The 72089-nt window shown below is 36.2% G+C and overlaps 1 protein-coding gene across 1 annotated transcript; it reads left to right on the top strand.

Annotated features, from left to right (window-relative positions):
* Nucleotides 1-24494: 24494 nt before the first annotated feature.
* Crisp1 (cysteine-rich secretory protein 1) lies at nucleotides 24495-49944 on the top strand. The gene is made up of 8 exons (NM_009638.3): nucleotides 24495-24547; nucleotides 30624-30697; nucleotides 34729-34845; nucleotides 35923-36010; nucleotides 38495-38640; nucleotides 42285-42379; nucleotides 45460-45548; nucleotides 49191-49944. Exons 2-8 carry the CDS (start codon nucleotides 30626-30628, stop codon nucleotides 49316-49318), a joined length of 735 nt encoding a protein of 244 aa, NP_033768.3. The 5' UTR covers nucleotides 24495-24547; nucleotides 30624-30625; the 3' UTR covers nucleotides 49319-49944.
* The last annotated feature ends 22145 nt before the right edge of the window (nucleotides 49945-72089 follow it).

Genomic DNA, 72089 nt, shown 5'->3' with positions numbered 1-72089 from the left:
TCATATTATTGTTCCACCTATAGGGTTGCAGACCCCTTTAGCTCCTTGAGTACTTTCTCTAGCTCCTCCATTGGGGGCCCTGTGTTCCAACCAATAGCTGACTGTGAGCATCCACTTCTGTGTTTGCCAGGCACCGGCATAGCCTCACAAGAGACAGCTATATCAGGGTCCATTCAGCAGAATCTTGCTGGCGTATGTGATGGTGTCAGCGTTTGGAGGCTGATTATGGGATGGATCCCTGTGTGCGGCAGTCTCTAGATGGTCCATCCTTTTGTCTCAGCTCCAAACTTTGTCTCTGTAACTCCTTCCATGGATGTTTTGTTCCCAATTCTAAGAAGGGGCAAAGTGATCACACTTTGGTCTTCATTCTACTTGAGTTTCATGTGTTTTGCAACTTGTAACTTGGGTATTCTAAGTTTCTGGGTTAATATCCACTTACCAGTGAGTACATATCATGTGAGTTCTTTTGTGGTTGGGTTACCTCACTTAGGATGATGCCCTAGTACTACTCTGCTGTTACAAAGAATGAATTTATGAAATTCCTAGGCAAATGGGCTAATGGTACTCTTTACACTTTCAGATCGAAGTCTAGTATAACTGTCCTTTGAGAGGCTGCAACCAGCAGCTAATGTAAACACAGGCAGAGATCTGCATCCAAACATTTGATGGAGCTCAGGGAGCATTGTTAAAGAGTCAGGGGAAGAATTGGTTGCTGAGGTCCATCCCGAGATTGAGGAGGGTCCTGAGGAAGGGGTGAATAGGATCAGTGCTGATTCAATAAGGACTCGGAGTCAGTAGTGGATGCAAGCTCTCAGTTCCAGTGCTCTTTCATTGTCCAACCATTCTCCTCATTCTTTCTGACCTGAGAGCCTGAACCCAGTTTTTGATTTACTAAAGCTACATCATCAAGGCTTTAACCATTGTTAATCATTGTTTTAGAAATCCTTTAATTTACATAATTCTAAGAATCCTGGACCATTAACCACCACCCCCTCCTTCATAATACAAAGAAAAACCACATTTCCTTAGAGTCCTTACACATCCTGTTCTTCATGGGTAGCTGGGCACAGATCTTGCAGTGTCCTGGTACAGCAAACAGAAGTCTTTAGTAACTATTTTCATGTAAGAACAGAAAGGTGATAGACTCCTGAGTGAAAAATAATTTCTTACAAAGTTAGAAAATGTGTGCTAGTGAAGCACCCGGCTCTCTCTAACATCTCTCTAGGCACTTGTCATCTCCACACTCTCAAGAAGCTAGGAGAACTACTTACTAGCTTTTTATATGCTTCTACATCATATTTTAATTATTTTATCTTTGTTTCCTTGTTCTAGTAATTCCCTGGCCTCATGTCTAAAATTGACAACCTCTTTATAAACTTTAACTCACTAGCCTACCATCTTTTTCCATTGAACCCAACTCTCCTCATTTGTTTGTAGATCATATACAAGCCTTTCTGCTATAAGATAAACCCATTTATCATTTGCTTGATTTTTATAGATTCCTCTTTTTTCCCCCCAAACATTCCTTTTCTTCTTGAGACTACTTCAACTCTCTAACCTTGATGTCCCCCAACTTCACCCTAGCTAATTAATATAGAATACATTGAACTGGAGAGTACATATAATTCCTTATATAATTCCAGGTGTGGCCAAATCATGTAATGAATGATTACCAAGGGCCTTGTAGATATGTATGGTCTGGGTGGTTATGTTGTCTGGATACTAAGTTGAAGACCTGTTTCTTATTGCCCACAGCCTCACAACCATCTCCATTCATCATTCCTGAGAAACATGTCTGTTTAATTTATTATTGGAATGATTAGCTGTGAGTAAAAGGGGAAGTATATGCCCCAGAAAGAGAGACTGAAAGTACGATTGAAGAGGCAGCAGATAAGCTTCAGGGCAACAGCACCCACCAGCACACATGAGGATCAATGATCTGGAGATGCTGTAGGGGGAAGAACTGTGCCATACTGCCTTTTACACAGCCATGCCAGATTGGCAGTTGAGGGAACTGAAGAGGTTAGGGACTCAACAGGAAGACCAGCAGGGTCTACTAACCTGGACCTTTAGGAGCTCTCAGAGACTGAACTACCAAAGGTGAACATTGCCTGGATCTAGTCTCTGGCATATATGCAGCAGCTGTACAGTTTGATCTTCTTGGGGGTCCTTCAATAACTGGAGTGGAGGTTGTCTCTGAATCAGCTACCTGCCTATAAATTCCATTCCTATAACAGGGCTGCCTAAATTTGGCCTCAGTGAGAGAGGACAAGCCTAGTCCTACAGTGACTTGATGTGATGGAGAGTGAGGGGGGATTGAGTGGGTGGATGCTACATATATGGGGGGCTCTGATTTCATAGGGGAGAAGAGGAGAGGGAAATGTGGGGATGGTCTGTGTAAGAGGGTAGTGGGAAAAGAGTAGGGATACTATTGAGAAATAAAGTGAATAAATACATTTAAAAACAGTTAATTTATTAATTATTTAATTAAAAAGTCCTCACTAAAAACAAAACAAAAATAGTTTTGATATATGAGATGTTAAAATCCCTTGCAAGTACACTCCACATGATGCATAGTAACTGATGTGTCCTCATTCCAAATGGACCGTTGCTTAAGGTTCTAAACATGTATTTGTATAGTATCCAGAAAGTAAAATTTTAAAAGCAGGTGAATAGGTAAGCTTTATTCTCAGTTGTGAATCAAGGAAACAATGAAACACTGCAACAAGACTTTTCATTTCCCTCATTTGAAGATTACCACTATAATTAATAAAGAAAAATTCAGGCATAAATGAGCAGTTAAGATGTCAGATGCAGACATTTGCATCCAACCAATTGACAGAAGCTGCTGACCCCTGTGATTGAATTAACGGAAAAGTAGAAGAAGCTGAGGAGGAGGGTGACCCTGTAGGAAAACCAGCAGTCTGAATTAATCTGGACCCCCGAGATCTCGCAGATACTGGAACAACAACCAGGCAGCACACACCAGCTGATATGAGTCCCCCAACACATATATAAAGCAGAGGATTGCCAGGTCTGTGTTTAGTAAGAGAAGATGCATCTAACCCTCAAGAGACTGGAGGCCCCAGGAAGTTTAGAGGTTTGATAGGGTTGGGATGGCGGGGGCGGGGGGTAGGACATCCTCATGGAGGAGACAGGTTGGTGGGGAGGAGGTATGGGATATGGGACAGTCAGAGATTGGACCGGAAGAGGAATAAAATCTGGAGTTTTAAATGATACATACATACATACATACATACATACATACATACATATAAAAATGACTTATTAACATTGCAACTCAAACTGTGGATTCATTATGCAATTGCTTAGTCACATGAAGTGCCTGCACTTTTATATATGTGTTCATATATAGGTAATGATTGTAATATACACATGTGCCATTATTGTTAATATTACAGATAACCTATGAAGTGTAATATTCCTGCCTTAAGTGTTGATTCCTTTATTTAGAGTCCAGGCTTCTCTTTGATCCGAAATCATCTGCACTTTGTGATCCTTTTCATTTCCCACAAACAAATGTATAATTTTTTCTTTTTTAATTGTACAAAGAAGGTTGGATTCTCCCTCCATATCATAGAAATATACTGTCAAAATACGGTACAACATACAGTCATGGATGGCCTGGATGACAAACACAACAAATTTACCAGCTACATACACTTTAAAAAAAAACAAACATTATCTAATATAATGTGTTGCATATTTCAAAAACTGGTTTATTTCAAAATTGGACCTAATTAATTGTTGGAATGTTCAATTCAGATAATAGTAATTTTGTAGTTTTATTTTCTTGTAAGCAACTGAAACAATAGTTTCACATTATAAAATGTTCTAAAATATTTAAGATCAATTTTAAATCTAATTTGTAAAATTGGTTCTCATGATAGCAAAAGTTAAATATATTTCCTCTATATGTTATGTATTTAAAATCTGCTGTAGAATATATAAAATCTATTAAAATGACATTTTGACTATTTAATAATTTAACCTTTTAATTATATTATTTTAAAAATTAGTTTTCCCTCTGAAAATCCTCTAGCCCCTTACCCCCTCCTGAAATGGGATAACATTTGACATGTAAATAAAGAAAATATCTAATTAAATATAAAAGAAAGTAGATTATTTTCATACAGTATATCCTGATTACAGTTCCTACTCTCTCATCTCCTCACATTTCTTCCCACCTTCTCTCCTCTCTGGATCCAATATCTTTCTGTCTTTCATTAGAAAGGAACAGTCTCAACCATCTTATTATATAGGGAGAAGGTTAGACTCATAATCAAAACATGAGACCTAATTTTTTTTAAAGAGAGAAAAAATTCAAAGTATATATTTGTAGGACTGGGGGACTTTTTAAAGCTGTAAATTGTTTTATATTGTATTGTAGATATCAGTGTATGATCTTGGGGAAGATTAAGAAAGGAACAGTTATGGCTTAGCAGTGATGTACTCGTGTGTCAAATTGACAAGGTGTCAACTGTTCTGGCTAGTTTTATGTCAATTTCTGAAAAACCAAGACAGATTTTGACCTAGATATTCATTTTCTTTGATAAAATTGTAAATTAGAGTATGTCCATAATATTTATTTCCGTGTATTATTTTGTTTGTGTATAGAAAGACTTATGATTTTAATGCTGACATTATAACCTGCTTGATGGCTAAAAAATATTGATCTTGTATAAACATGAAAATAAAAATTATTTAATTTAAATCACCCGAGAGCCTAGATTATTGATAAAAGTTATAAAAGCAAATGTGTGGGCAATAAGTGTTAACCAGAACTTACTTATATATGTGGAATAGTTATCACACAATTTACCATTTAACAAAAATATATACTTGTTTTGCCTGAACAGCATTAATTTTCTTGCTATATTCTAATTTACCAATACCATATTCAGCATGAAAAATGAAATAAATAACTAAGGAACCATGTAATATAGTCCATTAACTTGAACCCACATGTTTATGTCTGGGTTTGAAACTCCCTTTTTTTTCATTTGTACATTTTTTATTTACAAAAACTAAAATAAATTTCAACAATTGGACGGTATATTTCTTGAATGTGCTCTCTTTCCTTTTTTTATTGGATATTTTCTTTATTTCCATTTCAAATGTTTTCCCCTTTCCAGGTTTCCCCTTTGCAAACCTCTTATCGCATCCCCTCTTCCCCCACTTGCCTCTATGATGGTGCTCCCCTACCCACCCACTCCCATCCTACTGCCCTGGCATCCCTACACTGGGGCATTGAACACCCTCAGGCACTAGGGATTCTCCTTCCTCTGATGTCCAACAAGGCCATCTTCTGGCACATATGTGGCCAGTTCCATAGTTTGCTCCATGTGTATTCTTTGGCTGGTGGTCCAGTCCCCAGGAACTCTGAGTGATCTGGCCTGTTGCTCCCTCCATGGGGCTACAAACTACCTCAGCTCCTTCAGTCCCTTCCCCATCTCCTCAATCAGTGATACCCAAGATCAGTCCAATGGTTGATTGTGAGCTTTCTCCTCCGTTTATGTCAGGCCTCTCAGGAGACAGCTATACCAGGCTTCTACCAGCAATCACTTCCTGGCATTCATAATAAAGTCTGGGTTTGGCAGCTGTATATAGGATGGATCCCCAAGTAGGGCATCCCTGGATGGCCTTTACTTCAGTCTGTTTTCCACACTTTGTCTGAATACTTCCTCCTGTGAATATTTTTCTCACTCTTCTAAAATGCACTGAAGCATCCAGAGATTGGTCTTCCTTCTTCTCAGGCTTCATATGGCCTGTGAATAGAATTTTGGGTATTCTGAACTTTTGGGCTAATATCCATATATCAGTGACTGCATACCTTGTTTGTTCCTTTTTGACGGAGTCACCTCACTCAGGATGATATTCTCAAGTTCTATCCAATTGCCTGTGATTTTCATGAATTCGTTGTTTTTAATGGCTGAGTAGTATTACATTGTGTAAATGTACCACATTTTCTGTACCTATTCCTCTGTTGAGAGACATCTAGGTTGCTTCCAGCTTCTGGCTCTTATAAATAAGGCAGCTATGAACATAGTGGAGCATGTGTCCTTATTGCATGTTGGAGCATCTTCTGGGTATATGCCAAGGAGTGGTATAGCTGCCTCCTCAGATAATACTATGTCCAGTTTTCTGAGGAACCACCAGACTGATTTCCAGAGTGGTTTTACAGGCATGCAATCCCACCAGAAGTAGAGGAGTGTTCCTCTTTCTCCACATCCTTCCCAGAACCTGCTGTCACCTGAGTGTTTGATCTTAGCCATTCTGACTAGTGTGAGGTAGACTCTCAGGGTTGTTTACATTTGCATTTCCCTGATGACCATGAATGTTGAACATTTCTTTAGGTGCTTCTCAGACATTCTGTCTTCCTCAATTGAGAATTCTTTGTTTAGCTCTGTAACACATTTTTAAATATGGTTATTTGGTTCTCTGGAGTCTAACTTCTTGAGTTCTTTTTATATATTGAATAGTAGCCCTCTATTGGATGTAGGATTGGTAAAGATCTTTTCCCAGTCTGTTGATTGCTGTTTTGCCCTCGTGAAAGTGTTCTTTGTCTTATAGAAGATTTGCAAGTTTATGAGGTCCCATTTGTCGATTCTTGATCTTAGAGCATAAGCCATTGGTGTTCTGCTCAGGAACATTTCCCCTGTACCCATTTGTACAAGATTTTTCCTCACTTTCTCTTCTATTAGATACAGTGTATCTAGCTTTGTATGAAAGTGCTTGATCCACTTGGTCTTGTCCTTTGGACAGGGAGATAAGAATGGATCAATGTACATTCTTCTACATATTGACCTCTAGTTGAATCAGAATAGTTTGTTGAAAATGCTGTATTTTTTCACATTGGATGATTTTAGCTACTTTGTCGAAGATCATGTGACCATATGTGTGTGGGTTTATTTCTGGGTCTTCAATTCCATTCCATTGATCTACCTGCCGGTCACTGTACCAAAACCATGCAGTTTTTATCACTATTGCTCTGTTGTACAGCTTGAGGTCCAGGTAACTGATTTCCCCGGAAGTTCTTTTATTGTTGAGAGTAGTTTTTCTTATCCTTTTTTTTTTATTCCAGATAAATTTTGGAAATTGCTCTTTCTAGCTCTATGAAGAATTGATATGAATTATTTTGATGGGAATAGCACTGAATCACTGAATCTGTAGATTGCTTTCAGCAAGATGGCCCTTTTTGCTACTTTAATTCTGCCAATCCGTGAATATGTGAGATCTTTCCATCTTCTGAGATCTCTGATTTCTTTCTTCAGAGACCTGACGTTCTTATCATATAGACCTTTCACTTGTTTAGTTAGAGTCACACCAAGGTATTTTATACTATTTGTCACTATTGTGACAGGTGTCATTTCCCTAATTTCTTTTTTTTTATTATATATTTTCTTTATATACATTTCAAATTTCAAATGCTATCCTGAAAGTTCCCTATACACTTACCCCACCCTGCTCCCCTACCCACCCACTCCAGCTTCTTGGCCCTGGCATTCCCCTGTAGTGTGGCATATAAAGTGTGCATTACCAAATGGCCTCTCTTCCCAGTGATGGCCGACTAGGCCATCTTCTGCTACATATGCTGTAAGAGACACGAGCTCTGGGGGGGTACTGGTTAGTTCATATTGTTGTTCCACCTATAGGGTTGCAGACCCCCTCAGCTCCTTGGGTACTTTCTCTAGCTTCTCCACTGGGGGCTCTGTGTTCCACTTCTTTATTTGCCAGGCACTGGCATAGCCTTATATGAGACAGCTATATCAGGGTCCCTTCAGTAAAATCTTGCTGGCATATGCAATAGTGTGGGTTTGGTAGCCAATTGTGGGATGGATCCCCTGGTTGGGTAGTCTCTGGATAGTCCATCCTTTCATCTTAGCTCCAAACTTTGCCTCTGTAACTCCTCCCATAGGTATTTTCTTCCCTATTCTAAGGAGGAATGAAGTATCCACCCAATGGTCTTCCCTCTTTTTGATTTTCTTGTGTTTTGCAAATTTTATCTTGGCTTTTGTAGTAGGGTCTGTTGATTTTTTTAAAATTTCCTCAATTTCTGTTATTCTATCTCCCTTTTCACTTCTGATTTCCTTATTTTGGTTATAGACTCTGTGCCCTCTGGTTAGTCTGGCTAAGGGTTTATCTATCTTGTTGACTTTCTCAAAGTACCAGCTCCTAGTTTTGTTGATCCTTTGTATAGTTCTATGTGTTTCTACTTGGTTCATTTCCGCCCTAAGTTTGATTATTTCCTGACATCTAATCCTTTTGGGTGTATTTGCTTCTTTTTGTTTTAGAGTTTTCAGGTTTGCTGTTAAGCTGGTAGTATATGCTCTGTCCAGTTTCTTTTGGGGGGCACTCAGAGCTATGAGTTTCTGTCTTAGCACTACTTTCATTGTGTCCTATAAGTTTGGGTATGTTACACCTTAATTTTCATTAAATTCTAAAAACTCATTTGTTTTTTCATTTCTTCCTTGGCCAAGATATCATTTAGTAGAACTTTTTCAGCGTCCATGTGTATGTGGGCTTTATGTTGGTTTTGTTGCTGCTGAAGACCAGCCTTGATCCATAGTCATATCATAGGAGGAATATGATGATTTCAATCTTCTTACATCTGTTGAGGTCTGTTTTGTGACTGATTATATGGTCAATTAGGAAGAAGGTACCATGAGGTTCTGATAAGAATGTATATTGTTTTGATTTAGGATGAAATGTTCTATAGATATCTGTTAAATACATTTGGTTAATAACTGCTGTTAGTTTCACTGTTTCTGTTAATTTGCGTTTCCCTAATCTGTCCATTGATGAGAATGGACTGTTCAAGTGTCCCACTATTACTGTGTGAGGTGCAATGTGTGCTTTGAGCTTTAGTAAAGTTTCTTTTATGAATGTGGGAGCCCTTGCATTTGGAGAATTGATGTTGAGATTTGAGCATTCCTCTTTATATATTTTTCCTTTGATGTGTATGAAGTGTCGTTCCATATCTTTTTTGATGACTTTTGGTTGGAAGTCGATTTTACCTGATATTAGAATGTCTACTTCAGCTTGTTTCTTGGAACAATTTGCTTGGATAATTTGTTTTCCAGCCCTTTACTGTGAGATATTGTCTTTGACGCTGAGCTGTGTTTCATGTATGCAGCAAAATTGTGGGTCCAGTTTATGCATCCAGGCTATTAGTTATTAGTCTCTGTTTTTTCATAAGTGTGGGGAGCGGGTGTGGCAGCAGTCCCAAGATGGCGCCCGGGACTACAGCTTAGTGTTATGACTTGCACCTGACTTCCTCATATACCTGAAAATAAGCCATGACCATTGTGAGAACTGCGCAGGTGCACCATGGTGCAAGATCGAACCATATGACAAGTGATGATTCTGGGCAATGGACTGCTGTTACATTGACTGGGCTGATGAGGCCTAGTTGAGGGGTTATATAAGGGATTGTGATTGGGGGCAGACACGCACAAGAGATACACAAGGGACACATACACAAGAGACTATTCCTAGAGAGAGATTCATGCATTCATGTTGAAAGTTTCCTGAATAAACTGCTTTGAGAAGAATGTAGTGTAGTGTCGTCGCTTCCTTTCTGCTGGTCAGAAACAGAAGCGACAATTAGGGAATTGAGTCCATTGATATTAAGAGATATTAAGGAATAGTGACTGTTTCTTCCTGCTTTGTTTGATGTTAATTTTTATGTTAGTGTGGTTATCTTCCTTTGGGTTTATTGAAAGAAGATTACTTTCTTGCTTTTTCTAGGGTGTAGTATCCCTCCTTGTGTTCGTGTTTTCCATCTATTATCTTTTGTATGGCTTGTTTTGTGGAAAGATTTTGTGTAAATTTGGCTTTGTCATAGCATACCTTGGTTTCTCTGTCTATGGTAATTGAGGGTTTTGCTGGGCATAGTAGTCTGGACTAGCATTTGTTTTCTCTTAGGGTCTGTATGAGATCTGCCCAATATCTTCTATCTATCATAGTCTCTATTGATAAGTCTGGTATAATTCTGATAGGTCTGGCTTTATATATTACTTGATATTTTTATATTACTGATTTTAATATTCTTTCTCTGTTTTGTGCATTTGGTGTCTTGACTATTATGTGATGGGAGGAATTTCTTTTCTATTCCAATCTATTTGGAGTTTTATAGGCTTTTTGTATGTTAATGGGCATTTCTTTCTTTAGGTTAGGGAAGTTTTCTTTTATAATTTTGTTGAAGATATTTACTGGCACTTTAAGTTGGGAATCTTCACTCCTTTCTATAACTATTATCCTGAGGTTTGGTCTTCTCATTGTGTCCTGAATTTCTGGTATGTTTTGGGTGAGGAGCTTTTTGTATTTTACATTTTCTTTAACTGTTTATTCAATTTTTTTATGGTATCTTCTGTACCTGATGTTTTCTCTTCTATCTCTTGTATTTTGTTGGTGATGCGTACATCTATGACTCCTGATCTCTTTCCTAGGTTTTGTATCTTCAATGTTGTCTCTGTTTGTGATTTCTTTATTGTTTTTTTGCCATTTTTACTTTCTGGATGGTTCATGTCCTTCCCCTGTTTGGTTGTGTTTTCCTGTAATTCTTTAATGGATTTTTGTGTTTGACCTTTAAGGGCTTCTACCTGTTTACCTGTGTTTGTCTGTATTTCTTTAAGGGGGTTATTTATATCCTTATTAAATTCTTCTATCATCATCATGCGATGTGATTTTAAATCAGAGTCTTGCTTTCCTGGTGTGTTGAGGGGTCATTGTGATGGAAAAACTGGGTTCTGATGATGTCAAGTGACCTTGGTTTCTGTTGCTTATGTTCTTGAGCTTGCCTTTCAACATCTGGTTATCTCTAGTGTTAGCTGGTCTTGCTGTCTCTGACTGTGGTTTGTCCCTCCTTCAAGGCTGTGTCAGTATTCCTAGGAGACAAGTTCTTTCTGGGAAGAATTTTTATATGGAGAACTGTGGCACATGTTCAGCTCTGGGGTGCAGATAGTAACCAGAAGGATCCTGTCCCAATCTGATCCTTGGTTCTTGTGTCTTGATGACTCTGGGAATGTCCCGCTTGTTCCAGGAATTTGAAGAAATGTGCTGGTCTTACCTGTGCTCAAAGGCTTCTCTGTGCTCCTGGGAGAACAGTGTTTTTCCTAGTAGTGTTTTTGTATGTAGCTCTGTGGCACAGGATCAGATCTAGGAGCAGATGGAAAGAGGAAGGCCACTGTCCAAGGCATCTCCTCCGTTCCTGTTTGCAGAGGGAACTGTGTGGTTTCCTCTGAGCAGCAGTGATGGTCTTACCTGCACTCACAGACTTATCTGCACTCATGGGAAGCGAGCTCACTCAGTTTGAAACTTTCTAAAAATCATATTGGAAGTTATTTTTCCTTACTTTGAAGAACATAAACACAAATCAGTAAGGTATTATTCATGGCTAGAACTAGTCTTTTAAAATGTTGTGACATAAAGTAGAAACATGTTAATGTTTTTTTATACCTTCTATAAATGTAAACTAAATTTTAATTGGAATTTTGTGTTTAAAATGCAATTCATGAATAAGAAATAGTTTATAAATGCAGAATCATCTAACTTTTGCAACTTTGGTTATGCCTTTAACAAGGCAAAACAGAATACATCACACAATTTGGCAATAATATTATAGTTCTAAATTTTCCTATAGGAGATTAATAAATATTACAAGTCTGGAGCATGAATGTAGTGACAAGTTTTACTCAGAAGGAACATTCAAATATACAACATATGAGGATTTAGTATACAAGTCATTAGATACCAAGAAAATTTGCATAGTGCAAATGCTATCTATTTCTAATTTTCTCTTCTCATTTTTATATATATTCTGTGTGCCAGAACATCATTCCATTTCCTCCCATACAAAATGTTTAATGTCAGAATTATCCAGTCATTTTTACTAGAATTCTTTCTTACAAAGACCTGTGAGGGTTTACCTTACTTCTCAATTTGATTGAGCTGAAGGATATTTAGGAGATTGATAAACCCCACAACTATGAACTTCTGTAAGGAAGGGTCAAGAGATACACAAACAGGTTGCATTCTAAACTAAATGCAGGCAGCAGAATTCTATAATGTAAAACAAATAATGGAAATAGAAGGAGCCATTGTAGCACATGTGTGTTTCTCCCATTTTCTGGATACCATAAAGTGAGCAACTTGTGCAAGCATGACTTTCCACCATGTAGGAAGTGGAGTGAGTGATTGAAACAGCTTTTTAGGGGGGAAATAGGCTGTATTTTGTCTGAGCAACATAAGGTGGTATTAGTGAACAGTGGTTCTTCTGTAGAGTAGATACACCACAAAGAAAATGTAAAGTAAGTACCCCTCTCCTCAAATAGGTCGAGGAATAAAATAAAGGTCAATGGTGTAAGACATGAAAGCTGAGTTAGAAGTAATTTTAAGAGCATACTCTATAGGAGTAATTCCTTTCAAGAACCTCCTTAGGCCAGAAATCATGCTTAAAACCATAGAACCATGGGGCAAAATAGTCAGGAGTATGAAGACACCCTGTTGAAGACAAGAAGGTTTTGAGGCCAGGCAGAGAGGAAGTGGTCATTACAGTCCAGAAGGCTCTGTATTCAAAAAATGTTCTTTTTTTCTTCACAAGCGACATTGTTCAAAGATATCAATTGATTGTCTAATATTATCTGACTGCTCTCAATTGTATAACATGAAAAAAATCTATATTCACAATCAGTGATCTTATGTAGGCAGATGATCATTTTAAAAAGACTACAATAATATATTTGTGTTTTTGTGAACACGGGAATAAATAACACATTTCTAGGGCATGTATTAAATCAGTGATGGTTAAATTTTTTTTCTCATACTGACTACAAGATAAGTTTTAGTGATATTTAATACTCAAGCTTTTTACTGAAAACCAAGGGGACTTCTTGGAAGTTGGTTAAACATTAATTTCAAAGATGAAAGGATTGCCTCCTAATGAGTCACATAGCATTTAGATATTTGGAATTATTAGAGAATCACATCCAAATATCAAATAGAAACTTGAGGCAGCTGTAGCAATATTCAGATTAATAAGTCAAGTGTTTCTTTAATGCATGATCAATTGTAGGAAGAAATAGTCGGAGATAATAAAACTGAGTGCCAAAGCAGTCACTGGTTGACCTTTATGTGAACAGGTAGAGACAGGCACAAGGAGATTAGTGAGAACTCTGCAGGGATTTATATCTTTTGTCATACTTCAGTGTTATGTAGTTTGGAACCAAGCCCAAGGAAAAGCAAACTGCAAATTTTCTGAAACTCATCTTTTGTGTTGGGGATAGAAAGACTGGTTTAGTGGTTTCCAGTGTATTTCTCTGAGTTCTTTATACTGGGATAAAATAATAAAGAAGATAAAAAGTTCTCTTACTACTGACTCATCTACTTACTAACCAAATATTGTTATTGTAATGCCAGTGTGGTCATTTCCTTCCTGTGTTTGAATTTATCTTTACCCTCTTGAGGATCAGGACCAAACTTATCTCCAATCGGTCATGAAAACTATTGCACTCAACTTGAACCATACTATATTCATTAACGTTATCTAAACATTCTTAACCAAGGATTTTTCATCAATGTATCATTCTAAATAGGTATTCTGTGTTAAGTTAATTGACATATTTCAAATAGAATGGTTCACATTCGTATATAATTCCATGTTTTTGAGATCTGATGCCCTTCTCTTAACTTTGTGAACTTCTTCATGCTCCTGGTGCACATAATTCATTCTGGCCCACATGTATCATAATGAATTTTTTGAAAGGCCATTGAGTTAAAGACATCAGTAAAATAAAATGTTTATGTAGGTTAAATATTCATATCTTCCTTTAGGAGCTAGATAAGCTTCCAGTGGTGAGGGGGACTATCAATTTTGTTTGAGTGAGAATTTAGGGTCAGGAAAAATGGGGTAAGCATTTAAATTTGTAAGTAGCTACAAAAATATGGAGGTTTGACAAAAGAGAATGAAAGGTATGGATTATAGTACGGATGAATTCAGAAGAAGCTAGGCCACAAAGAAATTTCTTCCTCTAAATGGCAATTTAGAGCCTCAGGACACTAGTGACCATGAGATGCCTAAGCTATAGTATTATATCTATAAGGTAAGGCTTACACACCATGCTCATTGAATATCTCCGAGAAGGCACAAAGACTTAAAAAGCCAAATGACCAGCATGCTTACTGTGAGAACCTATTGCTACACAACATGAAAGATGAACCCCTAATATCTTAACAACATTCCTGCAGAGGACCTGGGTTTGGTTTCTAACAGTGACATGGACGCTCACAACCATCCCCAAGTACAGTCCCCAGAAGATCTGAAATCCCCATCCAGCCTCTGAAGTCATTGCACACATAGTACACAAGCATACACCCAAGCAATACCCAAATACATAGAAATAAATATTAAAAATAATTATTGAAAGAAGAATACCAGCATTATGATATCACCAGTCAATGTGAAAATGTGAATGGGGAAATTCAAGACTCACTCCTAGATGAAGAGCTACAAGCAATCAGTGAGAATGAGAGGTGGAAAATCAGTTTTCTCTAGGGATGTGCTCTCTGATAGGCTACCAAATCTCAATTGATCAGTCTTAAAAACGCATACAGAGGGTAATATTCAATAGAATCAGAAGGCTTTGTGTCAATGAGTGTGTAAAAGTAGTAATTATAAAGGAAGAGGTTATGAATTTGACAGGGAGTTGTGGAAGACGAAACCAGGTAAAGCAGAAATGGGGAAAGGAGAAGTGGTTTTATTAATTGGAGAACTGAGTTCCTTGATGTTGAGAGATATTAATGGCTAATGATTGTTAATTTCAGTTACTTTAATGTTGGTTATGAGTGTGTGTGTGTGTGTGTGTGTGTGTGTGTGTGTTTGTGTGTGTGTGCACGTACACACACACATCCATGTTTTCCTTATTCTGTTTTTACTTGGGTGGGATTACTTATTTCTTGTACTTTCTTGTGTATAGCTAATCTCCTTGAGTTGGAATTTTCCTTCAAGTATTTTCTGTAGGGCTAGATTTGTGGATAGATATTATTTAAGTTTGTTTCTTTTATCTTCTTTTATCCATCTATGGTGATTGAGAGTTTTGCAGGGTACAGTAGTGAAGGTTGGCTCCTGTGGTTTCTTAGAGGCTGTAAAACACTTGCCCTGGCTCTTCTAGGTTTTCAAGTCTCTGTTGAGAATTCAGGTGTTATTCAGAAAAGTTTGCATTTGTATGTTTCTTGCCCTTTTTCTGTGGCAGTTTTGAATATTCTGTCTTTGCTTTGAAGATTGTTTTTGAATATTATGCTGTGGGAGGATTTTTTATGGTTCAGTCTACTTGGTGTTCTGTACACCCTTTGTATGTTTATAGACATCTCTTCCTTTAGGTTAAGGAAATTTTCTTCTATGATTTTGTTGAGAATACAGGGCTTTGGAGCTAGGACTCTTCACCTTCTTCTATTCCTATTACTGTGAATTACATCTTTTAATAGTTTTCCAGATTTCCTGAATATTTTGTATAAAGAATATATATTTTTGAATTTAACGTTTTCTTTGACTGAGGTATCAACTTCTTTTATAGTATCATTTACAGCTGAAATTCTGTCTTCCATCTCTTGTATTCTGTTGATGATGCTTGCATCTGTTTTTCTGTTCTCTTTTCTAGGTTTTCCTTCGCCAGGATTCTATCAGATTGTTTCTTCTTTATGGGTTCTGTTTCCATTTTCTGGTCCGGAAGTGTTTTATTAATTTTCTTCAACTGTTTAATTATATTTTCCTGTACTTATTTTAGGGATTTATTCATTTCTTCTTTAAAGAATCTATTATTTTTATAAGGTTGTATTCAAGGTCATTTTCTTGTGCTTCAGTTTTGTTAAAATATGAAAAACTTGCTGACGATGGATAGCTTTTTTTTTTTTTTTTTTTGAAGTTGCCACATATTTCCTGGTTCACGTTGATTGTGTTTTTACACAGGCCTTCAGCCATCTGGTAGTCCAAGAATGTTCTTGGTTTAGCAGATGTCAGGAAGGTGAGCCTTATCTGGATAGTTCTGGTGAAGCAGCTCTCTGATGCAGAGCTTTGGACTGGATGTTCTTGGTGTAGCAGTCCTAGATGTTCCATGTGTTGTACGCCTGGAGGTGACTAGCAGAGCATCAGCCAGAGAATTGAACTCTAGGGACAGCTCATACCTAGCTCTGAAAGGAGATTTGTAAATGAGATAAATGCAGTGTTTTTGTATAAAATTATCAAAATCATTTAATTTAACATTTTAAGTATAAATCAGAATAAAAGGAGACTTGTTCTCAGTGAATATAGTCCAAATATTGCATTCCTAGTACATCACAAAAACTAGTGATTAGAATGTTTGGTTATGCTAATTAAGCTGTATCTAGAAAGACACTCCTAAAGAAAACCTTATTGTAACTGTGGCTAGCTGAAGAAAAACCCACAGTGATCATGCAATTAGGGCATAGGCCATTGCCGAGTTGCAGAAGGCAATGTCAAGCCTTTTAGACAGCAAATTTGCTTTGATCAAGAGGTCCAAAATGTTGATACTACTAATAAACTATATAATGATAAATAAAAGTGATAGACATCAGAGATAAGACAGGCAACACGGTTTCAAACATGAAACATGCTCTTTTTGTGTTCTTTAGGCAGCCTTAGAATGTAGGAACAATGTAAAGAAAGCCACTGCAAACTTACATGTTGCAGCCCTTTCCAGGATTCTTCCTTATATGACTTGGAATTCATAGAATCTAAGATTGATAAGAAAGGATAAACAGTAAAGATTTTCATGCAGAATAGAAAATATGAACAAAGAACTCAATCATGATTCTATAGTATTTTAGCACTAGCAATAAGAGTCATAATATAATAAGATTTTCTTAGTAAAATTTGCTTTAGAATGCCAATTTTAAATGAAAACTTATCTATTGTTTTTGTTCTTAGTGAAAAACTTTCTTATTTCTTCCACTAAAAAGTAGCCTATTCCAGAGAATTCAGCATTATCTGTTTTGAGACTCTATTATTTTATAAGATAACTACTTTCAAAAACTTTTCTTGTCCTTATGTTATTATACTATCTTGTAGAACAAATAATGTTACTAATATAACTAACAATGATTGTTGATTTAAGCATCAAGTATACCCCATTCATAGTACATCTCTGACATCCATATTATAATAGTTGATTACCAAGAGGTTATTTTAAAATATGTATTTTGTTAATTCTTTGAAATTTTCGTATACAGAATTTTGATATTTATCCCTCTCTCTAACCTTCTCCCAGCTTACATCCATTTTATATTCATCCAACTCTGTCTATTTAACCCCACCAAGTCCTTTTAGTGTTACCTACATATTTGTACTGTGTATCCATACACTGAAGCACTATAGACCTACCAGAAGCCACATCTTTTTTAACTGATTTGCTCTCACATAAAAAAATTTCAAAAAGATAATTTCCAGCATTAAGAAAACAATGTGTAAATTACTATAATCCCCATTTATGTTTTCTGAGTATTCCTGAAATCCCATCACAGTATATAGTTTATTTTTTTAAATTTTATTTTAATTAGGTATTTTCTTCATTTACATTTCCAATGCTATCCCAAAAGTCCCCCATACTCTCCCCCCTCTCCCCTACCCACCCACTCTCACTTCTTGGCCCTGGTATTTCCCTGTACTGAGGCATATAAAGTTTGCAAGATCAATGGGCCTCTCTTTCCAGTGATGGCCGACTAGGCCATCTTTTGATTCATATGCAGCTAGAGTCAAGAGCTCCTGGGTACTGGTTAGTTCATATTGTTGTTCCACCTATATGGTTGCAGACCCCTTTAGCTCCTTGGGTACTTTCTCTAGTTCCTCCATTGGGGGCCCTGTGATCTATCCAATAGCTGACTGTGAGCATCCACTTCTGTGCTTGCTAGGCCCTGTCATAGCCTCACTAGAAACAGCTATATCAGGGTCCTTTCAGCAAAATCTTGCTAGTGTGTGCAATGGTGTCAGCATTTGGAGGCTGACTATAAGATGGATTCCAGGGTATGGAAGTTTCTAGATGGACAGTATATAGTTTCAATTGTATGAGGCATAGAGAATTATTAAAGTATAAACTGCTTGGTAATTATAAGCTGTAAATGTGTGTTAAGGGAAGCATGAACTCAGTAATAGCAACCTTATATATGAAAATGACTGGTGGAGGACTAGAAGTTATTATATTTTCTTCTTCTGTTATCCTTTGCCTTTTCCTGTACAGAAGTAGTTTCTTTTACTGATCACATTTAGAATCTACATGTTGCCCATAATTTTTTCATAACTAATGGGAGAAATCCTCTTTATAATGATTTATCTTGATGTTAGCCTTTATGAGATATTACGTATAATTTCTTATACAGAGCTAGAAATATTCTGTAATTGTATGTCCATCATGCTAATAGGAATATATATATATATATATATATATATATATGTATGTATATGTATATATATACTGTATATATGTGTGTATATATAAATATATATGTATATATAAATACTTTATATATGTATATATAAATAAGTATGTATGTATATGTATATATACATATACATACATACTGTACCTATAGCATTACATACTCTGGTTCCAATAAAATAGCAATAAATAAAATAGTATTTGAAAATAAAATGTATAAAAACAATTCTTCTATATTTTTATCATGAGAGATTTTTAGAAAAAGCCAGAGTCATAGGCCACAGCAGAACTGCAAGACATATTCACTAAGGAGAATATGTAATAGAAATGTAGCTCAACAACTGATACCTGAATTCTGATCTGTAGCATAAGAAATAATTGTTGAGGGAAAGGATTAAAAGAAAGTGAAGAACAAAGCTAAAGCAAAGCAAAACTCTTCAGTGTTTGGTTAAATATGTCAATTTCTTATTTAATGAATCAACTTGCTTTTTCATAAATATTTTTCAAGAAACACATCATCTTACACATCAATTTAATATAAAATAAATTATATAAGCCCATTTGCACATGCCATGCATTATTATTTTAAATATGCTTACAACAGTCAGACAGTTGTTCAACATTTGCTAACTAAGAGTGGGATAGCTGGGTCCTCAAGTAGAACTATTTCCAATTTTCTGGGGAATCTACAGACTGAGTTCCAAAGTGGTTTTACACTTTGCAGTTCCACCATCAATGGAGGAGTGTTCCTCTTTCTCTACATCATTGACAGCATCTGTTGTCTCCTGAGTTTTTGATCTTAGCCATTCTAATTTGTGTGAGGTGGAATTTCAGGGTCGTTTTGGTTTGCATTTCCCTAATGTCTAAGGATGTTGAATATTTTTTGTTGGATATTTTATTTATTTACATTTCAAATGCTATCCCCTTTCCTAGTTTCCCCTCCAGAAACTCCCCATCCCATTCCTTCCTCCCCTCCATCTATGACAATGCTCCACAACCCTTCTACTCCTGCCTCCCTATCCCGACATCCCATTACATTGGGGTATCAGGTCTTCTCCAGACCAAGGGCCTCTTCTCCCATTGATGTCCAACAAGGCCATCCTCTGCTACATATGCAGATGTAGTCTTGGGTCCCTCCATGGTTTATTCTTTGGTTTGTGGTTTAGTCCCTGAAAGCTCTGGGAGTTCTGGTTGGGTGACATTGTTGTTCTTCCTATTGAGTTGCAAATTCCTTCAGATCCTTCAGTCCTTTCTCTAACATTTCCATTGTGTTTAAGTGCTTCTCAGCTATTGGAGATTCCTCAATTCAGAATTCTTTGTTTAGCACAGTACCCCATTTTAAAGTATGGTTCTTTGACTCTCTGGAGTCTAACTAATTGAATTCTTTGTATATTTTAGATATTAGCCCTCTATTGGATGTAGGGTTGGTAAAGATCTTTTCCATTTTGTCCTATAGACAATGTCCTTTCCTTTACAGAAGCTTTTCAATTTTATGACCTCAATTTTGTCAATTGTTGATCTTAGAGCATGAGCCACTGTTGCTCTGTTCAGGAAAATATCCCCTGTGCCCATTTGTTCCAGACTTTCTCCACTTTCTCTTCTATTAGATGCAGTGCAAGTGATTTTATGTGAAGATCCTTAATCTACTTGGAATTGAGCTTTATAAAAGAAGATAAGAACAGATCAATTTGCATTCTTCTATATGCCAACTGCCAGTTGAACCAGCACCATTTGTTGAAAGTCAACATTCCACTAAGTTCTTCACTGAAACTGAAAGAGCAATTCTCAAATTCACCATGAACAACAAACAAACAAACAAACAAAAAGATTGAAAAACTAAACATTCACAACAATAAAAAACTTCTAGGGGAATCACCATCCCTGAACTCAAGCTGTACTATAAAGCAATAGTGATAAAAACTGCATGATATTCGTACAGAGACAGGCAGGAAGATCAATGGAATAGAAGACCCAGAAATAACTTCACACACCTATAGGCATTTGATCTTTGACAAAGAAGTCAAAACCATCTGTCTTTTTTTTGTGAAAAAAAGAGAGCATTTTCAAGTGAGGGGTTCTTATCATGTGTTGCTAGAGACCATCCCTTGCCCTTAATTATTAATTATTGGTTCCTCTTGAGGTTGTGGAGCAGAAAGAGCATCTGCAGGGGCAGGGTTGCTGTTCAATAATAAAATGTTTACCTCTCTTCAGTCTTAGTCATTTTGCTGCTGTAGCTTACCTGCCTGAGTTTCTCTGAGGACAGATACTGCAGTCTTTGGGTTTTAGCCCCTCATCCTAAAGCAGCAGGAGATTAATTAAAGTAGCTTTTGTTCTATCTTCACAGGAATTTCAGCGCCCTAACTTTTACCCAGCTAGTTGAAGTCAAAGCTTACAATGCTATGGTTAAGCTTATGTTATTCATTTGTGAAGAATTACGGCTTTACTTCTGTGCTACTGTTATGATATTCCTAATTAGCAAGAGTCCATTATTTCTAGCATTAGTTTCAGTATTAAAGTATTTTTAAAAAATTTAATCTTTAATTATTATGTCTTTTACAATCCAGGTTTTATTCCCCTCCTAGCCCACCCTCCAACTGTTCCAAATATCATACCTCTTCCCTGTCTCCATCTCCATAAGGATGTAGTTATCCCTACCCACCACCCTACCAGACCTGTAAACTCCCTGAGACCACCAGTCTCTTGAGGGTTAGGTGCTTCTTCTCTGACAGAACCCAGACCTATCAGTCCTCTGCTGTATATGTGTTGGGGGCCTCAAATCAGCTGGTGTGTGCTGCCTGGTTGTTGGTCAAGTGTCTGAGAGATTTTGGGGGTCCAGGTTAACTGAAACTACTGGTTGTACAGGGTTGCCCTCCTCCTCAGCTTCTTCCAGCTTTTCCCTAATTCAACCACAGGGGTCAACAACTTCTGTTCATTGGTTGGGTGCAAATATCTGCATCTGACTCTTTCATCTGTTTGTTGGGTCTTTCAGAGGGCAATCATGATATGTCGCTTTTTGTGAGTGTTCCATAGCCTCAGTAATAGTGTAAACCCTTGTAACCTCCACTTGAGCTCTCTTCTCCTAAACTTGCTCTCTTTCTCCTCCCCTTGAGCTAGATTCCACATTGAGCCTGTCTCTAGACCTTCTTTTCTTTAGGCTCCTCTCCATTTCCACCCCTGCATCATTCATAATATTAGATGAGTAGAGTACTATGTGATGACAGAAATCAAGAAACCGTTTAAATAATAGATTAATTTACCACTGATCTTATACTTTAGAAAAGTCACTGCAGACATTGATTTTAGCTATCTACGGAGCTTTAATAGAAAATATTAAATACAGAATACATTCCTAACCAATGAAATTAGGTTGACAACAAGGAATATTTTTAAATGAAGTCTCTCTCTCTCTCGCTCTCTCTCTCTCTCTCTCTCTCTGTCTCTCTCTCTCTCTCTTTCTCTCTCCCCCCTCTCTCTCTCACACACACACACACAGACACACACACACAAACACACACATACACACAAGCAAATATACTATCTTATTTTTTTACATTCTCCCCTTTTCTACTCTGCCTTCTTCTCCTTTATTCTCCTTCCCAAGAAGATAAGATAACTACACGTGGCTTGAGGTTGTTATTTATTGCTCAGTAAAGAGGGTTTATGAGTTTCTGTATCTCTATAATGTATTTTTGCCTTAGTCTACTGGTGTTGACATAAACTGGAGAAGAGTTAAGTTACAGAGGAAAAAAAACGTTTATTTTGGACCATTGTTGGAGAAGCAGAGAAGTCAATATCCTGGTGTCGACTGGCATCTTACTGTGGAAAGCCTATAAATGTTGAAAAGAGTTTCCATAGGAAATGAGACAATAAAATGACATTGTCACCACACTGACAATTAATGATCCAGTGCTGAAACAAACAGAAGTTGATCTCAAAAGAAAATCATTGTTCTTTTTCAAAGGTCCACCGTAACTCTCACATAGTTATGAATACTAATGACAATGGATGACTCATGTATATGGAAGATGTCTGAACTATTCAAACTTTTTTTTTATATAAAATGTTCTTTATACACTGAAAATGCCATAGTATAATAGATTCTGTTTTTGTATCCCAAAGAAATGATATCAAAGAAAGAAGGACTCTGTTCTCAGAAGTTGTATGTGTTGGCTAACAATGTTTACTTATAACTGGCCCTGATCAAGAGATTTCCTTGGCTCAACAAATGCCAACAGTCTCACCATCCTGGGGAAGATTTATCTACATACTGACATTTAATGTGACTTACTGTAGGTAAAAATATGTTTTTACCTCATCCTAGATAATAAAAAATCAATATAACATGATGTAGTCATTCAGGCATGTTTTTCTAAGTGAATATTTTAGTTATGCTTATATGATTTTATCAAATAGCCAGATACATGGAGCTTACCTATCCAGAAAATAACAATTGTTTTCTTTAGTCACCTTAACATTGTTCCTGACAGTCATATAACTAACATAAAAGAGGACTTAAAGCTAAAATAGTTAAAATCAAAATTAACAACAAGTTACATAATGGATAAAATTATGTATTTTTATGTGAAATAGTTAAACACAATCATCTATGTACTGAAAAATATAAAAGAAGAAATATAATTTGCACTGTGGTTATCTGTGAAGAATACCAAACATTATAGAAAATAAGAAAGGGATTTAGTAATATAGACATTTAAACCTATTTTGTATCTTTAAATAAAATTAAAATATGCATTGAGTAGATTCTGTTCTATGGTACATCTTGTTCACATAGACAGGTGAACATAAAGATGTGTCATAATATACATATACATTATACTTGAGATTCTTGAAATGCCTTTCAGGAATATGTATGTACTACTTGAGAATGGTAAATTATTCTCTAGTATTTATCAAAACACATTTGTTAATGTAATTGCCTATGGTATTTGGGGTCAGTATTCTATACTGCTTCACTTTTGTAACATGGAAAAAAGCTTAGAAAACATGAAACCTTGTGTAGATCTACACACTCAATGAAAGCAATTTGATATGTTGCACAATATCATGTTTAACACCGTTCAACCAGAAAATAAAGGCCAGTGCTGGTTGCTTTAAAGATAACTAGAGTTCTTTATCAATATACTCTTTTTTTATGTGTTTTTTTTTCTTTTTTAATATTTTTATTAGGTATTTTCCTCATTTACATTTCCAATGCTATCCCAAAAGTTCCCATACCCTCCCCCCAACTTCCCTACCCACCCACTCCCACTTTTTGGCCCAGGCATTCTCCTGTACTGGAGCACATAAAGTTTGCATGACCAATGGGTCTCTCTTGAAGGTATTATCACATTGAATTTTCAAAGGTACAAGACACAGTTGTTTTCTAAAGCATTCAACAATTTCCTAATATCAACAATTAGGTTTGGACACCTCACGTTCTGTGAGGAAATGTTGAATTCTCAAGAGAACTTGAAAGGTATAAGTCTACACTCATTCTTAAAGGGACTTTTTTTTTAAAAATTGTGCATGTATGGGTATCTAATTGCTTTTGAGTAAAGGTATACTCATATAAATATGTGTTCATGGAGACTAGAAATTGTCCAATCCCCTGCAGTTACAAGCAATAGTAACACACCATACATAGCTAGAAGAAACAAAACTCATTATTCTATGTAAGAGCAGGAAGTACTCTAAATCCAAGTCACCTTTGTAGCCCCTTTAAAAGAAAAAAAAATCCTCACAGCTCTGATAAGATAAAAATTATATGATTAAAAGTTTTTGAAGCATTTAATGGCAAATATATACACACATTTTATTCACTAGATGAGCATGAAAGAGCCAGTAAAATTTGTTTCTAATATACAGTCATCACATGATGTCAAAATGTCAGTTCGATGACCAGCAATAAAATCTGGCATGACAAATCCTGTGTCATACCTGGTTAACCAAGACCAGCTTGCACAAGCAGATTGTGCCAAAACAGGAACTATGCAGAGTATAAATAGACAGCTGAGACTCTTGTCTGATGTCACCTTTCTTCTTCCTGCAGAACAACGCCTCATTCTACTCTGAAGCCAGCAGTAAGTAGTTCTCCTTTATTATGAGATCAAGTTCCTAATTGAATACATTTACAACTAAACAACAGTGAACTTTTACATTTAATTAATTATGTGTGGTTGTTATCAGAATCATACTGATAATTTTATTGAGAACAATTGTTTATATTTTATTATATAAAGTGACATACATGATTATATAGCTTATTTGTTATCTTGGAAATAATATTGTAAAGAAATAATGGGAATGAAACTTTTTAACTCTAAAATCAGAAATAATGTCTATGAATTTTTTTCAAGTGTTCTGTGAGTGGTATCTCTAATAAGACTACAACTTAGGAGTGTAGGGATTTTATTTAAAATCTATTTCTGTACAGTGATACAAATGTTTTTAGAATATGTATGTGAAGGTATCCTTGCCACTGATTTTAAGTTTATCAAAAGAATATTATAGCAGTGAACTTGAAAAAAAATATGCTATTGATGATCATCAGCAGAAAATATAAATTGTCCATAAAATACATTCAAGACAAGCAAAAACCAAAACATACAGTGTTTCTGGTCATAGGTGAATATATTCTGGTAGCTTATAGTTTAATTACATGTATAAATTATGTATATATCTTATATGACAGAGCACATAAGAACTTTGTGTTTGGGGCAGACAAAAATGTTTCTGGAAAATATTAGGGTTTCATGGAACTATTTAATGTCTATCAGATAGAAATTCTATGCTACTGCAGAAGATAATAATTCCAAAGAGCATTTATGGATGTTTTCTTCCATGTGTCTAAATTATGTGCTCTGCTCTTTTATATTTGAACCTACAGTGCCTGTCAATGTATCTAGACTTCTGAATTTGGATAAAAAGCAGTCAAAGTGACAATAAGTATAAATCCTGAAAGCTATTAGGTAAAGGGATGCAAATTTATGAGACAAAGGGTGGATTGCAGAGATGAGTGTCAGAAATTTCTAGAATTATACATCAGGCACAGTTCAGAATTTCAGTGCTACTGCTTAGCAAATTCAAGGAAGCAAGGATATTTTTTTTCTTGGAAAAATTATTTTGTAGGAATTGACAGATTGTTTTTGCAACATTTTGTCCATAGTGATTTCTAGCAGTTTGGATGAACTTATGCACTCTGTCGACTGAATCATACCTCAGAAAAACATGACAAAGCAATCAAGAGTGACAATAACAATATTATATTGGAATTTAGAAAATATTACAGTAGATAATTGGAAGAAAATGATCCATTAGAATCATGTTATTTTTCCTGTAATGTGATCATCCTATGTAATTCTGCAGGGGTTTTATTGACATACTTTCATGTCTACATAACCTTCAAAGCATTGCAATTTCTGGCTTTCAGAACTGAAGGCTTTAAGATGGTGCTTCTATTTCACTTCTGTTACCTGAGTTCTTATGGGACACCTCATTACTAAATCTCTAATACTGAGATTGCTCATGTGTAGAGTGGAATATTTAGTCACAGTGTCTCCCAACTATGTTTTTATGAGTTTGAAATGAATCCCATAAAGCGTCACATGACAAGTGACACCAAGCCCATAGTCATAGTATCTATGTTATTGTGAGTGCCTAAGTTATGGCAAGGGGTGCTTTGACACATTTCATAAAAATTACATATTTATGCATTGTATTCCTTCCACATATTAAATGTAGAGTAAGAAAAACTTTTCTTACTGGTTAGGAGAAACCATTTGCCTAACAAATTTAAAAAGTAAAATGTGAGTGCTGTCAAGATGGCTCAGTAGAGAATGCACCAGGTATACAAGCTTGGGGGTCAGAGTTCAAATCACCAAGCCCATCTTAAAATCCAGATGGGTGTGGCTACATGCTATTCATATCTGGCAGAAGGCTGAGGCAGAATATACTTGGAACAAGTTATGGAGTCAAACCTACTGAAATGGTGAGATCTGAGGGCTCTGCTAGATCTTGTCTCAACTTACAGGGTGAAAAGCAATTGCCTCAGATCTCTATATAAAAGTATACATATATATTGTATAGTAGCATACATTCAAATGTTTGTGCATGTGTTTGTGTGTGTGTGTAAGGGTGTTTTGTATTATACCATTAATAAGAAGATGTGTTCCAAATTCTTTGTTTCGAAATGAAGAGTAAAACTTTTAGTGAATAATTAACAAACAAATAAACATCATATCCTCAGTAGAGAACATTCTGGCTAGTTTTATCTCAACTTGATACAGCCAGTATTATTTGAGTGGCGGATACTCCAGTTGAGAGAACACTTCTTTTTTTTTTTTTTTTTTTCTTTCCATTTTTTATTAGGTATTTAGCTCATTTACATTTCCAATGCTATACCAAAAGTCCCCCATACCCACCCACCCCCACTCCCCTACCCGCCCACTCCCTCTTTTTGGCCCTGGCGTTCCCCTGTTCTGGGGCATATAAAGTTTGTGTGTCCAATGGGCCTCTCTTTCCAGTGATGGCCGACTAGGCCATCTTTTGATACATATGCAGCTAGAGTCAAGAGCTCCGGGGTACTGGTTAGTTCATAATGTTGATCCACCTATAGGGTTGCAGATCCCTTTAGCTCCTTGGGTACTTTCTCTAGCTCCTCCATTGGGAGCCCTGTAATCCATCCATTAGCTGACTGTGGGCATCCACTTCTGTGTTTGCTAGGCCCCGGCATAGTCTCACAAGAGACAGCTACATCTGGGTCCTTTCGATAAAATCTTGCTAGTGTATGCAATGGTGTCAGCGTTTGGATGCTGATTATGGGGTGGATCCTTGGATAAGGCAGTCTCTACATGGTCCATCCTTTCATCTCAGCTCCAAACTTTGTCTCTGTAACTCCTTCCAAGGGTGTTTTGTTCCCACTTCTAAGGAGGGGCATAGTGTCCACACTTCAGTCTTCATTTTTCTTGAGTTTCATGTGTTTAGGAAATTGTATCTTATATCTTGGGTATCCTAGGTTTTGGGCTAATATCCACTTATCAGTGAGTACATATTGTGTGAGTTCCTTTGTGAATGTGTTACCTCACTCAGGATGATGCCCTCCAGGTCCATCCATTTGGCTAGGAATTTCATAAATTCATTCTTTTTAATAGCTGAGTAGTACTCCATTGTGTAGATGTACCACATTTTCTGTATCCATTCCTCTGTTGAGGGGCATCTGGGTTCTTTCCAGCTTCTGGCTATTATAAATAAGGCTGCTATGAACATAGTGGAGCATGTGTCCTTCTTACCAGTTGGGGCATCTTCTGGATATATGCCCAGGAGAGGTATTGCTGGATCCTCCGGTAGTACTATGTCCAATTTTCTGAGGAACCGCCAGACTGATTTCCAGAGTGGTTGTACAAGCCTGCAATCCCACCAACAATGGAGGAGTGTTCCTCTTTCTCCACATCCTCGCCAGCATCTGCTGTCACCTGAATTTTTGATCTTAGCCATTCTGACTGGTGTGAGGTGGAATCTCAGGGTTGTTTTGATTTGCATTTCCCTGATGATTAAGGATGTTGAACATTTTTTCAGGTGCTTCTCTGCCATTCGGTATTCCTCAGCAGTTATAAATAGTCTCCCAGCCAAAAAAAGCCCAGGACCAGACAGGTTTAGTGCAGAGTTCTATCAGACCTTCAAAGAAGATCTAATTCCAGTTCTGCACAAACTTTTTCATAAGATAGAAGTAGAAAGTACTCTATCCAACACATTTTATGAAGCCACTATTACTCTGATACCTAAACCACAGAAAGATCTAACAAAGATAGAGAACTTCAGACCAATTTCTCTTATGAATATCGATGCAAAAATCCTCAATAAAATTCTCGCTAACCGAATCCAAGAACACATTAAAGCAATCATCCATCCTGACCAAGTAGGTTTTATTCCAGGAATGCAGGGATGGTTTAATATACGAAAATCCATCAATGTAATCCACTATATAAACAAACTCAAAGACAAAAACCACATGATCATCTCGTTGGATGCAGAAAAAGCATTTGACAAGATCCAACACCCATTCATGATAAAAGTTCTGGAAAGATCAGGAATTCAAGGCCCATACCTAAACATGATAAAAGCAATCTACAGCAAACCAGTAGCCAACATCAAAGTAAATGGAGAGAAGCTGGAAGCAATCCCACTAAAATCAGGGACTAGACAAGGCTGCCCACTTTCTCCCTACCTTTTCAACATAGTACTTGAAGTATTAGCCAGAGCAATTCGACAACAAAAGGAGATCAAGGGGATACAAATTGGAAAGGAGGAAGTCAAAATATCACTTTTTGCAGATGATATGATAGTATATATAAGTGACCCTAAAAATTCCACCAGAGAACTCCTAAACCTGATAAACAGCTTCGGTGAAGTAGCTGGATATAAAATTAACTCAAACAAGTCAATGGCCTTTCTCTACACAAAGAATAAACAGGCTGAGAAAGAAATTAGGGAAACAACACCCTTCTCAATAGTCACAAATAATATAAAATATCTCGGCGTGACTCTAACTAAGGAAGTGAAAGATCTGTATGATAAAAACTTCAAGTCTCTGAAGAAAGAAATTAAAGAAGATCTCAGAAGATGGAAAGATCTCCCATGCTCATGGATTGGCAGGATCAATATTGTAAAAATGGCTATCTTGCCAAAAGCAATCTACAGATTCAATGCAATCCCCATCAAAATTCCAACTCAATTCTTCAACGAATTAGAAGGAGCAATTTGCAAATTCATCTGGAATAACAAAAAACCAAGGATAGCAAAAACTCTTCTCAAGGATAAAAGAACCTCTGGTAGAATCACCATGCCTGACCTAAAGCTTTACTACAGAGCAATTGTGGTAAAAACTGCATGGTACTGGTATAGAGACAGACAAGTAGACCAATGGAATAGAATTGAAGACCCAGAAATGAACCCACACACCTATGGTCACTTGATCTTCGACAAGGGAGCTAAAACCATCCAGTGGAAGAAAGACAGCATTTTCAACAAATGGTGCTGGCACAACTGGTTGTTATCATGTAGAAGAATGCGAATCGATCCATACTTATCTCCTTGTACTAAGGTCAAATCTAAATGGATCAAAGAACTTCACATAAAACCAGAGACACTGAAACTTATAGAGGAGAAAGTGGGGAAAAGCCTTGAAGATATGGGCACAGGGGAAAAATTCCTGAACAGAACAGCAATGGCTTGTGCTGTAAGATCGAGAATTGACAAATGGGACCTAATGAAACTCCAAAGTTTCTGCAAGGCAAAAGACACCGTCAATAAGACAAAGAGACCACCAACAGATTGGGAAAGGATCTTTACCTATCCTAAATCAGATAGGGGACTAATATCCAACATATATAAAGAACTCAAGAAGGTGGACTTCAGAAAATCAAACAACCCCATTAAAAAATGGGGCTCAGAACTGAACAGAGAGAACACTTCTAAGCGATCAGGCTGTATGCAGGAAAATTTTTAGGCAATTTTCTCAATTACTAGTTGAGGAAGTCGGCCTCATTCCATTTTGGGTAGAGTCACTTCTGGGCTGGTGGCCCTAAGCTCTATAAGAAAGCAAGCTAAGGAAATCATTGGGAACAAACCAAACATCACCTGTCCATGGTGTCTTCATCAAACCTGCCTCCAGCTTCCTTCTGTGTTTGAGGTCACATTTTGGCTTCTCTCAGTGAGCTGTGGTTTGGGACATATAAGCCATATAAACCCTCTCCAAGTTGTTTGTGGTCATGCTGTTTCATCACAGCAAAAATAACCAGAACCAAGACATAGATTTACCCAGGTTTTTGAAAAACAAAACAAACAAACAAACAGAACCTGATAGGAGTGATATGGCAGATTCAGCTCTAATTGGAAGATGTATTCCTAACAGTATATTTATAATGGGGTAGGAAATACTTATCCAGAATGGGCTTATTCATACCATGTTAGTGCCCTGTCATGGAAATAACTGGAAGCTATTGGTATTCTTGGAAGGACAAAGAAAGAATTGCTAGACTCCTAGAACCTGAAGAAAGGACCTACATTGATTTCAGCTCAGAGCATTTGTAGTTGTGTTTCTCTGAACCCAATGTACTAAAAATCGTAATGCTTGTCTTTGTTCTCTTTTTTGTTCTCTAGCCATGGCATTAATGCTTGTGCTGTTCTTCTTGGCTGCTGTACTGCCCCCATCCCTTCTTCAAGATAGCTCTCAGGTATGGGTAAGGTTTATTATCTTCTCAGAATAATTTAGGCAGCTACGAGGGTTATGAGCTATGAAAGCTATGCAAGTAAGCAACTAGACAACTAGATCACTCTTCAATTTTTTTCCTTTGATTTTTTTGAGTCAGGATTTCTCTGTATGACCCAGAACTCACTCCATAGACCAGGCTGGCCTTGAACTCAGAAATCTACCTGCCCCTGCCTCCCATGTGCTGGGATTAAAGGTTTGTGCTAACACTGCCCAGTCTTCAAAATTTTTAAAAGACCAGAGTGTGTAGTAATCAGGAAGTACTCATTGATAGTTCAGAACAGTTGACATTATTTTAAAGTTGTGGCAAAAGAACTTGTAGCCCTAATTACAAGTGAATATTAAACATGGTTAGTTAGGTTGATTAAATTAAAATTGTTATGCTTATGCTATATCTAAATAAATAGGGATGCATTCATTACACAAACTAAATATTAAAGAAAAGGCTAGAGATAAATATATCATAATAAATGTTGTATGAAGAACCATTAAGTTGTATTTTTGCAATATAGTTCAAATATAAATATTGATATTAATCTAAAATACCTTTTTCTTTTTAATGTGGTCAAGAAATAAAACGTACACATAATATTTGAACTATATTTGTATTGGATTTTTCATGTCTCTGGATTTATTTCTTAACAGTTTCTCTTTTAAGAATTGTTATTAATTTATCTAATCCATTTCAATGTGGTCCTCACAGAAACTTCATATTATATTTCAAATAGCACAACTTCAACATATATATATTTGTATCTCTTTTTCATAAATATTGTGTGAAAGATTATTTTTCTATTTTCAATTTTAAAACTTTGCTAGAACATAGCTAGGGATGATACTAAAAACACTTGCCTACAGTGCATAAATCCCTGGGATTGATCCTCAGCACCACAGACACACACACATACACACACACACACACACACACACACACACACACACACTCACATTCACACAGAGCTGTTAAGTACATCTACAATGCAAACAATAAAAATGAGCCAAATTTAATATTAACTATTCATAATATGTTCTTTTATTTAGATATTCCCAGTGAGGCTGAGCGATCCTTTTAAATGATGGAGTATGTAGGACTAGCAAAGACATTCCTGATCTTGTTAGAAAGCTACTAAAAGCTAAAAGCCTTGCACATTGCTGTAACCCTCATGCTCTTCTCTGGTCTGGGCACTGGAGAAAACTGGGATTCTTCAAGAATAGGGAGTGTAAATACTTGGATAAACTTCTTTTGGAATATAAGCTGTACGTTTACTTTGTTGTTGTTACCAATCCAAATTAGCAATCTCGACGCTATTTATAATCTAGGTATTTATTGAAGTTGTTCGCATTGTAAGTTTCTTAAACTAATTCTGTTTTATTGCACCTTTGAACTATCTATGCTCCCTCCATTCCTTCCTAACGCCTCACTTTTTTCTTTGGTCTACTGATATCTCTTCAGAGAATTTCAAGCTACAAATAGCAGAGCAATTCAGAGTCACCTTTGATGAATGAAGGTTTCTTTGAGAGTTATCATGAAGAACTGATTTCCCTGACATTCATTTCCATTCCTGTCTTAAACTTGTGCTGTTGTAATTATTAGGTCACATTACCTACACAATATAAACCCTTTAACTAGTTTTTACCCTTACATTTCCGTGTTAATAGTATCACTTTTAAAATATTACCATTGTCTGTCAAGAAAATAGAAGCACACTTATTGTCTCTTGGAGTTTTCAGTAACCAAGGAAGGTAGAAAAATGCAGAAAATAATAATGTCTTTCTCATAAACCATATATTTTGTCTTTTTAGCGGATATTAGCCCAGAAACCTAGAATACCCAAGATACAACTTCCAAAGCACAAGAAAATCAAGAAGAAAGACCAACACGTGGATACTTCATTCCTCCCTAGAATAGGGAATAAAATATCCACGGAAGGACTTGCAGAGACAAAGTTTGGAGCTAAGATGAAAGGATGGACCATCCAGAGACTGCCCCACCTGGAGGTTCATCCCATAATCAGCCACCAAACGCAGACACTATTTATTGCATAAGCCAGCAAGATTTTGCTGAAAAGACCCTGATATAGCTGTCTCCCATGAGGCTTTGCCAGTGCCTGGAAAATATAGAAGTGAGGTTCACAATCATTTACAGGATGGAACACAGGACCCCTAATGTAGGAGCTAGAGAAAGACCCAAGAGCTGAAGGGGTCTGCAACCCTATAAGAGGAACAACAATATGAACTAATCAGTACCCGCAGAACTCATGTCTCTAGGTGCATATGTAGCAGAAAATGGCCTAGTCAGCCATTATTGGGAAGAGAGGCCCCTTGGTCTATAAAACTTTATATGCCCCAGAACAGGGGAAAGCCAGGACCAAGAAGTAGGAGTGAGTGGGTAGGGGAGCAGGGGGGGGGGGAGGTATAGGGGACTTTTGTGATAGCATTTGAATTGTAAATGAAGAAAATATCTAATATATATATATATTAGAAAATATCTAATATATATATATATTAGAAAATATCTAATATATATATTAGAATATATTAGAAGGATATATACTTATATATCCTTCAAAAAGAAAAAAAAAGAAAGTTAACAACCTTAAGTAGGGTTTTCAGTTGAAATGGAATATCTAAGGAGATATTTCTTAGTGGATAAGCACATTTACTACTCTTGCAAAGTATATTTTGGTTTCTATTACCTATCTCAAGTTACCTAAATTCACCTGTAACTCCAACTCCAAAGGATCTACTATGCTCTTCTGGCCTCTCCAGGCTCTTTACTCATCTACACAAACATATATACTTAGTTAAAAACAAATACTTTTAGAAAATTGTGCCTTTTCCTTAATAAGTAAATACTGAACATTATTGTTACTTTACTTTATAATAAAATATGAGGATTTTCCAGCAACGACTTAAAAATGTACATTCTTTTTGTCTTAAAAATCACTACTTGTGAAGAAAAAAAAAAAGGAATTCACTAGCTGTGAGATAGTCCTTGGCTCAAGGCATTCATTGGTGCTTTCAGAACATAAAACAACAGCTAGATGTGGACATTTTGCAAATACTGGCAATACCTTGTGATTAGATCTATGTGGCAAATGTCTGCAGAAATTTGAGGGGACTAAGGACTACACGAAAGAGAACCAACTTATCCAAGAAGTAAGATAAAATGTATGTGCAGGTCTGTCCACTGATAATTAAGCACTAACATCTTGCTCTACACTGTAGAAGAAGAGAGGATTTGAAGTATACTTCCATCAGCAAGGGGTATTTATATTTCTGCCAATTCTTATATCACTTTACCTACCTGTCCCACACGAACACAAACATGTGTAACTAAATATCAGCTTCTGAGTTAACAACAGGTTTATTTGTGTTCATTAAATTGTAAAGCCAGTAATACTCAAGAATTTCAAGAATCCATTGCCTACAAATTGACATGGATATTACATTAGACAATACTCTTTGGAGTGATCACAAAATCATACTACATATAAAAATTCTCTTACTGTAATAGATAATTGAATGCACACATGTAGTGTGTCTAGACCTCCATAGTCTCACAAGCCTCAAATTCTGTGTCAAAGTCTGGATATCTCTTTCAAGATGTATAATAAATTATGTGTTTCATTCCTTAACACTTCCTTGCTATAGCCTAATTGTATGGGAATGACTTAAGGTTCTCTACCATGCATGACTATCGTTATATTTTCTTAAATAAAATTTGATATTTGTAGCCTAGAAAAAGTTTTTACTTTTTTTATTTTTTTTTGCTTTTACTTTGACATGCCATGAATTCATGCTTTATTCTCAAAATTTCTGTTTAAAATGTTTCTGTTGAAAAGTAGGAGATGTTTTTAAGTTTTAGTTTCAAGAACAATGTCTAATATTGTCTGAGCACTTGAATAATGACCTTTATTCACCTTAACCATTATTTTCACCAGTTTATGTAACCTTATCATACACTAATGTGACTTTCATTTTATTTCCCTTTAGGAAAATCGTCTTGAGAAACTTTCAACCACTAAAATGTCAGTCCAAGAAGAGATTGTAAGCAAGCACAACCAATTGAGACGAATGGTTTCTCCATCTGGCAGTGACTTACTAAAAATGGTGAGGGCTCACATCAGGGCAGTCCATTTGGAGAGCTGTGTTTTGATCCTGCTGATAGCACCTGTGTTGTTTAAAAGTGTCTGGATCTATTTTAGTATCTATTTTTAAATACTTATTGTTTTGTTCATGTGCATGAATATCTGTGTCTGTATATCTATATATTATGACATACATGTAAGACCCACGTTCATTTTCTCATTTTTCGTCTCCAGCCATGATAAGATTAGAGTAGAATTTATTAAATTCCCTTTATAACAGTGACTCACTGGTGTTATGGAGCTATATCAATTACAGCCACAGAACGAAAAATAAGCCTTTTGACTTTTCTCTTTAGTGATAAGGCACTGTGTTATTGCCTCTCCCTCTCTTAATCTAGGGTCAGAACATGACCTTTCATCTAAACAGTCTTCTGACATGGATCCAGATATAAAGCCTATATTTTTAAAAAATTCATTCAACTTGTAGAAAGAGAAACTAGTATTTATGAGGTAACTTCTTACAGGTGTGAAAATAGTCTTAGTGATTCCTGTAGTACAGCAACTGTGTAAAGTCTTTATGGTTCCAGGTGTGATCTCAGTAAGTCATTAACATATTAAATAGTTTAGTATTTTTGGTGATCTTGGGAAGACAGACTATTTGGATTTCTTTGAAATAGAAAAAGGCATACATAAGTGGGACGAACGTTGGATATAGGTTATGAAATTACCAAGCAGACAATGACACAGGGAAAAGGTACTGTGGAAATTATGCAAAGAGGAAGGAAATAGAACATGTATGACATCAAAGGGAAACTGTGGGTGAGAGGACATGGGAGGATGAGAAGGCTCAGGAAGATGGGAGAGAAAAGCATGTAAAAATAAGCTTATTATAAATGTCACAATGAAAGTTGGTAGCATATACACTAACATAAAAATTTAGATATATACTATTTTATTTATTGATTATGATGAAGGTCATATGGTGCCTACAGAAATCTTGCAGTGATATAAGATAGTTCTACCAGCCTACCTGCAAAGATAATGTGCCTTTGAACATGTATTATTATTTATAGCTATCTCCTTTCCTTTTTCTCTCTAGGAATGGAACTATGATGCTCAAGTGAATGCTCAGCAATGGGCAGACAAGTGTACATTCAGTCACAGTCCTATAGAACTCAGGACAACTAGTATGTGAGCTCAAAATCACTTATGTATGAATGGACAATAACACAGGAGGGCCCAGTTTCTCGTATTGTGTTAACAAAACTTTGCAAAGTAAACACCTGTTTTGATACTGTCTTTTAAAAGAAGTTAAATATCTCTGGACCAGGATGTCTCAGAGAGGCTTCATATTATGCTAATTGGCTGTTTTATATTTTACAAAAACTGTTTCTCTCCATGCCAGCTTTGTGTCTTGTAACTAGATCATAAGTGAAACAAGGTAGGGAATCATCTCTTTCTCTCCTTTAAAGATTACTAGCAAGATGTTGTTGAAAGGACCCTGATATAGCTGTCTCTTGCGAGGCTATGCCAGGGCCTAGCAAACACAGAAGTGGATACTCACAGTTAGCTATTGGATGGATCATAGGGCCCCCAATGGAGGAGCTAGAGAAAGTACCCAAGGAGCTAAAGGGGACTGCAACCTTATAGGTGGAACAACAATAAGAACTAACCAGTACCCCCTAGAGCTCGTGTCTCTAGCTGCATATGTACCAGAAGATGACCTAGTCGGCCATCAGTGGAAAGAGAGGCCCATTGGTCTTGCAAACTTTATATGCCCCAGTACAGGGGAACGCCAGGGCCAAGAAATGGGAGTGGGGAGAGATCGGGGAGTGGGGGGAGGGTTTAGGGGACTTATGGGGTAGCATTGAAAATGTAAATGAAGGAAATACCTAATTAATAAAATAAAATAAAATCGAAAGATTAAAAGATGAAACTACATATTAAAGTAATATGATGGGGCTTGGAATTAGAAACTCTTTAATTTTATCCTATTAGTTTCTATTCATGTGTATGTGTTTCTTGTGTATATTTATGCACATGTGAATGTATGTGCTTAATCAGAAGAGTGACTCTAGAGATCAGAAGGCATTGCATTTTCAGAAGCTGAAGGTACAGTGGTTGTAACCCATCCCATATGCATGCTACAAGTTGAATTCAAGTGTGCTAAAGTAACAGGATATGCTCTTATTTGTTCAGGTGCTTTTACAGCCCTGTGTAATTAGAATTTCTAAATTTCGAACATTTAAGCCAGTATCTTATCTTACCTTGTTTTGTTGTTTTCTTTTTGTTTTTATATTTATTTGTTTGTTTGTTTGTTTTTAGTCAGTGTTTCTCAGTGTATTCCAGGCTGTGCTGGAACAGAGTCTGTAGACCGGGCTAGCCTCGAACTCATGGAGATCTGCCTGCTTCTGCTTCTAGAGTGCTGAGATTAAAGACATGCACATAAGTGGTAGCTTATCTGATGATGTGGCTTGTTCATGTTCATAAAATATATTTTTAATTATAAAAATGTATTTTATCTGAGCAACTCATTCTTCATTTTTTCTCAAATAAACCAAATATGTCATTAGCTTTCATTACTTCTTTTATTGTTTTTGGTTTGGTGGAATTCAGATCTCACTGTATAGTACAGAAGGTCTTCAAATACATAATCTTGTATAAGACAGCAATGTGTATGTGCCAAACTCTGTCTTCATTTTTGATGACAGCAACTTATGTACATTCTGGGTAGCTGATAATTGTATTAAGTTAAAAATAAATTATTAGACATAATCTTTACATAAAGTATAGAAATTATGAGAACATAAATAAATGGACTATGAGATATAGTACTTCTTGAAACATTAGAAATGGTAATCTCTGGATGAATTTGAAATTCATTTAATTATCTCTAATTAAGGTTGTACTTAGTAGCTATCACTATTTTAATCACATAGTGTTTAAAATGTTTATTTTAAGTGCTTTAACATTCAGTTAAAGTATAAAGTAATTTTGAATAACAGAAAATGAGAAAATACTAAACTATTTATTGGGTGTTAAAAGTTGGTTTTTCTCCATTCTTGAAAGAATATTTAGCTCATGAAATTTTAATTTTATACTTAAGGCATGAGCAATAAATGTTAAAAGTATTGTTCCTTCTATTTTTGTTTGTTTTGTACTTGTAAGTAATGACTATAAAGAAGGCTTACACAAAACAATCATGCTAAATATGTAACAATTCACATGAAAAAAATCTCTAGTTAGAAAGGAAGAGAAATTAAATAAGTTAATATTTGTCTTTTCTAAGACTTCAAATCAACATTTGTTACATATGAAACAAACATACAAAATACACCCTGGCTCACACATACCCACACAGGTGTGCTGAATTTAATGTGTCAATGAATCAATTTAAGGAGAGAAGCTACTTGGAAAAAAGACTTCTGTATCTGTTCAGTTCATACCATACGCTGTTCAGTCCACAAATTGAATGCCTGTGGCTACTGTTCAGACGAATGATCAAGTCTGAAGCATGCCTCTTATGAAATAATCAAAAGTAACTGCGAGCAATGTCTATAAAGAACAGGAATTCTGCTTTGTATAGCCCCCCTCTCTATCTCCCACACCCTCTTTCTCTCTTCTTTTTTCTTTCCTGCTGCCTTAATGATTGGTCTATTTCTTTCCCATAGATTTAAGATGTGGGGAGAATTTGTTCATGTCATCTTACCTTGCATCATGGTCTTCTGCAATCCAAGGATGGTATAATGAATACAAAGATCTTACATATGATGTTGGCCCAAAGCAACCTGATAGTGTGGTTGGACATTATACTCAGGTAAGAAAAAATATTTTCTCTATAAATGAGAGGCAAGAAAATTATTTGAATTACTTGACCAGGGCTGCACATCAGCTTTGTTTGGCTCCTGAAGGAAAATGAGAACAATCTTCCCAAAGTTGTCTTTCAGAACCCCTGACAGCTGATTTCCAGACAAATGAGGTGACTGCATTAGCAAGAATTATACAATTGTGCCTCCATTCAGGCCACTGTCAAATAGAGCCTACCAAAGCTAAGAGAGAAAGTAAAGTGCTAAAGGGATTCTGAATGGCTGATTGGAAAGAAGATCCAGATATGGTATAGGCAGATGTCTAAGTCAAGGGTTGGTTTGTTTGTTTGTCCAATAAAACATCATGAGAAAAAGCAGAGTGGGGAGGAAAGGGTTAATTTGGTTTATACTTCCAGGTTGCTGTTCATCACCAAAGGAAGTGAGGACAGGAACTTAGGCACTGCAGGAACCTGGAAGCAGGAGCTGATACAGATGCTATGGAGGGTGTTACTTGTATGCTTCCTGTGCCTTGCTCAGCCCTCTTACTTATAGAATCTAGGACCACCAACCCAGGGATGGCCTAACTTCCAAGGGCTGTGAAATGCTTCAAATGCTTCATTGATCAGTTACTGTGACTTACATCTAGATCTTAGGGAGGCATTTTTTCACCTGAGGCTTCTTCTTCTCTGATGACTCCAACTTTGTCAAGTTGCTACACAAAACAACCAGTACAACTGTCCCCTTGTCAAGTTAACACACAAGCATAAGCATTACTTTTGAGGCGCAAACTTTTTTTTCTTATTTATCCCCAACAACTTACATTTATATACAAATAACTTAAAAAGTCCCACAGTATTTACAAATTTAAAAGCATAAAAATTTCAATCTAATTAAAAATTCAAAATCTTTTCTAAAAGTTTAAAGTTTTTCAGTAGTCCATTCTGGTAAAAATCTAAATTAAATTTAATGTATTTTTCAAGAGGGAAGAAGCACAGCATGATCACAATCTGAAACAAGCAACTGCTAAACACCAACAGTTTTTAAAACTCAATGCCCAGTGTCTGGGATCCACACATGACCTTCTGGGCACTTCCAAATGGCTTGGATCACCTCTCCATCTCTGTCCACTGTGACTCAGGCAGCTTGTCTTCTAGGCTTCTGCTGGCTCCATTTCACTGATGTTGCTGTTTTTGGTGGTAGTGGTATGGTATTATGATTTTCAAAATGCTGCAGTCTTCTGCTGCAACTGGGCTGTAATTTCAGGTATAGCATTTCATAGGCTCTCTTTCTGATACCAAGTCTCAAATTCAATGCATGACCTCTTCAGTCCTGGTTCTTCAACTGCCATTGAGGTTTCACCTTCATCAATGGCCTCTCCTGGCCTCTAAGAATGCCAAACTTCAGCTATTTTCCATGAATCTTCTATGCCTTCAAAATTAGTAACATTACAAAGCCTAGCAGCCAGCAAAAGGTACAACTTTGACCACATAATCTGGAATGCAGCTTCTCTGTGCTCTCAGGGAAACACTTCCCAGCAGATTTCACCTTACTGATGATAGTAACTTCTTAATCACCACTAATCTTATCTCCAGCTGACAAACATCAACTGTCCCCAAAACATGAAGTTTTACTTCAGTAGTTCTGGTATCTCATTAGTGACAGCTGATTTTTTTTTCTTGCTCTAGCTAATAAGAACTGCAGAAACTTGAAGTAAAATAGAAAATGACCCAAATGACCATAATAGAGTCTTTAATCTTCCCTTTGAAATTTCACATGCCAGGCTTCGGTACTGTTCAACATTCTTATCGTCCAAGTTTCTAAATCTTCCCTCAGATCTTTTAATGTACAATGGCTTTTCTAGCTCAAAGTTCCAAAGTCCTTTCAAAATCCTCCCTATTATATGGTCAATGATGTCACAGCAATACCCCACTATAGTTTTAGCAAAATATATCTGCAATATATTTAGGGTTCTCTAGAGTCGCATATCTTATGGAACGAATCTCTCTCACTCTCTCTCTCCTTCACATTTATATTTGAAACTTTAAAAGGATGTACCTCAAGGGATAATGCTACTTATTCTAAATTTACAATGCATTTGGTTGTATTAGGGGTAGCTATATCATAATACACATTATTATGACCTAATTATTGTTTATGCATTTGTGATTACAAATTTGTGATTACTACAAAGGATAGTCATATCTTATTAGGCATTATTATCACCTAGTTATTGTTTGCATTTGGACCTGAAATATGATTTGTGTCAAAATGACAAGGGATGGATTATGATTGGTTGCCAACATGAACATATCTGGAATGAACTATAAACAAAAAAGAACACATACCTGTTTTCTGGATCTGAAGGCTAAAAGACAATATGTCTTTTATCAGGATCTTGTGTCTGGAAGACACAAGCTTTTGATGAGGATACTCAGGTGGGATCACACACACACACACACACACACACACACACACACACACACACACACACTTTTTGATCTGTGTCAACATATGTCTTTAATCCAGATCTTGAGGCATACCTTTGATATGGGCCTTATTTTCTGCTAGAAAGGACAATGAAAAAAGAAAAGGTTCTTTCACTCTTTACTTGCTTATATTTTCTTGCCCAGCATGCTCATTGGAGTCTACTTCTTTAGGATTCTACTTCTTTAGGATTCTGGGTTCTTCAGAAGACCAGTTGAAATATGCATCAATGTAGGATTGAGCAACTACTAGATTTTTGGACTTGCCATTCACATCTGGTCATTGCTTGGTTAGTTGGATTGCAGTCTGTAAGTCATTAAAATACACATACACATCCATTTCATAAGTTCTGTGATTCTAGATATCCTTGACTAATGTAGCAGCAAGCAACTCCAATTCCTTGATCTGATCAGATCCTACAGGCTGAGATACTTGAGCTGAAACCTGGTTTCAGGAAGGAACCAGAAAATTCAAGATCAGATCTCTACACAGAAGCACTCACTGCACACAACTATCAGGAAATATAAATGATTACTGAGTGGTAGCCTTTGTCCAGTCTTGACCAGAAAGGTTTGCATGTCAGTCATGAAATCTGTCCAATTGGGAAGGCAGATACTCCTGGCCATGTGTTAACATTCAACTGAAGACCTGTTCTGTGATTCTGGGAGGAATTCATGGACCCTTTGATGGCTGACTAGGAGTTGACATGATATCCAGGTTACTCTATTTTAGTTTATTGTCACGTGCCTAGAAGTTAGGAAGCAGAGAAATTATACATCTCAACACGGTCTTCCTGGTATCCATGGCTTTATGATGTCTTTCATTTTGACATGAAGATCATTGGCCTCATCCCAGCCTTTTGCTTTCTCATCATCTTGGAAACTGTCAAAAATGCACTGGAAGAACAACAGAGTTCTTGACATGAGGCTGGAACAGTTGCCAGCCTCCCTAAACTCCCCTATGTGCTTTCTGTAAGCTTTACTGGAATAGCTGATCAAAATAGGCTCTGAGGGTTCTTTCAACATTTGTAGTGTGATTCAGTCATTTAAGTAAGTCCAGAAGGCATATAGTAACAAACTATACCAAAAGTCTTTTAAGTTTACATTGTCTATTTGTTTTTCTGCATTATTTTTTCTCTGACACATGCTCCATATTCATTCCTGGTGTGCAGGTTGTTTGGAACTCAACTTTCCAAGTTGCATGTGGAGTTGCTGAATGCCCTAAAAATCCACTGAGATACTATTATGTTTGTCACTATTGTCCTGTGTAAGTATGCAATTTAGAGTTCATTTTCAACAACATCAACTGCAATTTAACATTTTTAATTGTCATAGTGTAAAAAACGATTAAAGATATACATTAAACATTGAAAGGGAAATGCAAACTTTTAAATACTTCCCTTAGTTGAAACTTACTATACAAAATTTGTGAAATGGCTAACTCATCAGTTCTATAAATCACACTCAGAAACTTTCAACCTATGCTTAATTATTTTTCTCTTCCCTCTTCAGTTGGAGTTTTCTGGACTCATGGTGACCACAAAACATAGGGATTGTTACAGTCATTTTTTCAGTTATAGCTAAGTTTATCTTTTACAAAGGAATATGTTAATACTAGGAAAAGGGTGATCATTACTGAATAACACAGGATATTGATCGCAGAGTTTCCACTAAACTAGTCCTACTTCTGATTATATAGGCTGTTATCTTTTCTTATAGTTATTTATCTTTTGAGAATTTCATTAAGGAGTACAAAATTTGCATAATTTTCACCTTTCCATCTCTTCCTCCCAATCTTCCAAGCCCACATTCCCTCTCAAATTCATTAGGCCATCTTTAAATTATATTGTTATACACACACATGTTCTACATGTATATGAATCAGAAGTAGGACTAGTTATATATGTATATAGGACATGTGTGTGTATATAATCTAATTTACATATATATACATATATGTATATATAACACACACATAATACCATTGAGTTCATTTAGTGTTGCTCTGATGTTTAAATGTTTGGGGTTTACCACCTTGTACTGGATAACCTATCATGAGTCTCCACCCTGGAGATTCCCTTTCTCAACATCCATGATTATGCAAAACTCTTTATCCAAAGCAATATAGCCTTTTGGTTTCCTCTCAGTACTTAAAGATGAGACCCTTTTGGTGAAAATATCACACACATCAGAAACAGTAGGTAGAGGAAGTGAACTCAACTGACTTGGAAGGCTACTTCCTGTAGACCATCTCTCATAGTATTAGAATATGCTATGAAAACTTCCAAGGGTGAAAATAATCAACAATTATATCTTGCTGTAAAGCCGTAACAATGAACAGTCCAGTTGCTATTTTTTCAAGACCTCGTGTTTATGGATCTATTTATGCATGTGCACATATCCACAAAGACCAGAAAAGAGCATTAAATCCCCTGTACCTGGAGTTAAAAGTGGTCATGACCTCTTTTACATGAGTGTTGGGAATCAAATTAGAATCCTCTGCAAGAACAGCAAATTTTCTTAACCACTGGACCATCTTTCCAACATCTTGTTGCTACCTTATGCCTATAAGAATTTATTAAATCAGACATCAAAGTCATTTTAAGAAGTCTTTAAAATATTTTAAATAATTAAGAAAGATATAATCTTAACTCTTTGCTTTTCAGAATTTCCTAAAAATTCTAAAAAAAAAAAAAAAAAAAAACCGTTCATTCAGATCTTGATTTTGAAATTAAAACTTACTAAAGAAACAGAAATAAACCGTTTGAACTCTTCATTTAAAAAGATTGTAATTCCAGTGAAAGGGATGCATGTATATTCATAACCTGCCAATTTTTTCATTTAAAAAGACTGTAATCAATTTTGCATGTCTCTCTGTCCACGTGTGGTTTGGTGCAGATGCCTGTGGGGGCCAGAGGCATCAGATTGCCTGGAACTGGCATCACAGACAGTTGCAACCCAACTGAAATGGGTACTGGGAATCAAACTCCAAGTATTGCCCAAAGAAATAGGCACTCTTAAGTGCTGAGACATCTCCCCAGGTTTATTTGTAACTTTTCTTATAGGAAAGCTATACTAGAGGAGGGTGAGAGTCTTCCTAAATCAATTATTTAAATGATTCAATTGTATACTGTAGGTAATACAGATTGTGAAGCATGTCAGTTCAAGAGAAAGATTATCAAAGAATTTTCAAGCATGTTTCTGTTATTAAGTATAATACAAGGAAAGAAGCTACTGGAATCCATCCAGCTGTCAGGTCAAATAAGAAGCATCTTGAACCTAGGAGAGTCAGATATGAATAAAGAGAAGCAAGTGACACAGGTTGTGCAATACTTTGTCTTTTCTCTGAGATTGCTCATAGACTCTATATGCTGTGTTCTGCATATAGAGTAGTGGTTATGCTAAAAGCCCTTGGACTGCACACACACACAGACACACACACACACTCACACACACACAGACACACACACACACTCACAGACACACACAACTTGATGCAATGAAGAATCTGAATGTTCCTATGACAATCAGTAAAGTGATAGTCCAAACTAGGCAGTGTAGCCACAATCAGAGTACTGCTATGTTTAGATGTTTTTAAATATAATCTCTTACTTGAATATCCTCATTTTGATAAGCATAAAGTCTCATACCTTCCTCTTACATTTAGACACTATCAAGCCTTCATACGCATGGGGTTTTTCACAATTACTCATTTAAGTTCTTGAAACTCAACCTATCACTTGGTAACCTGCTCTATATTGCAGGATTTACAGCTTTTTTCTATACCTACCTAATTTATAAAAGTAGCTTTTCCACATAACCTATATTGCACTGTCTTAGGGATTTTGCAGGCTTATCAAGTAATGGAAAGGGTATTTTAACATTAATATATCTCTGGACTTTTAAACTCTATTTCAGTTTCTCAGGTTTTAAAATAGTGGTTGATGAAAAAAGTATGCATGGATTAATTATTTCCTTACTATACATCTATGTCAGAATTCTCTTAGGAAATGTTTGGGTTTTGTTACGATATACAACTGAAGGTTTGTAACAGTAATCCAAATATATATATGATTACATGTCTAAATCTATGAATCTATCATCTATCTATCTATCTATCTATCTATCTATCTATCTATCTATCTATCTACCTATCTATCTATCTATCTATGGAAATATATGATTATGTGTCTGAATCTATGAATCTATCTATCTATCTATCTATCTGTCTGTCTGTCTGTCTGTCTGTCTGTCTATCTATCTATCTATAATTTGGTGATATATGCAAACATTAGTGTGTAAAGAGAAAATTAAAATCATCTGATGATTTTGCATCTTGAATTTCAGTGGCAATTATCAAGGAAGGCTATACACACCTTACACTGCAGGAGAACCGTGTGCCAGTTGTCCTGATCACTGTGAAGATGGGCTATGCAGTAAGTTTTTTAATATAATATTAATATAATAACATAGAATGACAATCTGCTTTAAGATTTAATACCTGCAAGAGACAAAAATGTACTTAACATCATTTAAACTTTTTCAATTAGCTCATTGATTCCCTTTCATCACAGTCACAGCTCTCTCCTCCTCCCTCACACAGTCCCTCCTCCACCCCTCCCCTTCACCTCTGAGAAGTAGGAGGTGACTCCCTGGGTACCAGCCCACTGTGGCAGCTTATGTCACTAAGTTACAGCAGGACTAGGCACATCATCTCCTACTGGGGCCAGACAAGGGTAACAAGATAAACAAGGAGATACAGTGTAAGCATAAGACCCCCTCCAGTTGTTTTCGAAACCTACAAAGGTCAAGTTGCACATCTCCTACATATGTTAACATCATTTTATTTTTGAATGACAGATTTTCTTTTGTTTAAGATGTGTATACTTTTGACATTGAAAAAAGTAATATTTCATTTAGTTTAAAGAAACAGTTAAAATCAGTGAACAATTGAAACTATATTGGAATAGTTGCTACTGGAGTCTACAAAAATATTTCTGAGGATGTAATTTAATACAATTTAAAGTGAAGTTTCTTAGTCTCAAAGTTGGCATTTTAAAAAGAGGAAGCATCACAAATTTATGGAGTTGAAATAATAAAACCTGAGTCAGCCCTGAGAAAGAAAACAGACACTAAATTTTTTTTGCACACCAAGGAGCTTAGCACAATAAATTTTTAGGCTACTCCAGAGCATCAATGGAATTTTTTACTAAATTCCATTTTTGTTTACTTGTGAATGTATTTGTGTCTTTCTATAAAGTCCAGGCATACACATATGTGTCATGGCACATGTGTGTGATTATGTGTTGAAGTTAGAGGACAGTTTATATGGACTCGTTCTCTCCTTTCATGATATGAGTATGGGAGACTGACAGCAAATCACCAGGCTTAGTGTCAAGTACTTTACCCTGAGCCATCTCCCTGGCCCAGGATATGATTTGAATCCATCCATTTAATCAATCATTACATGTTTTTCTTTAAACAACTTTTCTGTGTAGTTTTAGAGTCTAAATAAAAGCTATGCATAGATTACAAACTATAGTATTTCATCACAGAAATGGAGTAAAATGGATGCCATAGTATTCCATTTTTAGTCTTACTATGTAAATACATACAAAACATAAATGTAATCCACCATTTTGGTGGCAGAGGATGGAGAATCAGAAGTTCAAACCAGGGTTGGAATGTGGATCAAACTCCAGGTCATCTCAGGCTACACAAAAAAACTAAAACAGAAATAAAGTGTAAAAGTATAATATGGTACCAAAATTAATATATTACATTCTGGTGGCAACTTGCTAGAATTTTTGTGCATGTCTGAATGAATTTTGGAATTCTTCATGATTGATTTGTCTAGATAATATTTTTATGTACTAGTAATATCAATAATATACACTAAAGAAGAAAGGGCCATAAATTCACAACTTTGCTTTGTGCTTATAAAACAGCCCATCCTATTAGTAAAAGCCAATTGAAGGACTTTAAACAAGAATAGCAAAGTGAAAATCCTTATTTTTTTATTTTGGCCATTTATATATTTGCTTATCTGTGATTTAGGCTGTTGTTAGTTTTGAAATAGGTTCTCATCACATAACCAAAGCTCACCTAGAAATCAGTGCTTCTGGTCTTCCTATACCTTTCTCCTAAGTGTTGTGGAAATTGTGTTTTATAAAGAGCTCTTAGAAAAAGCATAATGAAAGTGCCAACTGTGAGGTGTAGATTCAGAATCATACAGTCATCTTTACAATATTATTGCAAAAGTTATGAAAATTGATTGTGGAGAGAGAAAGGACATAGAATAATAATATATTTTCATTAATTGTATTTGTTCAATGCTGACAAATATATCATGTATGAGGGAATGGAAAGAGGATTGGACATGTGCCTGCAGTAATACTTCTTGGGGTATGAAATTAGCAGTAACCTGATTGTATGAGCTTGGTTTTCATATGAGTAAAACAATGAGACATTGTTTCCATGAATACCATGGTACAGATGATAAAGAACACCTTATTTTGAATTCTTTGGTAATTGGGAGTTGCCAATTCTCTGAGAGTGTATGAGCTGAATGTAAATTTGTGAGCTCTGGATACATATCAAAGACATGACAAAGATTATAGGGTAATGAATTTAGAATAAGTTTTCTTGAGTTTGTAGCTATTGGTGAATACCTGCATATAAGTGTTTAATAATCAGGTCAACCTTCTCCACTACATACCTTTCCAAATCTGTATTCATAAGATTACCTCCTCTGACATGAAAAAGAGAACATCTTAGAATGAAAATGTCTATAACATATCACTTTAAGGGCCAGCCTCAGCGGTTTTGCCGACCCCTGCCAGCTCCCCCCTATGGCTAGCCCTGTGTGCTGTCTCCTGGATTCCTAGGCTAGCTTCCTAAGCCAACCAAACCAGTTTAACCCAAAATGCTTGAAGCTACTGCTCACATTTTTCAGACCATTCCCTCCTCCCCCATGGCTGGCCTGCAGAAAGCCAGCTACTACTCACTCAGTTCCCTGTAGCCCCATGAAATAAAAACACTAAAGACTGATATTATATTAGCCAGATTTATAACAGTAAATCTCCAACCTAAAAACACCCATGTAAAGAACACACAACTCAGTTAATATAAATGCAAGCAGTATGCCTATATTGGGCAAATATACCCTACACTCTTATTTTACTCAGCTATGAAATCCCTATCTACTAGTACTTCCTCCAGGCCACATGAGTCTGCACCAACTTCTACCTCTTCCTCCATCATCTTCTGTCCCCACACTGCTCTTCTCTTCTTCCTCCTTCTCTCCCCTCTCTAAAACTTTCATCTCTGCCTTTCCTTCCACTGCCCAATCACAAGCTCTATCCTTTAAGATTATATCTGACTTCATCTGAGTATGTGGTCTACTCCTCCTCTAGGCACTCCTCTTGAGGGAACAGATAATAAAAAAAGCAATCCACAAGACATGTCTAGTATTTTCATAGAAAGAGACCACTAGGCACAGTTGATAGAGAACATTTTAAAGAAACTTGTTGTGCTGAGAATATTTAAATATTTAAATAGTTTATATATTAACACTATTAAAATTTAAAAGTACTTGCATAATAACCACCATTTTAGTGAGGTTCTTTTTCAATGCTTATTTTTAATTCATATTATGACTATTTGGTAGCATTTATGTTCATGTGTTTATATCTACCACATTCGTGCTTATTTACCCTGGAGACCAAAAAAAAAAAAAAAAAAAAAAAAAAAAGGCATTGGAACTGAAGGTGCAGGTGGTCATAAGCCCCCGTGTGGATGGTGAAAACCAAAACCAGGTTCTCCATAAGAATATCAAAGGATTCTAATCAATAATCCATCCTTACAACAGCTAGATAGTCTAGTTCTACAAAGAACCACTCAATTTAATTTTCTTGAGCTTTTGTGAGTGAAGAAATCAAACAATTACACAAAGCTGCAGTTTAAAAGATATCCATTCATTTGCTCAATCCCCTGTTCTAATTCATATAAGTATTATTTTATTGCCGTTAACAGAGGAAAATGATAATGAAGTAATGAATATTTTTTCTTTATTTCAGCCAATAGTTGTGGACATGAAGATAAGTATACTAACTGTAAATATCTGAAGAAGATGCTATCCTGTGAACATGAACTTCTTAAAAAAGGTTGCAAAGCTACATGCCTCTGTGAAGGCAAAATTCACTAAATTTCCTGTACTCGTAGCCAGGACCATGTAGAGAAAGCTCATACTCTCTAGTTAGGCTTATCACATCCCACCAAGAAAGTATAGATTTAGGACATTGAAATAATTCCAGATAGTAAAGATTCTGTTTCTTCTTCTATTTCTTTCTATTTTACAGAAATCATTTACCCCAAATATTTTAAAATAACAAATTTGATAATACCTTTGTACCTTGACATATGAAATCTGTGACACATTTTCGGAGTCAAGTCTAGCCCATGATTATACATTGTCTGTATGACTAAAGTCACTAAAACTCATATGACTAATGTTCCAAGAGCACAATGAAGTAAAGGAATAGAAAACATATAGTTCCTGTATAATGGTCAGTCATCTTTTCTAGCTCTACCTAGTTTACTCTCTCTGGAGAAAATCACATTAATCGTCTTTTATTTTCTTTCTCACTATTCCTTATTCTTCAAATTCATCATAATCAGTGGTTTAAATTCTAAACTACTATTTACATTTTAGTTTTTTTAAAGAATGATATAAAATGTACCTTAACGAGCAGAATTTATAGTTTGCTTGTTCAGGGGACAATGACCTTTGTTGCTTTAGAAAAATAATAAATCTTAATCTTGGCATGTTAATCTTCTCTTAGTATTTATTTAAACTGGTTATTTGGAGTTTGTTTACTGCAATATGACATTTTAAAATTTATGATATCTTTTACTTAATTATTTATTTACATTAAAGTTGTCAGCCTACAGAAGTATTTATTCTAATCAATGTATACCTCAGTTAATAATCAATAGTGAATCCAGTTTAGCAAGTACTTATGACCTTACTCTACCATGCTATATACAATGTACAGACCTATGCCAGGTCACACATCCTCAATACAGTCTGGTGAGCACTGTGGAGCTTAGCTCATTCATAAATTCTCAACATTCAGATTCAGTTATCCTAGTTGGACATCTTGTGGCCTGGGCTAATTCTGAAGCACCATAGAATATAACATCAGGCATAAAACCAATGAAAGTAATCTACATTCCCTGGTCTCAATGCAAAAACAAAATATGTGCAGCCTAAGTACCAACACCCTATCCTCCCAGATCCACTAGTCTTACAGAAATATTTCGAAAACAGAATTTCTTAAGGGTACAAAATTAAAAAAAAAAAAAAAGAAAAAGAAAAGAAAAGGAATTTGAGAATTTGAAAGACGACATGAACAAACATCTCAAAACCAACTAAACCAACTAACTCAAAACCAACTAACCCAACAAACAAGCAAGCAAAACAACAAATATACTGACAAATGAAATGATGAAGAATCTTCAGGATTTAAAAACTATATTCAGTAAAAGAAAGAAACTCCACCTGAATTAATAATGGGATTAAGAAACTAATGAAAGCTCAGGAGGAGGAAGGTAGAATGGATTAGATAGATGATAGAATGTCAGGACTTAGAGAAAAAAAACCTGAAGAATTAGGTCCTTCAAGCAAAGAATATGGGAAATTAAATACACACACACACACACACACACACACACACACACACACACACAGAGGAAGGAAGCATGCAAAAAAATATCGTGAAAATATCGTGTACTATGTAAACACCAAATCTTGGAATTATAGGCATTGAAGACAGAGAAAAATCTCAAATCAATGGCATAGACTATAATTTCAACAAGATCACAGACTCCAAATTAAGGACATACATATTCATACTTACACAGGAAGCTCAAATAATTCCAAGTAGATAAAACCAGAAGAGAGATTCTCACTAAATAGTACATTTAAAGCACTAAATATTTAGAACATAGAGAGAATCCTGAAAGCTGAAAAATAAAGAACATAGGTAAAATATAAATGACAACTCATCAATTGAGTGGGTGATTCCTCAATAGAAACCATAAAATTGAGAGGAGCCTGGAGCAACGTATTTCGTATTCTAAAAGACTATGAGTGTCATCCTAGATTCCAGTCCTCAGTAAACATATCTGAATAGCTAAAAGAGAAATAAAAAAATTTCACGATAAAGAAAAAGAATTCATGCTCACCAAATTAGACCTAGAGAGAGTGTTTGAAATAATACTTCAGACACAGAAGAATAAGAAAAGAGTAGAGGTAATAAAAAGAGAATAGAGGAAATTATAACTACTGAAAAACAAATTACAACTAAGAACACAAACAATAGTAACAACAAACAACAGTGAGAAGAACACCACCAACAAAACCAAAGGAAAAAGACAAACAATCAAAAACACCAAGGCAAAACAAAACAAAATGGCTGCCCTCCTCCCAAGAAAATTGTGTCTATTTCATTCACAGCTCTGATAGGATAAAATTTTATTTGATTAAAAGTTTTTAAAGCATTTACTGGCAAATATATACATATAAGTATTATATATATAATATACATATATTCACTAGATGAGCATGAAAGAGCTAGTAAAATTTGTTTCTAATATACATACACTAAAGGATTAGATCTCTATTTCCTTTGCCTCTCTTGGTTTTCTTTTCTTTTTTTTTTTCTTCTCTTTTCTTCTTTTCTCTTTCTCTTTCTTTCTTTCTTTCTTTCTTTCCTTCTTTCTTTCTTTCTTTCTTTCTTTCTTTCTTTCTTTCTTTCTTTCATTTTCTTTCTTTCTCTTTTTTTGTTGGCCTGGCTTGTACAATTACAATATGATGGTTTTTGCTTTGACTTCAATTTTATTTTGTTAAATAATTAAGAAATTCAGAAATATTATCTGGTAAATTGTATTTTTCCTCTGTTTTAATCCAGTTTATATTTTGTCTTTTTTTTCCTCGGAGATTATAAATGTTTTGTTGTTCCAACTTCCTTTATTTTGATATTATTTATATTACATGTGTTCTTTGATAATTTTCTATACTTAGATGATGCATTCTAATGACTTTCAAAGCCATTGCACTTGTCTATTTACTGTTTAACCCCTTTGACACATTTATACCTTCCTCACAACCACTTTTCTTACATGTATACCTTTGTCTTTTATCACACACTCTTTTTAACTAAATAGTCTGTGTCATAATAGGTTTGGATCTGACCTTTTACCTCTGTTGGTTTCATGTATAAGTCTTCTAATAAGTCCTTTCCCCAGAATACACTAGTAAATAATAGTTTAGCAAAGTTGAGCAAAGGGTACTATGACCCATCTTTGATATATGACTGACCAGCTCATTCTTGCCTAGGCCCAACTGAAAGCAACATCAACTACTTTGGGTCACCATCAAGAGGATTGTACATACTAGAAGATAACATTTTGTGGCCCAGCAGTGGTGGAACAGGCCTTTAATCCCAGCACTTGTGAGGCAGAGGCAGGTAGATTTCTGTGTTCAAGATCAGCCTGGTCTACAGAGTGAGTTCCAGGACAGCCAGGGTTACACAGAGAAACCCTGTCTGGAAAAAAGGGTTGCTGCAGAGCAGGGCATGGGGAGGGTATAGGGGACATTTTGAGAGGAAACTAGGGAAGGGGATAGCATTTTAAATGTAAATGAAAAAAGTATCTAATAAAAAAAGAAGAAAATAAAAGTGTGTATTTGTTCCCTACCATACTGTAATAAAGTACTCTGACCATAAAAAACAAAAACAAAAACAAAAAAAAGGAAAGAAAAAAAAAAGAAAAAAGAATAAGGAAGTTAACCTTTTGAAGTGCTTCTCCTGATTTAGGGTTCTACAAAGGTTTTTTTCTCTTCTGTTTTTTCACAATGTTCCTGAAACTTGGAAGAGATGGTATAAATGTCTATTTTAGGACTGTACACTCAGTCATCATTTATTATCAATATTAAGCAGTTATAAGTATCTTGTGTTTATTACAAAGGGAACACTGATGGAAACAGCATGTACTGACCCATTTGACCATGGTAAGAAATTAAGTATTTACAAGGCACTAGGGCCATGTCAACTTACTTATAGAGCAATATCATGCTACCAATCAGTGCTTAAGACTTCTTCATATATAATTTTTTGACTGAGTTTACAGTAAGATGCATGAATTTATCCCCATGGAGTGGACATCAAATGCCAACAGAGAGCATGTAGTTACATCCACAACAATTATACTATTACCACACAGGTGAGGACATCTTGCCTGTCAATGTGGCACTGTAAAGTTCACAGTTAAGACCAAGGAGACACCTCTCATGATTTGCTATTACATTATCGAACTTAGACAGGAATCAGGTGAATCACAGGTTAGTTTTGATGGCACAAGTTGCAGAATTATTTTCATTTATTCTCATTATTGTCAGTAGGGAGATTGCCCCTGTATAACATGGGAGGCTTAAAAAAGTACTCTTTTGACTTTAAATGCCAGGTTTGAGCAATAGCAAGCAGGGTCACCCATGAGAAAAGAATGGGAGTGAAAGATGCAGGAGGGATTTTGGGAGAGGGTGGAGGGAAGGGGAGCAGTGAGCAGATGTAAAGTCAATAAGTAAGAAACTAATTAATTAAATAAATTAAATAAAAAATGTACTCTGTCTAGCTAGATAAAATATTCACAATAAAGTTAAGAGAATCTGTTACCAAAATGTGTTTTGTGAGTAATATCTGAGTGAAATGAAGTTTCTGACCACCTTTCACTGTGGTAGTCTAAGTATCAATGTATCCTTCATGTGCAAAGAAACAAGGTACCTAAGCAGTACGAAGGCCACATCTCCATGAGTATTTTCTCCATTGGCTTCCATATTTCATGCTGTTTCACTGTCTAGATCTTTTAGAAAAATGAAGAAGCTCTTTCTCATGGTGTCTGTGTGTGTGTGTGTGTGTGTGTGTGTGTGTGTGTGTGTGTGTGCATTATGTTTTGCCAAAGTTGATTTTTCAACTCTGAGAATACAGTGTAGGCCATCACCAATATTAGGATGATTTCAAAATAGAGACATAAGCAATTAAAAAATATATACCACTGTAATATATATCCCCCAGCGAGTTATTTAGAGTTTCCAATTGGTGTTCACCTTAGTTTTTGAAAATTAATTGTTGGCACAAAATGGTCTTCAAATTATTTTTATTTTAAGCACTTTTCTTACTGGTTCTGTGTATTTTGTGACAGATTTTGGTAAGTACAGCACTATAGGCTTTAGTAAGACCTATAGGAAGATGAGTGATATCCACTTTTCAACTTTCTATGTTGCCATGGTTACAACCTTCTACCTGATACTTAGAGGAAGATTGTACTATATACTGTACGCATTACAAACTGTGTAGATGATTGACAGAACACTATTACATGAACTAGTGGTTCTGTAGAAGGGATAGATTAATCCCACGTGAGTGATCGTCAAGATTTTACTTATCCCATAGAGGGTTTTGGTACAGACTTGCAGCATCATTTGGTAAGGGTGGTATTCAGAACCCTATTACATAATACAGCCTCTAGGAAAAAATAATCACCCAGTGTAAATTGAATAAATGTTTTATCTTGACTCAACTATTGTAATAAATATGGTTGAAATTTGACATCTCCACGAAATAGATTATTTTATTTATTCTGTAACATTTGAATATAGGCACATTCTAAGATCATGTGAAGATACATCCAAGCCATTATCAGCACTGGGTATCCATTGAAATAAAGGGATTATATATTGTTTAGGCATATTCTAGCCAAGTGGGTAGAGAGAGAACAGTCTAGATAATTCTTCTTTGAGAAAAATAGTAGATGGTCATACACATAAAGTTTGCTGACTTGCCCTTCAGCTCAGTTAAGGATTAAGATTGCATGTATCTAAGAGTGAAAGTATGCTTGTTCTAATTTTCTTTTGATGGAAGTCACAGGCCTATGTAAAGCAGTTGCCAAGAGAATGATCACAACCAAAATGTTTTTAAACTATGAAACTTTAAAAATTATATAAACTTGAAGACACATGGAAAACATATTCTGCCTAGGATTTACAATATCATAGAAAAAGAACTACAGAACAAGTAAATATCAGTGTGGGTGTGGGTATGAAAGAAGCTAAAATGGAATAATGTGACAGCACTGTAATCTCTAAAATCATGTGACAGACATGGAAGAAACAACAAAAGGGATTTCTATTAACATATTAAACATAGTAAGAAGGAGTAATTAAAATAATGGCACTTTAGAACAATGAGAACTTTGAGCAAGGGAATATAGCACTCAGTAAGCTGAATAGGATTTCAAGATCACCCTGAGCTACATAAAATGACTCCATGTAAAACAGAGAAACAAAACACAAACAGTAGCCTGAATCATAAATTTGTTTCAAAAAACCCCAAAATACTAAACCAAAATTCAAGGCATATTTAGGAAAAATACTTGTGAGTATATTAATATTACTTGATATGATTATGTATAGATTTATGAAAATGGTTTGCATAATTGTGCTATGTTTTAAATTACAGATTATAATTATGCATATTTAAAGTATTTAGTTGGATTTATTAAATCAACTAAAGAAAACGGTTTTGGGGATCCATCCCATAGTCAGCCACCAAACGCAGACACTATTGCACATGCCAGGAAGATTTTGCTGAAAGGACTCTGATATAGCTGTCTCGTGTGCGGCTTTGCTAGTGCCTGGCAAATACAGAAGTAGATGCTCATGGTCATCTATTGGATGGAACACAAGGCCCCCAATGTAGGGGGTAGAAAAAGTAACCAAGGAGCTGAAGTGGTCTGCAACACTATAGGTAGAACAACAGTATGAACTGACCAGTATCCTCCAGAGCTCGTGTCTCTAGCTGCATATGTAGAAGATGGCCCAGTTGGCCATCATTGGGAAGAGAGACCACTTGGTCTACCAAACTTCATATGCCCCAGTACAGGGGAACACCAGGTCCAAGAAGTTGGAGTGGGTGGGTAGGGGAGCAGGGCAGGGGAGGGTATAGGGGACTTTCAGGATAGTATTTGAAATGTAAATGAAGAAAATATCTAATAAAAATTGGAAAAAAAAACGGTTTTCAAGTTGCAATTAACATGTAGCAACAAGATGGCAACATTACTTTCAGCGTGTGGAGTCGTTTTGTCCTGCTTGTAATTAACTCACTTTTGCATCCCTTTGAATATGATTGTTCATTTGTTTTTTACACACTTAAAATAATTACAAACTAAAATAATTACTTGTGCAGTATTATTAAACGAAGATGGATGAAAACTGCATCCTCTCTCTGTCCATTGGCTCTACTTTTGATGATTTATTTTCCTGCAGTGTAGGAAGCATTCTAGATAATTTGGTGGTTCAGATTCAAATCTTCAAACCAATAGAGTTCAATATATAACTAGGATTACAGCATCATGAAATATATGATAAAAATGAAAGCTGATTGCTTAGACGATGACAAACTGGAAGCCCTTGTTACTTTGATATAAGCAGAAACTATTTGGATTGACATGTCCTCTCCTAGGAGCCCAGGAAGTCCATTGAATTGGCCCTTTCTCCTTCATGACATAGAATTTGTCTATGAGAAGCCAAAAGGGCAAGTGTAGTGTCATGTTTATTTCGCCTTGTCTGATAATAATTCACAAGTTTCAGCCATCTTTTCTGTAGTTGTTAGGTAAGTTTGTACCTAGTCCCTGTAATTTCTTATTAACTTTGTGTGAAAATTTATGAAATTCTTGGGCAAATGGATGTATCTGGAGGATATCATCCTGAGTGAGGTTAAAAAAAAAACAACAACAAAAAAAAAAAAACACAAAAGAAGTCACTTGATATGCACTCACTTGTAAGTGGATATTAGCCCAGAAATTTAGAATAACAAAGATACAATTTGCAAAACACATGAAACTCAGGAAGAAGGAAGACCAAAGTGTGGGTACTTTGTTCCTCCCTAGAATAGGGAACAAAATACCCATGGAAGGAGTTACAGACACAGAGTTTGGAGCAGAGCCTGAAGGGATGATCATCCAGAGACTGCCCCACGTGGGGATTCACCCCATAAACAGTCACCAAACCCAGACCCTAGGCAAATGCCAACAAGAGCGTACTGACAGTAATTTGATATAGCTGTCTCCTGTGAGGCTCTGCCAGTGCCTGGCAAATACAGAAGTGGATGCTCACAGTCATCTATTGAATGAAGCACAAGGTTCCCAATGAAGGAGCCAGAGAAATACATAGGGATCTGAAGGGAAATGAAGCCCAATAGAAGGAACATCAATATGAACTTACCAGTGCCTTCAGAGCTCCTTGGAACTATATTATCAATCAAAGAGAACACATGATGGAACTTGTGGCTCTAGCTATATATGTAGTAGAGGATTGCCTCGTCGGTCATCAATGGAAGGAGAGGCCCTTTTTCCTGTGAAGACTATTCTCCAGTATAGGGGAATTCCAAAACCAGGAATGGGAGTGGGTGGGTTTGGGAGCAGGGGGAGATGGGAGGGGATAGGGATTTTCGGAGGAGAAACTAGGAAAGGGGATAACATTTGAAATGTAAATAAAAAAATATATAATAAAAAATTTTTAAAAAGAAAATACCTCAATATAATGATACACAGTCTAGCCCATTAAGGAAAGAACATTTAAATAATATCTTTCTTATCGCATTTAGAAATTGACATAAAAAATGCCAAATAAACCATAATTCATTGCTTGTTTATGAAAGTTATTTGTGAATATATTAAAGTTGTCTGATTTTCTCATGTTTATTTGTAACAGTTTGCATAATAATACTAGTTATAAAATTACAACGTACACTTTGTACATATTAATTATTCAGTTTTTTTATGAGTTCAAGGAAAGTATTGAAAAATTGAAATTAACATGTAACCACAAGGTGGCAACATTGCTCACTGTGTGAGGCAGTTTTCCTGATGCCAATTAACTGAGTTTTTACTTTAGTTTTTACTTCAGTTTTATGATTGGTCATTAATTTTTTATACACAAGAAGCAATGTTATCCATATTAAAAATATATTTGTACAACATTAGACAAAGAAGGTGTATATGAAATTTAAAAAAGGTTCTGTCTTTACATTCGGGTGTTTTCTTATCACTGTAAAGAATATTCTAAATAGTGTGGTGGCCTGAAAGAACTCAGTGGGGAAACCCCCACTCAGCTCCCGATTCGGCGTGCACCCAAGAATCACGAATAGAACACAACACCTTGATGTAACAACAAGAGGTATTTTAATGGCGGAGCTCCGGGTCGAAACGTATCTCACACAACAGGAGACAGTGGATTCGACCATGAGGCTTGGAAGCTAGGGGTTTTTATAGAAAAGGAGTGGGGCTGGGGGAGGAATTGGCATGGTTTCACATGATTGGTCCATTTAAACATCAGCAGCCTGTAACATTTAACTTAGGTCAGAGGGGTGGGAGATAGGGAGGCTATGGGCCTGCCCGGGTATGTCCTGGTCTGTTCTGCTATGTTCTCAGCCCCAGGTTTCAAAGCTCACAAACAACTCTTTGGGCTATTTGACATACATTACATGAATTACAGTTTTATTTTCATTCAGGCCCAGGTAGAAATCCTCAATCCAATATGAGCACATGTTAAACTAGTGATGCAGGAAATGGAAAGATACTGTAAAGAGTGAGAGCTAAATGCTTAGAATATGGAAAACTGGAAGAGCTTCTGTACTTTGATATGGGCAGAAAATATTTTGATTTTCATGTTCCATCTTCAGAACCAACAAAGTCCACAAAAGTGGCCTTTTCATCCCCATGAACAGGAGATTTTTGTCCAGGAGTCCAAATAGGCAAGGTTAAGCTCATTTTTATTCATCTCTCTGAGCATGTTTCCTAAATATCAGCCATCTACTCAGTTGTTTTAGAGATATTCTACTTGGTCCCTGCCATTCCTCCTTTATCTCAAGTGAAAATTCAAATATTTGAAATCAATAGTTCTTCTATGACACATTTAAGTGATAGGTAATTGCATTTGAATTTTAGTTTGTCATTTTCCCAATATTTTAACATACAAACATTTATTTATTTATTTATGTATTTAATACTTGTTTTTTCATTCATATTACATCCTAATACCAGACCCCAAATCTAGGGTATTAGATGCATCCTCTCTGCATTCTTTCCTACTTAGGACAGACAAGGCAGCCTAGTTAGGAGACAAAGATCTACAGGCAGGCAACAGGATAAGGGACATAACCCAGTCTAGTTTTTGGGCAACTTACATGAAGACCAAGATGCACATCTGCTACATATTTGTGGGGTTCCAGGCTATGCTCCCTCTTAGGTTGATGGTTCAAAATCTGGGGGCTTCTAAGAGGCCAGGTTAGCTGACTCTGTTGATCTTCTTTTTTTTTTAATTAGGTATTTTCCTCGTTTACATTTTCAATGCTATCCCAAAGGTTCCCCATACCCACCACCCCCCAATCCCCTAGCCACCCACTCCCCCTTTTTGGCCCTGGCGTTCCCCTGTACTGGGGCATATAAAGTTTGCAAGTCCAATGGGACTCTCTTTCCAGTGATGGCCGACTAGGCCATCTTTTGATACATATGCAGCTAGAGACAAGAGCTCTGGGGTACTGGTTAGTTCATATTGTTGTTCCACCTATAGGGTTGCAGTTCCCTTTAGCTCCTTGGGTAATTTCTCTAGCTCCTCCATTGGGGGTCATGTGACCCATCCAATAGCTGACTGTGATCATCCACTTCTGTGTTTGCTAGGCCCTGGCATAGTCTCACAAGAGAGAGCTATATCTAGGTCCTTTCAGCAAAATCTTGCTAGTCTATGCAATGGTGTCAGCATTTGGAAGCTGATTATGGGATGGATCTTCTTGTGGAGTCCCTTTCCTCTTAGGATCCTTCATTCCTTTTCCCAACTCTCCCACAAGAACCCTAGAGTTCATTCTAATGTTTGGCTTTGGGTCCATGCATCTGTTTCCACTGGCTGCTTGGTGGATACTCTGAGAGGACAGTCATGCTAGACTCCTGTCTACAAGCAAAACAGAGTATGATTAATAATGTCAGGGATTAGTTCTTGTTCATGTGAAGTGTCTGAATTTGGGTTAGTCATTGTTTGGCTGTTATCTCAGTCTCTGATCCATCTTTGTGCCTGCACATCTTGTAGGCAGAAAACATTTTGGGTCAAAGGTTTCGTAGGTGGGTTGCTGTCCTTATTTCTCCACTGAAAGTCCTGGCTACAGTAGGTGATGACTTAAGGCTCCATATGTTCTACTGCTAAGTCTCATCTAGTTTCACCCCATGCACTCTCTGAGGGTTCCACACGTGCAGGTCTCTGTTGCATCTTATAAATGCCTCACTACCTGCCCTCAGCCTATTTTCATTCTCTCTCCTCTGTTTTTACTACATCTGAGCACCCTTCCTCACCCTAGTCCCCTACCCATCCTCTCTGTCTCCCACTTTCCTCTTTCCATACACTTTCATTATCTATTTTATTTCCTTCTGAGAAAGGTTTAAGCATCCTTAAGTGGGCCCACTCTTTTTATTTTGCTTCTTTGGGTCTGTGCAGTGTAGTATGGTTTTCTTATATTTTAAGACTAATATCTACTTATAATGTAAGTGAGTACATACCATGCATGTCTTTTAGAGCCTCAGTTACCTCATTTTGGATGATATTTTCTAGTTGTATCCACTTGCCTTTAAAATTCATGATGTCTTTCTTTTTAATATACTCTGGTGATTTCACTGAAACTTTTCTCCATTCTGACTGGTCAAATAAAGGCTAGAGCCAATACTTGGGCAGAGGAAAGAAAGAAAAGGTTGGGCTTGAGGTCTCAGAGTTAGAGGAGGAGGAAGTGGAAGGAAGATGGAGCCGAATCACATAGCCTAGAGAAGCCTCAAGTAGCAAGGGGTCTCATAGCTAAGGGATAAATATATATATATATATATGTACAATCTAGGCATATAAGATTATAAATATAATAACTATAATATTCTCATAGCTGGGAAATAAAGTCAGATATATATATATATATATATATATATATATATATATATATATATATATATCCCAATCTAGGCATATAGCTTATAAATATAATAACTGAGTTGTGTATGTTTTTATACAGGCTTACTTGGGCAAGAAATTACCACAAGAGATATCTTTGATGTGTTCTTGGAATCAATTTGTATTTAGTATTGCAGATCCCTTTAGCTCCTTGGGTACTTTCTCTAGCTCCTCCATTGGGGGCCCTGTGATCTATGCAATAGCTGACTGTAAGCATCCACTTCTGTGTTTGCTAGGCCCCAGCATAGTCTCACAAGGGACAGCTATATCTGGGTCCTTTCAGCAAAATCTTGCTATTGTATGCAATGCTGTCAGCGTTTGGAGCCTGATTATGGGATGGATGTCCAGATATGGCATTCTCTAGATGGTCCATCCTCTTGTCAGCTCGAAAACTATCTCTGTAACTCCTTCCATGGAGGTTTTGTTCCGAATTCTAAGAAGGGGCAAAGTGTCCATACTTTGGTCTTCCTTCTTCTTGAGTTTCATGTGTTTCACAAATTGTATCTTATATCTTGGGTATTCTAAGCTTCAGAAGCTAATATCCACTTATCAGTGAGGACATATTGTGTGAGTTCTTTTGTGGTTGGGTTACCACACTCAGGATGATGCCCTCCAGGTCCATCCATTTTGCTAGAAATTTCAAAAATTCATTCTTTTTAATAGCTGAGTAGTACTCCATTGTGTAAATATACCACATTTTCTGTATCCATTCATCTGTTGAGGGGCATCTGGGTTATTTCCAGCTTCTGGCTATTATAAGTAAGGCTACTATGAACATAGTGGAGGATGTGTCCTTCTTATCATTTGGAATATCTTCTGGAAATATGCCCAGGAGAGGTATTGCGGGATCCTCCGGTAGTACTATGTCCAATTTTCTGAAGAACTGCCAGACTGATTTCAAGAGTGGTTGTACAAGCTTGCAATCACACCAACAATGGAGGAGTGTTCCTCTTTCTCCACATCCTTGCCAGCATCTGCTGTCACCTGAATTTTTGATCTTAGTCATTCTGAGTGGTGTGAGGTGGAATCTCAGGGTTATTTTGATTTGCTTTTCCCTGTTGATTAAGGATTCTGAACATTTTTTCAGGTAGTTCTGTATTCCTCAGATGAGAATTCTTTGTTTAGCTCTGAGCACCATTTTAAATGGGGTTATTTGATTTTCTGGAGTCCACCTTCTTGAGTTCTTTATATATATTGGATATTAGTCCCCTATCTGATTTAGAATAGGTAAAGATCCTTTCCCAATCTGTTGGTGGCATTTTTGTCTTATTGATAGTGTCTTTTGCCTTACAGAAGCTTTGCAATTATATGAGGTCCCATTTGTTGATTCTCGATCTTACAGCACAAGCCATTGCTGTTCTTTTCAGGAATTTTTCCCCAGAGCCCATATCTTCGAGGCTTTTCCCTAATTTCTCCTCTATAAGTTTCAGTGTCTCTGGTTTTATGAAAAGTTCCTTAATCCACTTAGATTTGACCTTAGTACAAGGAGATAGGAATGGATCAATTTGCATTCTTCTACATGATAACCACCAGTTGTGCCAGCACCATTTGTTGAAAATGCTGTCTTTTTTTCCACTGGAAGGTTTTAGCTCCCTTGTCAAAGATCAAGTGACCATAGGTGTGTGGGTTCATTTCTGAGTGTTCAATTCTATTCCATTGGTCTACTTCTCTGTCGCTATACCAGTACCATACAGTTTTTATCACAATTGCTCTGTAGTAAAGCTTTAGGTCAGGCATGGTGATTCCACCAGAGGTTTTTTTTTATCCTTGAGAACAGTTTTTGCTATTCTAGGTTTTTTGTTATTCCAGATGAATTTGCAGATTTCCCTTTCTAATTCGTTGAAGAATTGAGTTGTAATTTTGATGGGGATTGCATTAAATCTGTTGATTGATTTTGGCAAGATAGTCATTTTTACTATATTGATACTGCCAATCCATGAGCATAGGAGACCTTTCCATCTTCTGAGATCTTTAATTTCATTATTCAGAGACTTGAAGTTCTTTTTTTTTTTTTTTTTTTTTCATAACCATAAATTTATTATAAACATACAAGGGAGGGAAGAATACAAAGTGTAGGCTTAATTATCGTACTATTAATATAAGAATAGCTAGTAGCAAAATCAAGCTGTCTTCTGTAGTCCTTCCAGGCCTGGGGTCTGGGTTATCTGACATCAGTTCTGAGTTAGGTCAACAGTCCCTGCCTCTCTCAGGTCTACACTGCTTCCAGGCTCTCATTTTCATGGAGATAACTCACTTTATCTGCTCCTCTCATTTAAATTTCTAGCAGCCTTCTTTTCCAACCAAATGATTTGCATTGAGCTCTAAGTGTACAGTTAAAGGTCACTTTTGTTTTTAAAGTTTCTTTTTTTTTTTTCCATTTTTTATTAGGTATTTAACTCATTTACATTTCCAATGCTATACCAAAAGTCCCCCATATCCACCCACCCCCACTCCCCTGCCCACCCACTCCCCCTTTTTGGCCCTGGTATTCCCCTGTACTGGGGCTTATAAAGTTTGCAAGTCCAATGGGCCTCTCTTTCCAGTGATGGCCGACTAGGCCATCTTTTGATATATATGCAGCTAGAGTCAAGAGCTCCGGGGTACTGGTTAGCTCATAATGTTGTTCCACCTATAGGGTTGCAGATCCCTTTAGCTCCTTGGCTACTTTCTCTAGCTCCTCCATTGGGAGCCCTATGATCCATCCATTAGCTGACTGTGAGCATCCACTTCTGTGTTTGCTGGGCCCCGGCATAGTCTCACAAGAGACTTGAAGTTCTTATCATAGAGAACTTTCACTTCCTTAATTAGAGTCACGCCAAAGTATTTTATATTATTTGTGACTATTGAGAAGGGTGTTGTTTCCCTAATTTCTTTCTCAGCTTGTTTATCCTTTGTGTAGAGAAAGGTCATTGACTTGTTTGAGTTAATTTTATATCCAGCTACTTCATTGAAGCTGTTTATCAGGTTTAGGAGTTCTCTGGTGGAATTTTTAGGGTCACTTATATATACTATCATATCATCTGCAAAAAGTTATATTTGACTTCTTGCTTTCTAATTTGTATCCCCTTGATCTCTTTTGTTTTAGAATTGCTCTGGCTAGGACTTCAAGTACAATGTTGAATAGGTACGGAGAAAGTGGGCAGCCTGGTCTAGTCTCTGATTTTACTGCAATTGCTTCTAGCTTCTCACCATTTACTTTGATGTTGGCTACTGGTTTACTGTAGATTTCATTTATCATGTTTAGGTATGGGCCTTGAATTCCTGATCTTTCCAAGACTTTTATCATGAATGGGTGTTGGATTTTGTCAAATGCTTTCTCTGTATCTAACGAGATGATCATGTGGTTTTTGTCTTTGAGTTTGTTTATATAGTGGATTACGTTGATGGATATCTGAATTAAACCATCCCTGCATCCCTGGAATGAAACCTACTTGGTCAGGATGGATGATTGTTTTGATGTGTTCTTGGATTCTTTTAGCGAGAATTTTATTGAGGATTTTTGCATCGATATTCATAAGGGAAATTGGTCTGAAGTTCTCTATCTTTGTTGGGTCTTTCTGTGGTTTAGGTATCAGAGTAATTGTGGCTTCATAGAATGAGCTGGGTAGAGTACCTTCTACTTCTATTTTGTGGAATAGTTTGTGAAGAACTGGAATTAGATCATCTTTGAAGGTCTGATAGAACTCTGCACTAAATCCATCTGGTCCTGGGCTTTTTTTGAATGAGAGACAATTAATGACTGCTTCTATTTCTTTAGGGGATATATGACTGTTTAGATCATTAACCTGATCTTGATTTAACTTTGGTACCTGGTATATGTCTAGAAAATTGTCAATTTCATCTAGGTTCTCCAGTTTTGTTCAGTATAGCCTTTGTTGAAGGATCTGATGGTGTTTTGGATTTCTTCAGGATCTGTTGTTATGTCTCCCTTTTCATCTCCAATTTTCTTAATTAGGATGCTGCCCCTGTGCCCTCTAGTGAGTCTGTCTAAGGTCTTATTTATCTTGTTGATTTTCTCAAAGAACCAGCTCCTTGATTGGTTGATTCTTTGAATAGTTCTTCTTGTTTCCACTTGGTTGATTTCGCCCATGAGTTTGATTATTTCCTGTCATCTACTCCTCTTGGGTGAATTTGCTTCCTTTTGTTCTAGAGCTTTTATGTGTGTGTGTTGTCAAACTGCTAGTTTGTGCCCTCCCTAGTTTCTTTTTGGAGGCACTCAGAGCTATGAGTTTTCCTCTTAGAAATGCTTTCATTCTGCCCCATAATTTCAGGTTTTTTTAGACCTTTTAAATTACCAGTATAAGAAATTTTTAATTTCCTTATGGAGGAATTTAGTGCTAAAAACTTTTCTCTTAGCGCTACTTTCACTGTATCCTATATGTTTGGGCATGTTGTTCCTTTATTGTCATTGGATTCCTAAAAGTTTTAATATTTTGATTTCTTCCCTGACCTAGTGATCAATGAGTAGAGGGTTGTTCAGTTTCTATGTGTTTGTAGGGTTTATGTTGCTGAAATTCAGCTTAATCCATGGTGATCAGATAGGACACAAGGAGTCATTGCAACTTTCTTGTATTTGTTGAGCCTTGCTTTGTTACCAATATATGTTCCATTTTCCAAATGGTTATCTTTTTTTTTTTGAGATGTTCTTTAGATACTAGTTAGGTCCATTTGATTCATTAACTCTGTTAGTCTCATTCTTTCCCTGTTTAGTTTCTGTCTCAATGACCTGCCAATTGGTCAGAGTGGGGTGTTGCAATTTCCCACTATTAATGTATAAGGTTCATTGTGTGATCTAAACACTAATAATATATTTTTCTTTACAAATGTGTTTGACCTTGCATTTGGGATACAGATGTTCAGAATCTATATGTCCTTTTGGTGGATTTTTTCTTTGATGAGTATCAAGAGACCATGGCCATCTCTTTTGGTTACTTTTAGTTGAATGTTTATATTAGATATTAGAATGGCTTGTCCATCCTATTTCTTAGGTCCATTTGCTTGGTAAACCTTTTTCTAGCCCTTTACACAAAGATAATTTCTATCTTTGTTGCTGACATGTATTTCTTATATGTTGCAGGATTATGGATCCTATTTACATATGTACTCTATTAGCTTGTGTCTTTTTTTTTTTTTTTTTCTGTTTTGAGGACTTAAGACCACTGATGTTGAGAGAAATTAATGATCAATGATTGTTAGTTCCTGTCATTTTGATGTTGGTGCTGGTTCTCTGGCTGTTTCTTTTTCTGCCTCTGTGTGTGTTTGTCTCTCTTTTTGTGTGTTTCTACGTTTGTTTTTGCTGGTTTGTAGTAACTTATTTCTTGTATTTTATTGTGTGTGGTTTCCCTGACTGTGTTGGTGTTTTCCTTCTAGTATTCTCAGTTGTTCTGGATTAGTTTAAATTTAGTTTTTTCCCCCCTCTGTTTATGGTGATTGAAAGTTTTGATGGGTGTAGTATCCTGGGCTGTCATTTCTGACGTTGGCCAAGACATTCTGGCCTTTAAAGCCTCTGTTGAGGAATGTGCTTTAATTTTTATCAACTTGCATTTATATATTACTTTTTCTTCATGTGTTTCAGTTTTTAATATTTTTTTATTATTGACATTTAGTGTTTTGATTATTATATAGCAGGAATGTCTTTTTTCCCTCCACTCTATTTGGTCTTCTCCAAGTGTTTTGAGTATTTGTAAGTATTTAGGTTAGGGAACTTTTCTTTGATGAGTTTGTTCAGGATTTTTTTGGGTCCCTTGAGTTGGGAATCTTCTCCTTCTTCTCTTTCTTTGATTCTTTAGGTTTGTTATAGTGTTCCAAATATCCTGGATGTGTTGTGTTTTTAAGGTCTTGAACAATTTTGTTTATTTCTTTCTCCTGTCTGGTTGGATTATCCTGTTTGTCTTCATATTTATCTATTTCTTCTTTAAGGGCCTTTACCTCGTTGGCTACATTTTTCTATATTTCTTTAAGGGGTTTATTAATTTCCTCTTTAAGGGCCTTTATCATCATCATAAGATTAGATTTAAAGTCATTTTCTTGAGATTTGGGTATGTTAGATCATTCATGGCTTGATGTTGTAGGACAGCTGATTCTGGTGGTGCTTTATTGCTCTGGCTTTTGATTATGTTCTTATATTGACATTTAACCACCTTGTTGCCTATAGTTTAGACAGGCATTGTAGTGCCTGATGAGAGCAGGCCTTTGGGGATGCAGATAGAGATTATTACTGTCGAAAGTCTGAGTACTGCCATGAGAGCAGTCTGTGTATCCAAGGTCAGAGAGTAGTGTGTACAGCCAAGAGGAAATCCTATCTATGTTTAGAATTCAGAGAAACTTTCTAAAAAAGAACTTTGTTTGCTGAAGTGCTTATAAGCTGAAGCTGTAGAAATAAACTTTGAGCCTTGATCAGAATATTGTCTTGGCTTCATTTTCCCTTGCCCTCTGTCCTTTTAATTTCCAGCCCTCCTTTCAGGTGATTCCTGCTCAACCCATAAGCTGCTAAACATCTTCAGGTGGCACCTGAACAGGCACCCTGAAAATGGAGGACCTGATGAGAAATGCTGCTTTAGGTAGAGTACTCTATAGAACAAAGGGAAAGCAAATGACAATTCTGAGTCCTGGTAATTAACTATATGGATTATTACTATTTCTTATAGTTGGCCTATTAGCATATCTTATTTTATGGGGCATAAGATTTTCCTGCTGTTGTAGGGACTGTACTTAGGGAAATAATTAGGCTGAGAGAGTGCTTACCCAGCACCACCTCATCTAGGGCAGTTTCAGCTCAATGGGATGGGGAAATACAAAAACTGCTTTTGTTCATAGCCTAAAAGGGCTGCTTCAAGTGACTAGAGTGTGTTTAAAGAAAGCAAAAACCAAACCAAACCAAACCAAACCAAACCAAACCAAACCAAACCAACCAACTAACCAATCAAACAAACCAGACGTTAATAAATTTCTTAGTTCAAGTAAATTCATGTTTTCCTTGGTTCAAGGAGCAAGGAATGGTAACTATATTAACTCAGAAAAAAAATGAAAAAGAAAAAGAAAATAATTCAGATTATGCTTAATGGATCATTAAACTGTTCACAGACCTGAAAAGATCCTGGTAGATACTTTTTCTTTGTGGGCTTTAATCAGGGATGCTTTTGATCCTCACCGTGAGTCTCAATAAATGAAAGAATTAATTAGACAAGCTGAGGAGGAATTGGGGAAGTTAAAAAAGCTGGGTGCTGGAGAGCAACTACCAGTAGCTGCCACTGTTCTTCCTCTCCCTTCTCTGGCAGACTTCCCAGAAAAAGGAGATGAAGAGTGAGACCTTCATTATGAGAGAAAGGTTTCAGAAAAGCAGTTGTGCCCTGTCTGGGATGCTTTGGCAAAAGAGAAGGAAAATGAATGTAACCCATTTCAGAGCTCTCCCAGGGACAGGAGGAAGTAGGGATATGTCCTGCTTACTCTCTGCCTCCTACTGGAGAAATGCTTAGTTCTCATTCTGGTTCTCTTAAGTAGGATATCTGGGTCTCTTTGGGATACTTAGTTCTCTTACCTCACTGTCTAGTGTTTGTCCTTGACATGCCAATCTGTCCATATCTGTTAATTTATGTCTGATTTTGCTTTGTTGTTTGAATGATTGTTGTTCTTTGTTTCATGTTCAAAAGAAAAAATTGGTTAAAACTCTATCTGCTGGTTGTCCACCCCTTGATTTAGTTTTAAATTGTTTAGGAAAAAAAAGGAAAAAAGAAAAAAAGAAAAGGTTTCATTTTGCAGAATAAAAACTGATAAGTTACCTGCACCTGTAGCTGGGTGTCAAGCACAGCTAGAGAAGCCCTGCTAGGGGTTGATTGTCTGCAGGAGCCACTCTTAAAGGACCCTGCAGCTTATTGGCTTCTATGGTAAGGGAGCTGATGGTGTTTTTCCTAGAAAAATCTCTGTGACCATGTTCATTGTGTTCTGCTAATGACAAGATGTTCTTCTCTTGAAATTACAGCTAAAAAGAATATGAAAATTTCGTCTGGTCTAAATATATAATATGGGTGTAGCCACTGATTTTTTGATTCTGTTTTAAAATTATTAATGTGTTTTGCATGTATAGTTATAGAATATTGTATTATAAGTTATTGAGTATTATTAAAAATTTCTAGCATTGGTAACAGACAGTTAGCTTAAAATTGGTAACTTAGGATTGGAGTCATTCTAAACAACAACAAGTGCCATGAGCCAACCCAGAAAAACAGGTTTCTAAAGATACTTTTAAATTGGGATAATATTTTATGTAATTTGTATCTTAGAAACAAGATGGGATTTTAAAAATGTCTCTTTAATGAGGTATTGAAAACTACAGTGTCAAGCCTTCATATACAAGTAGGAGTGGCCAAACTCTGTAACATGAAAGCAATGCACTTGGTGTTGATTTTAGAGTGAACGGATTGTTTACACTGTTAAACATTGGGCATTACTTTTCAAAATTATAGTTATGCTTTACTATTGAAAAAGAAACTTAAAAATATAGTTAAACTGCCAATGTTCCACTATCTATAGTTTATAATTTGATCACAAGCTGAAGATTTTAAACTCAACAATATTTGTAATTAGGAAAAAAAATCAGGCAAGTAGAGATTATTGCATGATTTATGAAAGGTTAATGAAACTATGAACTTAAAGGGCCATTACAACCAGGTTTACCTACTGTAGCAGTCATTCGAAAATATAGGTATAAAGTTATTATAGATTTGAAAGATTCCTTTATGCTATTCATTTCGATCTTGATGCTTGTAAAAGGTTTGCATTTAGCGTGTCTGCTTCTAATTTTAGAGAAACTATGAAGTGATATCATTGGAAAGCTTTGCCTCAAGGGATGGCCAATAGCCCTACATTATGTTAAAATTGGTTTCTGCTTTAACGTGAGGTTAGGCCTTTTAATCCTTCAGTGTATATTATTCATTATATGGATATTTTATTAGCTGGTTGTTCTGAAGGAGTTTTACTACAAGTCTTTGCTCTTATACAACAAGCTTTAAAATCTTGGGGATTAGTTGTTACTCTGGAAAAGTGTCAAAGAAAATATACTTTTCAATGTTTGGGATATCAATTATATTCTAAACAAATTGTTTCACAGAAAATTCAAATAAGAAAAGTTAATTTACTTACTTTAAATGATTTTCAAAAGCTGTTACTGGCTAAGACCTAACCCTAAGCTTGCCACAGCGCACTTAAAACGCTGATATTTCTCAAGAGGAATGGAAACCGTAATTTCCCTAGACAATTACCTGATGAGGGATGACTAGCTTAGCCAACAACAGTACATAGACTATGATCACTTGTTGGCTGTTTCACAACAGTCCTTCGGCAAAAGGGACCATTAATGTGGATTCATCTTTCTTCATCTCCAAGTAAGCTTTGAACACACTATTATGAAGCTGTTGCTCTATTCATACAGAATTGTAGGAAGGAATCATGAAAGTATTTTAGGAAAGAACCTGATGAAATATTTATTCCTAACAGCAAATAAATTGTTTATTGAAGAATACTGATATTTGGCCTATTGCTTGTGCATTTTTTTCAGGCAAATTTGATAAACATTATCCAAAAAACAAGTTGTCAAAATTTGTTTCTACACATAGTTACGTATTTCCTGTAAATTTATGCAAGCAACTCATAATGAAGGCAATTGCTGTTTTATAGATAGCTCATCTAATAGGAAGGAAGCATGTATAATTTTATCAAATATTTATTCCCTCAAGTTTTCCCCCCATCTTCTCAAATAATTGAATTACTGCTGTAGCCACTGTTTTTGAAATGTTGAAAAATCAAACGTTTATTTATATACTGCTAGTCAATATAGAGTTCAGGGTTCAAAATTACTTGAACTTGTTCCCTTTTTGGGTACTGCTAATTCTCAAATTTTGCAACTATTTATGCAAACACAACATAACTTAAGAGAATGAACTGCTCCTTACTTTAGAAGACATTTAAGAACTCATTCTGGATTGCCTGGTCCCCTGGGCAATGCCACAGCAGGTTTGCAACCCGGTAGATTATAGGGTTTACAAAGGAACAATTAGCCAAACAATCTCACTCTGTACATCATCAAAATAGTAATAGTTTGAGACAAAATTTAGTATTTCTAGAGTATATGCACATATTGTAAGGACTTGTCCTTAGTGTCCTCAATCTCTTCATGTACCATATAATAGTGTTAATCCTCAAGACTCATACCTAATCAATTGTTGCAAATGGATATGACTCATATTTCTGATTTTGAAAATTTAAAAATGCACATGTAACTATTGATACCTTCTCAGGCTTTCTAGTTGCAACTGCTTTAAGAGGAGAATCAACAAAAAATGAAATTAGTCATTGCCTTTGCTGTTTTTCTATACTGGGTGTTCCAAATCAGATTAAAATCGATGATGGATCTGGATATTGAAGTCAGGCATTTGAGATGTTTTAATAATGATTTAATACTGAGATTCCAAATACTCCTCAAGAACAGGGTATTGTCAGTCAGGTATTGTTGAACTTTAAAACAATATCTTTAAAAAATAAAAAAGTGGAATTATATCCCTTCTTGCGAGAGCACTGACTTGCCAGCAAGAACGCTGCAACAGGATCCTTCTGCACACGTTTATTGGGAGGGCTTGATTGCAGAGGCGAAGAGACCCCAAGCCCAGAACTGGTGCTGCTTATATAGGCCTAGGAGAGGCTTGTCTCACACCCGGATTGGTTATGCATGGGTTATGCTTACCACCTCATTTGCATGCCTAGATCTGATTGGTTAACTTCTCTCTCATCTGATTGGTTAATTTTGGTTAATTCTCAAAACCTCACCTTGGCAAAAAAACTTTACTGCCTATGTATGCGTGGTGGCCAGTGGTAGCCAGCGCCACAC

Source organism: Mus musculus, chromosome 17 (assembly GCF_000001635.26).
Source record: "Mus musculus strain C57BL/6J chromosome 17, GRCm38.p6 C57BL/6J".
Lineage (NCBI taxonomy): Eukaryota > Metazoa > Chordata > Mammalia > Rodentia > Muridae > Mus > Mus musculus.
Note: the sequence above shows the minus strand (reverse complement) of the source record. Positions and strands in the feature narration are given on the sequence as shown.

Coding starts and splice junctions, on each gene's coding strand:
- Crisp1 (NM_009638.3), top strand. CDS start 30,626: ATGGCATTAATGCTTGTGCTGTTCTTCTTGGCTGCTGTACTGCCCCCA. Junction 38,641..42,284: donor TGGTTGGACATTATACTCAG/GTAAGAAAAAAT, acceptor CCTGGTGTGCAG/GTTGTTTGGAACTCAACTTT. Junction 45,549..49,190: donor CTGTGAAGATGGGCTATGCA/GTAAGTTTTTTA, acceptor TCTTTATTTCAG/CCAATAGTTGTGGACATGAA.